Raw genomic sequence first — 60,948 nt, forward strand, 5'->3', positions numbered from 1 at the left:
TTGAGTTCACATTGGTTGCTTTCACTCGCCTCCCATTTCTTACAATTACTAGGAACTGAATTTAGCCAATGAAGAATGGGAGCACCTTCAACCCCAGAGCTGTGGGGAAGGACAGCCATGCCAACACCTTGGCTCCAACCCCGTGCAACTCTAAGCCGAGGACCCAGTAGCGCCACACCAAACCCATGCCTCTGACCCGCAGCACTGTGGGATAATACTCAGGGGTGATGTGTGTGTGTTCCATTTGTGGTAACTTTTTATGGCAGCAACAGAAAACTAACACACAGTACGGATTAGATGTGCATCCCTCAAAGGTCCACATGTAAAAGCGTGGTCCCCAAAATGTGTGGCAAGTGTGTCCTGGTGTCCGCCACTGGGGATGTGTTCTTGAAAGGAAATTATGGGATGTATCTAAGCCATCTCCCTCTCTTTCTTCTCTTCCTCCACCTCCTCCTTCCCCTTTCTCTCCCGCCCCAAGCTTCCAGTTCCAAATGTGATTATTTGCTCCCACACTGTCCTGGGCTGTCCTCTCCAGAGGCATAACCCAATGGAACTGCCCAGTCTTGAACTTGAATTCCCAAACCCTGAGCCAAATAAGCCAACGCTCTTTATGAAGCCAACTGCCTCCGAGATCTCACTGTAGTAGCATGAAACTGACTGATGTGTGTGTGTGTACTGTACTTCAGAGGCAGTACAATGCCACCTCCATGACTCCTCCTCTGATTTCTGCCTCTGTTTAGGTCAGTGCTCCTCCCCTTGGGCCCTCCAATGACTTTCTCCCTGAGCCCTTTTCAGCCAATTCCAGGGTCCTTCAGATCTTGGGATTCTTTCAGTGATGTCGCGTCTCTTCTGTCAGATGGCGTACCATTCTGAGCAATTGATGAGGCCGGTTCATCTTCATTCTCCTTTCACAGTATCACATTACATCTCGTGCATAGTCAGTGCTCAATTTGTGTTGGAAGAATGACTCACCGCCTGGATGGAGGGCTCTTGTTTAAGACAATGAATTGCTCTGATCGCTAGGAATTGAAATATGGAATCTAGGAATATTTTCAAATGTAGGGAGGAATCGCTGGTTGATGATGAATAATGACAGCACTTTAAAAAATTCAGTATGTGCAGAAGGAGAATATTTGAGTATTTTGGGTGCTTAGGATTTGACAGTACTCAGGCAGCCGGCTCTACAATGTGAATTAATATAGAGAATAAAACACTTGCAAGTTGGGATAAGACGTGTGAAGTGAGCTGGGAGAGCAGCTGGGAGACTCCTGTCCCCTCCCCCACCCCCCATCTCCTCTGTGCCTCTCAGCTGGGGGGGTTCAGCGCAGCCCTTCTACCCCGTCAGTGTGCTGGGAATATCAAATTGCCACGAACTGCTGATCAGAAGTGTCTTGTGGCATTCCTGTGGCATTGCCTGATTAAGACCACAGTTCCCCAGATGCAGCCTGTTTCCCGCCACCCCACATCTCATTATGGTCCAAAGTTTGACTCAACCCTTCATCTTCCCTCCCACCTGAGTTTCCAAAAGCCTCCTTCTGATTTCCTGATGATCTTCCATTTTAAGTCAGCATCCTAAGGTCTGAAAACAACAACTCTGTTATTTTACTCCCCGCCCCCCTCAGTCTTCGTAATAACCCATAACAGAGAAGAGGGAAGAAGAGGAGAAGCAGAAAGACCCGGTCCATTTACACCAGTTAAGCTCCATTCCTCACAGCCAAGCTTGGCCTGTGCCATGTTGAGTCGCTACCTCGAGACCAAGTGCTCAGTCTAGCTATGTAGCAAGGAAATGAAGGCAGTGCCCACCGACATCCGTAGCCAAGAGGCCTCCTAGAAATTCACCACCCAGTGAAGGGAGAAACTGCACAGACACAGGCCAGTCCACACACCAGTTCTCAGACCTAAAGGCTCACCTGACTAGGAGATGCATGGTTCCATTTCAAAGGCCTGAACCAAGAGGTCAAAGGTCTTCTTGAAAGCCTGGCTCTGCCACTAAAGGGCTGTGGAACGCTAGACAAACAGCCATCGATGGGCTTGGAGGTTTCATTTCTAAAACAAAAGGATTGAGCTTGATGGTTCCCAAGGTCCTTCTATGGTCTGAGGGATTACAGAAGGCCCAGGGCAGGGCAAGTCAAGGGCAGAGATAATGCCAGCATCCCTTGGGGCAGAGCCTTGGTGTTTCTACTTCCATCAGTGGGTGGCTTTCTTTCAGGTGGCAAGATTGTCACCGGAAGAGTCTCCTGCCTTAGGGGCATGTCCTCTCCAACTTCAGAATAGAAACAAATGGGCAAGCTGCCAGGCCTGGGGGGTGGGTAGAGGTAGGAGGGGGGGAGTACCAGGGCAATGTCAGACCTCATCAGCAGAAGGAAGCTGCGTGTCATGAATAGCCTTGTTTCAGGATCCAAAATAGAGAGTGCATTGACTGGTTTCTAAGCTCCTGCTCAGCTAAAGATAAAAATACCGTGGGCTGAGGGGACGTTCCCAGTCATAAATCAATCAGCCACAACTATTTCTGTTCTTATCCTTTGCCCCAGGCTCCTCCTGCAGCCTCCACCCCGTCCTCCCCATCCTGGCCTCCCTGCCACCTTAGCCGAGGAGTGGGATGAGGCTGGTCCACTGCCCTGACAACAGGCCAGCAGGTGGCTATGTCACTGTGGGAATCCCCACACTGCCTACAAGCAAAAGGCAGACATCTGTTGCCTCCACCTGCCTCCAAAACCCTGCAGGGCAGAGGTCCACTCAGATAGGCAGATCATTTCCCACTATATGCCAGATCTCCTGGCCTGCCAGGTCAAAGACTGTCTATGCGTAATGGTGGATTTCTAGGAATAAACAACCTGGAGTAAGCCCCTAAGCATGGTGAGAGGCTGGGCTTCCCTTCATGAGGTTACTCTAATTAGGTATTCCAATCACTGACCACTGAGAGGATTAAATGAGACCTTGGAGGAAAAGCATTCAATTTGGCACCTGGCATATCAACAGATGCTCAGAGAAGTAATCTCCTTCCCCTCCCCCCTGCTAGCCTCCCATCTGGAGCTCAGGCTCTCAATCCTACCCACATCTTTAACAAGCTCCTTTGAGATTTTTTTCAGCCTATGAGGTTCAAATCCAGCTCTTGGAGAAGCCCTTGAGGACATTTGATCTACTCTGAGAGGCTCAGTCAGAACCCTAGTAATAACCAGATACCTTGCCAGTGGGAGGATGGTCTCGTTCATGATCCTCTACTGCCCTCTGCAGGACAGAGTGTCACACTGCAGGCAATGTTAATGGTCTGCCTTGTGTAATTCCAAAAACACCTTACCCTTTAGATTTGAGGCACTACACAGAAAAACAATAAAGCAAGGAAAGGTGTCTGAGAAGGATGTCTCAGGCTGAGATCTGAAGTTCACAGTTCAAAGCTGGCCCAGGCAAGAATGTCTGTGAGATTTTTTATCTCCAATTAACCACCAAAAAGCCAGAAGTAGAGCATACCAGCTTTGAGCCAAAAAGTTAAGATACAGTACCCAGGCCCTAAGTTCAAGTCCCACCACTAGTGCGCGCACACACACACACACACACACACACACATATACACACTATACCAAAGAAAGGAATTTTGTATGTATGTGCATGCACAGATGTGCACGTTTGTGTATTTGGGGTATGCCTTTAAGAAATGAAGGCTGGCTACATTATGGAAGATGCTAGCGTTTGATGTGACTTTAATGATTAATAAGCATTTCTCACACGCAAACCAACTGACAGTAGTTGCATTTCTTTTGACTTCATGAACCAACTAAACCACTTCCTTTCCCCTGTCTCTAGAGCCAGCACTGTGGACTGTGGTAGGGTGGGTGTTTTAGACGATGAAAGTACATGACAATGTCACACTATCTACTCAGTACTATGCTGTGATAGAATCAGCTCTTGGAACAATGAATCTGTCTTCCTCCTGTTTTCTTTACCAACCACAAAAAGCCAGGGGAACCTGAGCAGGTATTAGGTCTAGACATTGCATAATAGTGGAGGGAGCCAAGTGTTTGAAAGCTGCAGCTCCCTTACATAACTGAAGTTTTGGGGTCATATATTTATAGACTCAGGAGAAGATCTTGGAGATTATTCTAACACGTTTATTTTGCAGTGAAATGAAACAGATGAGGGAAATGGCAGTTGAAGGTCACTCAAAGAGACAGAAATGGGATCAGAACCAAGATCTTCTTGACTCTTTCCCATCTGGATGATATTGATTTCAACAGCATCATTCCTGGAGGAAAATTATACTGGCTTTAAAATAAAGAAGATAGTTCAATTTTAAAATAGAAGAAGATGATGCTGAAAGGGAAAGAAATCTAACACATTGAAAGTTCTCAGCAACTGAGTTGGTGGGATTTTTGCATGAGAGGGTGATTTTACTTTAAGTAGCTTCAGAAAACTAGATCCAATTAACCTTGAATTTGTTTCATTCTTTATTCTCTTCAATGATCCAGGGGTGGTTAGAGGTTTGAATCTGCCTCATTGGGAAAGGTGAGTGTAGATCTGTGTTTAGAATATAGTCAATTCAGTTCATTGTTTTGAAGGAAAGGTTTGCTGGGGAAGATGCGAAGATTTGGAGTGACTTTGCTTTAAAGCTTTTGCAGTTTGTGGAACCCTCTTTGAAAGATAGCCCTTGGGGTTATGCAGGCTTTGCATTGGGTGCACAAACCTACTTCAAAGACATGATTAAAAGAGACTTGAAACAACTCTGACTGCTTCTTTGCCATTTAGGCCAAACGGTTATGAATTTGCATATCATTATGTTTGAAAATTGTATTTGTTGAGCAAAATCTTGCAGTGTATTCATTGTCTTCTAACTGTCATCCTGCAGAAACACAGCTTTGCAGTCTTGGGTGTGTGGATCTGGGTTTGGCGATACATGCTTCTTGATTCTAGATGTGCCACGGTGACCCACAAGTACACAGAGTCTCTTCAGACTCGCAGAGACCAGGGTTTGAACTTTTCTGGTGTTCCAGTGACACACTGGAAAGGAACAATAGAATTCTCACGGTCAGGGTCCTCTGATGGAGTCCCTCCTGCCCTGCCTGACACACCCACCCTTCCTTACTGCCAGCCACCATTCCAAGGGCACCATTACATAGTCTCAGCCACAGGGGATGCTCCAGGGCAGGACTCGTTCACTGCCCAGTCATTCATTTATTTTCACTGAACACTGTCCAGGTAGCAGCCGTTCTAGTCAGCTCTGGTGACAAACCATTTAGAAGTGGTCCCTTGTCACCTGGCACTCACAGTCCTTGCAAAACAGCTGACTCAGTCCTCCTATCTGCTCAGGCAAATCCACAGGCTCTGCGGGATTTTAGGTCATGGGTATGTAGCTATACAGTTGAGGATGGAGGTCTCTGAGGGGTTCTTTCAATGACTGAACCCCGTACCATGAGCTCACCTTACATTCTGTGTAAGCTACTGGGAGATACACAACACCACTACTGTGGAAGAGAGGGGTTTGAATAGCTAGGAGCCAGGGTGGGCTCTAGGCCAGAGGAACATGGCTGTACTGCTGTGGGAACTACACAGTCTAGGAGATCCTAAAGGATTCTGCAATCTTGCCACCTCAGAGTGAAAGCTCTTGGCAGGTTTTAGGACAGGCTGACTGGGTACCCTCGGTGCTCTCATGTAGGATGACAGATTTGCTGCCCTGGGGGCTCTCCCACCTCCCCCCAACAGGAAACCCTTTGTGTCACAAGCACACAAAGACCCATCAAATTTCAAAAAGAGGAACCTCATCTCTAGTATCAAGAAGAGTCCAGTCTTGCCAACCCAACAGAGGTGCTGAGTGCAAAGCCTCTGTGTACAACTGCTCCCGCACGCCTCTCGAGCAGGGCTGCTTCTGACAGTCCAGTGGGAGAAGCAGCCGTCCTGCTATGTCTCTGTGCTAGACATTGGATCCTAAAAGTTTCATGTGTGGAATTTTCAAAGGGATCCTAATGACCATGGAATCTCTCTATCAAAACTCCTCCATCTAAAGCAGATACCCTGGGTTCCCAAGGGGTTGCACCATCCTCAAGGTCACTGCGGTGACCTTGGCACATGGTGATCATGACACAATTGGAGCTGATCGTCTCAGCCTCCTCCTCCAGCCATCTCACAAAGTCCCCAAAATGGTGGTGACTGACACTGAGCACTAGACTCTTCTGAAGGTTTACCAATCCCACACAGCCTAATAGCAAGCAGAGAATGCCCAGGGCCTCTGATCACTAGGCAGGCCTAGCTGCAAGAATATCCGCTATAAAGGGCTTTCCCGTTATTCCGAGTTCAAGTGGGTGTTCCGCACCACTTGGGGAACGCAAAGCTGCCCAGGTGAGGGAGAGCCTGACAGCTCTCCTCTCTGCAAAGGCTTCCCTGCACCTTGCCAGCCTAGCCCGGGTCGTCTGGGCTTTTGAAAGGCATCCTACCAGAGTGGTGAACTGGTCCACGCAGGCATTGCGAATCTTCTCAGGGGTGGCAGGGCTGTCGAGCTGGAAAAGTTGCTTCACATTGTAATCTGTGCGCTGGGCCCGAGCTGCACAGATGGCGTCCTTGATAGCAAAGAAGATGGAGGAGGCCAGGAAGAGGGGCGGCTCCCCTATAGCCTGAACAGACAGAGCACGAGGCAGGCCATCAGCCAGAGCAGCCCAGCTCCGTGTCTGTGCACAGATCCAGGAGGCCAGCTGGTGAGCCGGGCACAGGAAGGCTGGTGGTGCTTACAGGGCCATGTCCTGCATTAAGGGGTCCACACCCAATGACAGGAGGAAAGGGTAGTAAAAACTAATCAAGTGCTGATGTATTCATCTCCTGAATGACTGGACCTCTGGGGAAACATCTTGTTGCTTTTGCTATGCCATTTTCTCTGATGGAACCATGTAAATACAATATTCCATTGAAAGTTTATGAATGCTTAATAATTATGTTTTATAGATCAGCAAAACTTGGCATGAGTGTCCACCTCACAGTTACTAGCCTGGAGGGTATAAATGACCTGTAACTCTGACACCAACACTGCTAGACCCCCTAATTACACTCAGTAGCTACTGGAATTATAGGAATAGTGGCAAACAATAATTAAAATACTTCCTTGCAGAGCTTGGCTTTTCTCCACCAAAAACATAAAGAAGAGGCCATCTGTGTCAGAATCATTAAGGATGCTTATTAAAATGAATGTTTCAAGGACCTCCAGAATTACTGAATCAAAAATTTCAACTGGGTGATCCACAGAGGGGCATTTGTATCATGAGCTCTGGGGATTCCTCAGACAGGATGAAGCATGAGAGCCATGTACACAGCCACAGGAAGCCACAAGATGAGCAAATGAACGTTGCATTGGTTACAAGAGATTATCTAGCTTCCTTCACCCATCCAGGACTGAGCTGCTGAGGATGTGGCTCTTTGGTAGCATGGTTAGCTAGCATGCCAAGGTTCTGAGTTCAATCCCCAATGCCACACTAGAATCAATAAAATTACACGAAAAAGTGAGATCTAGGACTATAGCCATCAGCCAATAAAATGATTTTCCACCATTGTGTTACACTTACTGGGGACAAGGCAGATCGTTGTCCATAGTCCTCCAGCCATGCTGGTCAAGGTTGGACAGCGCAAATGTAGTAAATGTGCTGATTCTCACAGGACCATGGGGATGCTATTCTGTAAAATCATGAATCAAGCACCAGGGACACAGGTCTGCAAGGTTTGACCTTGCAGGATTTCATTAAGGAATCCCTTTGAGTCTACCCAAAGGAGCCTCTGGCCATACTAAAGGCAGGGTCCTCAGGCCAACTCAGTCAGTCTTCGGGCAATACTGCCCGGTCCTCTGCTGCCCTCGGTGAGTATCAACTGGAAGGTTCCTTTGCAGACCCACCAAGTGGCTGGCCAAAGGCCATCATCACCATCCACAGTGCAGGTCAGAAGGTCATGCTGACCCCAATGTCCGTACCTTGGAGGCATAGATGGCCTTTTTGTTGGGGCAGTCTCGAAGCAGAGACACCCTGAACTCAATGGGGATGCTGCCAAACGCGGGGATCTTGTAGGTGCTGGGGCCTCGCGTGTGCAGGCTGCCCTCGGGGGAGTAGTGCAGCTCTTCCAGGGTGAAGAGGCCCAGGCCTTGGACAAATCCCCCTTCCACCTGCAGAATGGAGACTGTGGTTACCGTCTGTCCCTTCCCTAGGCACATTGTGCCACTAGTCACAATGGACAGACGTAAAGCCACACCTGTGGTACCATCTGGAAGGGAACTAATGCAGATCTCAGCTGCTAGCCTGATGCCTGCCCCAGCCCCCCAAGATAACTGAGCTGAGCTTTCACCAGGCAGAACAAAGGCTTTCGTTCCAGAGGGTCAGTTGAAAACTTGGCAATAATTCTAAGGTTATGCAGAACCTGCCACCATGCGGACAGGAGACTCTCCTCCTATGTGGCCACTGGGGAAATAAGGTAACCCAAGGCTGAGAAGCACGCTCACAGGAGGAGCTGCTTAGATGATAGATTCTTTGAGATTTACTTGCAGCCTGCCGGACTCCTCCTCTCCCCTGCCTGTCCTCTGGGAGAAGGGTCCCTGCTATCTGTGGCTTCCAGATCTCTTCTAGGACACCAGTCACTATATGCTGGACCCTGTATCTGTCCTCCCATTTCTCTGCACAGACAGTGACATGTGGTACCACCATAGCTGAACAAGCACTCTGGGAGAGGCTGCTGTCAATCACCGCTCACCCGCAGTGCCTGCCCCCAGTGAAGGCTCTCCAAATGGTGTTTCAGTAAATTAGTGAAATGACGGACGAATGGCTAGATTCCACATTCTCACTAATTGTCCAATTTGGAGAAATGCAATGTGTATTTTCTACCAGATGTTCATAACTTCAACTCTTGATTCTTCCTTCTCTTCTCCTGATTCATCAATTCTGCCCAATAGTCTCATAATTTCTAATAGTGGTTTTCTTTGGGTAATCCATTTACCCTTCTTCATTGAGCCTGGATTTTTGCCCTTGGGGCCCTCCACTATCCCAAGCATGGTACCATTTACTTCCCAGAAGCTGAAAAGCATCTTGGATGGAAAAGCAATGAGCAGGAATCATTCTGATCTCAGATCTCATTACCTGAGTGTTGATCCCAAACTCAATCTCCCCTCCCTAATGTGTTCGTTCATAAACTTAGGGTGTGCACAGACATTTCCAATGGTTCCTCATTCACCATCCTGGTTTTTTTTGGGGGGTGGTGGTGAACGCCCTTGTCAAGTTAATCCATGGTTATTTGATTTCTGCCTCAAGAATTGGTGGGCTGTCTGTCATCAGTCTAAATCTCACTCTGGGAGAGAGAATTCCTAAGTATCATATTCTGGCCTCCATAAAAAATACCATTAGACCTAGGGAGGAGGGTTACACTGGTAGACTAGACTCTTACTATTGTGGCCCTCCAGGAGTCTCACCTGTCCAATATCGATGGCAGGGTTCAAACTGGAGCCAACATCCATGACGATATCTGTCCGGAGGTTCTGGAGGGTGGTAACATAGGAGTTTGAGAACAAAGGAACATTCAGGGCAATCTAGATGCATCTTGGTTTCACATAGACTAAAGACCCAATCCAACCAGCACGTCCACAGAAACGTAAGGCCCCACTACATCCTGACTGCCATTGTCATTGCTGAAATTTGAGGTCAGAGAATCGAACAGCAATGACCTCTTGGCAAACAGCAACATCTGTGCACATGTGTGGACGGTGGGAACTTGTTCTGGAGTGATAATGTACGGAAGGAGACATGAAATAAACAACATTCCATGGGCTGAGTCCAGTGTATCCTGTTAATGTAGGGTTTATAGGCTAATAACCACATGATGAAAAATAAAAAGGAGACTGTTTTTTGACAAGGAAAGTTTATCTCAAATTCAAACCTCAGTGTCCACAAATAATGTTTTTATTAGAACAAAGTCATGTTCACCATATTCCCACCTGCAGCTACTTTCACACTCCAGTGCCAGTGCTGAATGGTTGAGGCTGGCCCGTGAAATCCACAGAGCCTAAAACATGTACTCTGTGGCCCTTTACGGAGGATTTACCTAACCCTAACATGAAGCATGTGTTCCCGGCCAGAAAGGTGGTCTCTGTCAGTTCTCAGAATTACTGTTCCATTGTTTCTCTTGCTTCCCCATTAGGACTAAAATTTTACACTTTTTTGGGGGGAGGAGGGTCAGTCATGGGGATTGAACTCTGGGCCTGAGCACTCCCTCAGTTCTTCAGCTCACGGCTAGCACTCTACCACTTGAGCCACAGTGCCATGTCCAGTTTTCTGAGTGGTTTATTGGAGATAAGAGTCTCACGGACTTTCCTGCCCGGGCTGGCTTTGAACTTCGATCCTCAGATCTCAGCCTCCTGAGTAGCTAGGATAACAGGCGTGAGCCACCGGCACCCAGCTACAAACTACTTACCTTATGATCCCCCGTTAAGCAGTCAATTTCTACTTCAGAGCAAGCCACTCCATATGAGAAGTAGTGGAAGGGCTTCCCAGTGTGTGTCTCAAAATTATAGCCAACATCGGGGGTCCTGGGAAAAAAAAGAAGATGCTGGTGTTTGTTAAGATAAACCCACACCCTTCCCAAACACACACACACACACACACACACACACACACACACACATACACACAGAGCTGGTACTCCAAAATCCTTAAACCTTAATGGTTTAATTTTTTTAATTCAGCTAAGTCCTTGGGGGCTACTGGAGTTTGATATTAGCTGCTCACTCCTCCACTTGAGTGACAGCCCTTGTTGAATCTCAAATGAGACTCAGGTATTCCTAAGCATTTTGTATATGTAACTATGTTTCAAGGCTTGTGTTGTGATCATTAAGAACAGTCTAGTGGCATTTCCTATCAGTGTGCCAACCCCTGTAAGGTTAGAAACAAAGATGAGGGATATATCTGGCCCACAATAAAACACAGCAATCTCTAAAAAGTAATCAACTGAACTAGAATGCAAGTTGTTATCACTACAGCCCTGCCTGGGCTGTTCACACAAGTTCACCTGCTCTCTTTTCTCCAGGTGAAAGGGATCAGGATCCTGTGCCAGCCTGGTACATCTAAGCAGCCACTCCCCAACTTCTGACTCTGTTAAAACTTCCACAAGTGACATGATATGTTATAAACAGAAGCAGAAGTTCCTTTATGTATTTGGGTTTTATTTTTCCATTTTCAGAGCTGTACCCAGTTCCCAGTTTGCAGGAATCATGTATGTGTGGGACTGTATGACTTTTATGTTTTCAGCTACTCGGAGCTTATGGCACACTGTACCTCTGTTTCCTATACTATACAGAAATAATGTGAACTGACAGGCCCAGAATCCACACCAAAATAAAACCAACATGAGGCTGAGGGACAGGGCCTCTCCCAAGACTCTCCTCCACCTTCCACTTCACTGTTTGTCTATTACAACTCGATAACATCTTAGCTGAACTCTAAACTATAAGGGAAACTTCCGTGGAAATCTACATAAGTTCATATTTGTACAAGTTAAATGTTATATAACCTAGAGAACATGGGAAAAGATTTCACATATATATTTATGTAATAATTATATATTCAGATATTCTAATGGTCACACATTCATACAAGATTATTTTTTTTTTGTTGGTCATGGGGCCTGAACTCTGGGCCTGAGCGCTGTCCAGCTCAAGGCTAGCGCTCTACTACCTGAGCCACAGTGCCACTTCCGGCTTTTTCTGCTCATGTGGTGCTGAGGAATCGAACCCAGGGCCTCATGCATGCGAGGCAAGCACTCTACCACTGAGCCACCTTCCCAGCCTCATACAAGCTATTTTTAAACAAATGTTGAACTAATTTCATATCTACTGATCGGTGAAAGAAAAATTCCTCATTAAATTTCTCAATAGACCCAGAATGAATGATTGTAGCTTTTACAGCTCCAAAGTCAGATAGTCAGGGTCTCTATCTATTAAACTGCTACTCAATTTCAAAGCTGTAGAAGCTATGTGTTCCCTGTACATCTCACTGTATTAATAAAGTTCCACTGTACTCTGTATGTTGGAATGAGACTATAACTCTATCTGCTTCTTGTGCTCTAAAGAAAAGAAGAAAATAAAAGGATATAAAAGAGAAAAGCTGCCCACACTGGTGGCTCACGCCTGTAATCCTAGCTACTAAGGAGGCTGAGACCTGAGGATCACAGTTGAAAGCCAGCCCTGGCAGGAATGTCCCTGAGACCCTTATCTCCAATAAACCACCAGAAAACCAAAAGTGGCATTGTGGCTCAAGTGGTAGAGTGCTCACCTTGAGTTGAAGAGCTGAGGAACAGGGCCCAGGCCCAGAGTTGAAGCCCCACAAACAACAGAGGGGGCGGGGGCAGGAAACCAGGCACTAGTGGTTCAGCTGTAATCCTAGCTACTCAGAAGGCTGCCATCTGAGGATGTCAGTTTGAAGCCAGCCAAAACAAGAAAGTCTGCCAGAGTCTTATCTCTAGTTAACCACCAGGAAACCAGAAGTGGAGCTGTGGCTCAAAGTGGTAGAACAGAAACCTTGAGAACAAAAGCTCAGGGTTAGTACACAGGCCCTGAGTTCAAGCCCCACAACTGACAAAATAAAAAGAGGGGTAGAGAAGGGGAAGGGAGAGAGAAAATGAGGGAAGAAGAGAGGAAAGAAGGGAAGGAGGGAAGGAGAGAGAGGGAAGGAAGGAAGGAAACCTGATGTCTAGTACAAAGGAGCACATGGGTTACAATGATGCCCAACTCAGAGCAACAGAACCCTGGATCTTGAAAGAAATGGGAGGTGGGATTTCCCTGATTGCCTTCCCTTAGTGAAATAGTCTACTATACAGGCAGAACTAGAACTTGGATCTTGGGTTACAGCAGCTCCTGCTTTTGCTTCCTTGGCACGTGGTTTGGTACACTCACACGACACAGCATCTTTAGGCTGGAATCTCCTCTACAGATGAAACAACATTTGGGTAGAGCTGGGGTTTTTTGATTTTTGCTTTTCTTTTTGTCTTGCCCACAGGCCAACAGCATGTGGAACTGAAGGTGACAGTGGAGCTCAGGGTGACAATGAATGGATGTGGGCAGACTTACTTATAAAACCCAGTAGCAGACAGGCTCACTCTGTCCATGTAGGCAGCTGAGATCTGAGGAGAGGAAATAACCATTAGGAGGGGCAAGGATGGTTTCTAGAAAGTCTGGCCCACTCCTAAGCTTTCCTGAGCTCTGCACCTAGAAGCCAATCAGCTCATCTTCCTAGAGACCTCATCTTACCTTGTATCCTCGATGCTGTGACCAGCACCAAGTCTGCATGATCCAGAGCCTGGGCTACAGCAGTAGCCTCTAACTGGCCTGCTGCCTCCAGTCATCTCCAAGCCCATCAGAACTGTCATCATACCACACCACACTAGCCTAGAACTTTAGATGACTCCCTGTAGCCTGTGGAGCAAAGGTCTGATGTTTAGGGACATGGTTTTCTCTCTGGCCTTTTTTCTTTTTTTGGATGGTCATGGGGTTTGAACTTTGGGCCTGGGCGCTGTCCCTCAGCTCTTCAGCTCAAGGCTAGTGCTTGAGCCACAGCACCACCTCCAGTTTTCTGGTGGTTAATTGGAGATAAGAGTCTCACAGACTTTCCTCCTCGGGCTAGCTTTGGAACCACGATCCTCAGATCTCAGCATCCTGAGTAGCTAGGATTACAGGCGTGAGCTACCAGCACCCAGCTGCTCTCTGGTCTTTTGACAACCAATCCACACTCAACTATGATCTCTCTCCTAACCCTTCAGTGCCCCTACAGTTATATGGCTCCTCTGCTATTTCCCCCTTCAACAATTAACACAGATCTGCCACTTTCTATCACTTCTCTTTGGTGATTTTACCCTACTTAGGACATTATAGAAGCAAATCTCTGTAAGGGATCATTTGCTTTAATATATTAACCTTTATGTGGAGTTTCCTATTAATAAAGCTATCTATACTTTCTTTACCTATATAACAGATTCTTCAGTATTCTCAGCACTAGTACAACACTAACATTTAAGTTGTGTTTTATATAATGTTTATTATCAAGCTCTTTACCAGGTACCAGATGACAATTAGAATTTCACATATTATCTTTTTTTGACAGTCTTGGGGCTTGAACTCAGGACCTGAGTACTGTCCCTGAGCTTCTTTTGCTCAAGGCTAGCGCTCTACCATTTGAGCTACAGTGCCACTTGCGGCTTTTTCTGTTTATGTGGTACTGAGGAATTGAACCCAGGGTTTCATGCGTGCTAGGCAAGCACTTTACCACCTAGCCACATTTCCAGCCCTGTGTATTATCTTAATAGTCACCAGAACCCTGTATGATTTAAATTATTATTATCTTCGTTCTTCAGCTGGAGAAAACTAAGGCTCAGAGAAAAAGATTTGGCCTAGGATCTGTACTAGGCTACATGTAATAGTGTATGAGGTGTGTGTGTGTGTATATGTGTGTGTGTGTTGGTGATTATGGCTTATATATTGGGGTTAACTGCTCACAAGTGACACTAAACTACGTGGCCATAGTGAGGACAAAGTTCAAATCACCAAGTCAGAGAAAGAAATTTGTCAAGGCTGGTGTGAAAACAGTAAAATTGTCAGACAAATCTATGCTAAAAAGCAACCTACCAGAATGAAAGCTATATCCCTATCAGTGCTCCCTAGGAAGGTGGGAAGGGAAGCTGAGGTCAAGTGACACATGGAAAGATTAATAGCTGTAATAGAGTAGCTTACTTTCTTTGAATCTGTGGAGGGGGATTTGTACTATCAGCTGGTTCCTATAGAGACCTGTCACTGTTATATGCAGTTCTTCCATTCCAACAACAGAGGGCGCTACAACAGAGCCACCATTGAGATTTCTGCATGTTGGTGGAGTTGGAGGCTCCCACTGAAGATAGGCCTCCATGCAGCTTCCTTCTGAGGGTTTCAAATGTGCAGGCATCTGGTCTAGCACTGAGAAAGCTGGGCTCCTTTTTATTAGGAGTTTTGTTCTGTCATTCCTAAAATCACAAGAGTGATCAAAAGCTCCTGAGGGATGTTTTTCTCCTGACTCTCTCATGGATGGCATCTTAATGGCCCTGGACTCAAGAGCTGTGTGAGAGGAGAATCTGCTAGAGACAGCCATCAGGAAGACGAAGGTCTGAAACAGACACTGCTCATGGAGGCTGCTAGACACCTCTAGTGAGGACCTGGTCCAGGTGAGTCGATATTACAAGGATGCCTTTGCTTCAGGAAGGCCAAAAAACAACTCCCACAATACTATCGAGATTTACAGATCAAAAACTTCCCTGAAGTGACTCCCCTTAACTCTGAAAACCACAGAGAAGGGGGCCCCGCAGAGTTAACATGATGAAGAGTTGAGGTTGAGTGTGTATGAAATCACACAGACCACCTCAGCTTCTTTTGGCTTGTGTGACTAGGTCATCATCCTCTATAGTTGGGTGGGAACAAAGGCCCGGCTATTGTTCATGTCCCTCTCATTTTCTTTTCTTTAATTTTTATTTTATTGTAAAGACACTGTAGAGAGGGGTTACAGTTACATGAGTAAGGCAATGAGTACATTTCTTGTCCAGCATTGTAACCCCTTCCCTTAGTGCTCTCCCACTATTCCTTCCCTTCCCCACCAGACTTACCCATTCTTCCCAGGAGCCATTGGGATTCTTTTTCTTGAAGGGTTCCAGCCTTTCCAAGATCGTCTGACAAGCTGCCTAAAGAACCCCACCACCACACACCAGACATGTCAGTCCTCTGCTTCCACAGCCCAGGTGATACCCAGGCCATGTATAAATCCCCGAGAGGCTGAACAAAGCCACAGCTAGCCAACACTGTGCCCAGGGTGCCACTCAGGAATGACTGAGGTCCAGAGGGAAGCCTAGGGACCCTCCCAGGGGCCTACCCCTGGTCCTCTGGAGAGCCTTCCTTACCCAGTTCCTAAGATGTCAGAGAGACTTGTGAGAGACTCTTGGGCCTTCTTTCATCAAGCTCTTTGCTTGAGAGACAATAAGGAGCTCTGACTGGCTGACCTCAGAATCGCTCTGTAGTTTCAGACCATTATCATGTAACCACTTCCAATACCAGGAAGTACACTTTCCCAGAAGCCCCTAATTTCCCTTCAACTCCCCACACCCTCCACCCTGGCCCCTGCCTTTCAGTCTTTGATGGTGATTACAGTTAGAATTCTCTTTTAGCTGGTGTTTGAAGGAACAGAATCCTCCTGGAGAACAGAGACAAAGCCCTGCACAAGGGGGTTTTGAAGGCTCCCATGTCCTGCTCTGGTCCTGAGCTGCGCCAGCTCCAACAGGCTCCTTACATAAACAGCCTGACCATTGATGTCAGCACTGGCTGAGGCAGCAGTGGGGGAGGTGTTGGGCACGGTATTAGTGCTCGTCTCGCTGATGTAAATCTTGGAGATGGGGATTTTCAGAGCTCGGCTGGCCACCTGTGAAAAGGGACAGCATCAAAGACTAGGGAAGAGGTTATAATGGAGCTTGGCTGTCTTCTTCCCAAGGTAAGATTTAGGTTCCCTGTTAAAAGCAAGAAAATCATTTTGTAAGCTCTAATCCTATTGGTTCTGGGATACTCTCACATCTGGCTACATTTGAAGAAATATTTTATCACTTGGTTTGGTTAGATAAAACATTCGTCAGCCCATGGTGACTGCAAGTGCCTTTTTAAGAAGCAATTGCTGGATTGTGGTACACAATCTGGTCACTTCTCAGGAGCCAAGCAGAAGTGCTGACTCGAATCCAGCCCCTTTATCCTAGCTCCCTTGTCAGGAGTTTCACAGTGTGGGAAAAATGGCTGCCTTACCATGCATCCACCTTATACCCAGAATCCTAGGGCTTGAAAATACTGGTAAGTGACTCAGAGATCTTGCTGACCAATCTCCTTGCACAGAAGAGGAAACTGAGGCTGAGAGGGGTGAAGAGCTGTCCGACTCCACATATAAAGGAAGTCATGGGCTTGCTGCTTCTCTTCTGACACCTACCCCTGCTCCATTTCTCACAGCATCTTCCCTCCCAATAGACACCACTGTGCTGGAGAGCCATCCCCAGTCTCTAGGCAGCTCACCTGGACCATCTTGGTGTGAAGGCCTTGGCCCATTTCAGTACCCCCATGGGTCAGTAGCACAGAGCCATCTGTGTACACATGAATCAGGGCTCCTCCCTAAGAAAAGAGAAAAAGATCAAAAACAAAGGTAAATCTGGGGCTGGGGATGTGGCTTAGTGGTAGAGTGCTTGCCTAGCATGCATGAAGCCCTGGGTTCAATTCTTCAGTACCACATACATAGAAAAAGGCAGAAATGGAGCTGTGGCCTAAATGGTAGAGTGCTAGCCTTGAGCAAAAGCTCAGGGACAGTGCCCAGGCCCCGAATTCAACCCCCAGGACTGGAAAAAAAATTGGTAAATCCTAACTTAGCTTACAGCTTGGGACCAAAAGTATAGAGCCTAAGGGAAAAAAGAAAACCATCAGTAACATTTTAGATGCACATCCCAAATAAAAAATGGTATCATATAAATCTCATTTCATAGCTTTGCAAGTTTGCAAAGTGCTTTCTTTTGTATCTTTCTCTCTCAAGGTCAACCTCAGAGAGAGTTCTGAGGTGGTCCTTGTACTATCCATGAAGAAACAAGATAAGAAAGCAGAGTAGCTATATATACTCCTACAATCAGAAAGGGTAAAACCCAGAATGTAAGCTCAGGTCTCTTGACTGTCACTGTCTGATGAATCTTGGATTAAGAACAATATACAAGTTTACCATTTCATCTCAACAGTAAAGAGCTCCTGGTCAGCTCTGTAACCAGTGATAAGGGATTTCTCTTGCAATACTAAACATGGGGAGCAGGAAGACAAGAGATGGAGCCCCCAGCCCGGTAGATCTAGACAAAATTCTATAAAGCAATTACTTGATTCAGAAAAGGAAGAGTGAAGCTGATTCCAAACTTGGTGGGGATTATACACAGTCCTCTCTTTTTCCAAGAGTTCTCCCTGTGGGAAAAAGAAATGTTCTTGTAATGTTTTCCCGATGTGTTTTTGTCTGATTGGATATGTTTTCAGTTAACATCTCAGTGTGAGAACATGAGCCATCCCCGTATAGCTTATTGCCATAACTGAGTGGTATTCAATCGTGGAGACAAAAGTAAGAGGTAGGAATTTGGATTCTGGGATTTGCAGTGCGGGTGGTATAGAGATCACCTGGGAATCTTGTCTTCAAAAAACCATCACTCTTCCTCCCTGAGCAGAATTAACATGGGGTCAGTGTGCCCCAGTGATCTTGGCCTGACCTTGATGTAGACAAGGAGGTAATTGTGCCTTCTCTATGCTTGCCACTTGCTTATCTGCATAATTCCGTGAAGAACACAGCGTTGGGATAATTACCCCTATTTTTCAGATGATGAAACTGAAGTGTACTCCAGAGAGATGGAATGACTGCCAACATCAAATTCATGGATGAGTGTCAGAGGCAGGCATGTTACTCCAGTGGCCTTAATCCTGGACCAATGCCCTCAACAACGCAATGTCCTCAGAAGGCACACAAATGAGTAAAAATAAACCACAGTGACGCCCACTGGTGCTGAGTGCAGGCTTGAGCCCCTGCCTCCTTATAAGAGCTAAAGAAAGGGAACTCTCAATGAGCTATCCAAGTTAACAGCCTCCTAAGTTACCCATCCCATTGTAAGCTGCATAGCTGGGGTCCCGCAGACACTCTGTTAGAATAGAAAACACATGAGAGCACCAGAACACGAGCTCCTTCAAGCCTGTCGCTTACTTGTTGAACTTGTCCACCTCACTCCTCCGAGCGTGGTACTGAGAGCTCGTTAGGCATTCATCCCAGCACCTGGGCAAGGTAAATCCCTCAAGCTTCTGGTTGTAGTGCGTCAGGTCCCCTTCTTTGTACATATTTTTTCTCCGCACCTTCCCAAGGAGAGAGGCATTTGGGCCATGTTAGTGGCAAGGGATGGTGACGTGTGTGTGGTGGATGGGGTGGGCTGGTGGGAGGGAGTAAGGAAGGTTCACCCACGACAAGTCTGCAGCAGCCTCAAGGGCACCTGCTCATCCTCTGCAACCATGGAGGATGCCCAAGGTACACATTCATTCTCCCCCCCCACACACACACACATAGGCTAACGTACACTGACTTATGCCAACTAATTCCCCAGCTTACTTCCTCTGCGGGCAGCCCACAGGTCACCGCGACTTCACTCATCCAGTGTTCAGCAATGAGCATCCCTTGAGGGCCCCCAAAGCCCCTGAAAGCCGTGTTCGAGGGCAGGTTGGTCTTGCACATCCGCCCCGTGCCGCGGATGTTGGGGATGTGGTAGCTGTTGTCCATGTGGAATAGAGCTCGTTCCATTATCTGAAGCAGCAGAAACCAGAATGGAGAGAGCAGTGCATCGATTTCATCGGCTTCTTAAACTAGAAGCTCCAAGAGCTGAACACCCAACCCCACTGCTAACTGCTCTTCATTGGACCCAAATCAGACCTGCCCCGAAGCAGGCTAACAGCCTCTCTGCATCCCTCATGTGCCTCTGAAGATGTTCATCTAGCTCCTCTGGGTGGAGCGCTTCCCAAATGGCTAGTTAAAACTGGCCCTTGACTCTTCAAAAAAAGTCCGTTTTTATATTCCATTGTCGATTTGTTTTTATTTCCATACATGCTGTACTCAATAGTTTAGAGTCAAATACCTCTGTAGGTCATGTTAGGAAAACAAACAGCCCTCATTCTCATCACTCTTGTTTATCAGCTACATCATGGTTTGTTTGTTTTTTGTTTTTTGTTTTTTTGTCTGTCATGGGGCTTGAACTCTGGGCCTGGGCGCTGTACCTGAGCTCTTCAGCTCAAGGCTAGCTCTCTACCATTTGAGCTACAGCACCACTTCCAGTTTTCTGGTGGTTAATTGGAAATCAGAGTTTCACAGACTTTCCTGCCTGGACTGGCTTTGAACCAGGATCCTCAGATCTCAGTCTCCTGAGTTGCTAGGATTACAGGTATGACCATTGGCTCCTGGTTCATTAAAATTTTTGATATTGCTGTTTCTTGACTTTTTCAGTTTTAAGATTTCATATTGTCTTCCCTCTATGGGAAAGAGGAATTCAATTCTTGCCTCTCCCCCTTTCGTACATACATACCAGCTACCTGCTCCTAATATCATTGTATTTGCATCTAATCAATAGTCAGCTTAATATTCAAGCCAACACTTGCATTTTTCCATTCAGATTAGTCCTCCCACCTTCTGCTGTTTAGGTAGTAGGGTTGAAGTCATGTCCTCATGCTTGCTAGGCAATTGCTTTTCCACTTAAGCCATGCCCACAGTCCCTTTCTCCAGTTCCCCCTCTCTCTCTTGACTCACATATTCACCTTATAGTAAACATTAACTTTAGTCTTTCATTTGTACCACTTTTATGCACTTATTACTAGGCCCACTTAAACTTTTCCCTGATTCTAAAAATCTGCTACCTGTTTTAGTTCATGAATTGTTAAATTGACTACACTTAGCCTGAAGATTTCTCTATAGTTGGGTCTTTAGGTATCAAGTTGCAATCTAACTTACTGGAAGTCAGTCTCATAGAGGTTTGGGAACAAATAGTTGAGTCTCAGCCAATCACAGTAGCCAAGTTTCAGTCACTCACAGATGGCCAGCGGACAGTGCCATCTTGAAATGAGGCAAGTGCCAAGCTTTAACCAGTCAAACTATTTCTACACCTCACTTCTGTCTTCTGCCCACAAATGCCACTCACCCACATAGTGAAGCTGAGCTCCCTGAGCCTTGCTGATTTTGAGGGCTGCCTGATTCCTTTGTTCTACTAAACTGAATTGGTCTAAAGTTTTTATTCTAAATATATATATATATATATATATATATATATATATATATATATATACACACACACACATTAATACTACATGCATCCTTACACACACATACACAGAATTTTTTAGCTAGTATATGCTACTTAAATTTTGCTAGGTAAAATATCTTAAACAAGAAAGATGACTTTTGTAATCAGAGAATATAATCATCCCTGTGATTAGAGATTAGCCCAGAGTGAGACCCTCGAGGTAAAGTCCAGTCAGGAGGCTCTTCCACCTCCACATACACACATACACAGACACATCATTGCAGGAATGGGTCCTACTTACAGCCTGAGAAAGATCCTGGGTGTTCCCTGCATTGCTAAAGTGATCCACTTCCAATGCCACAATCTTCCCATTCTTCATAAAGCCAACCTGATGAGAGAGAGAGAGAGAGAGAGAGAGAGAGAGAGAGAGAGAGAGAGAGAGATTGCTCAACAATGCCCTCACTCTTTCTGAGATCCTCCCTTCCCACTTACGCTGCCTGCAGGAAACAGAAAGGTCAGGATATCACATCATGAAACAAAGGTGACCTTGAGAGATCACCAGGTTGTAACAGGTGGACAGGCCCCTCAAAGCATTGGACCACAGATAATAAAAGTATGAAAGTTCTACTCTGAAACAGACTGTGTATGCCCATCCATCCTTGACCTTATTTAAGTGAAAAAAAAAAAAAAACCCTTTAGAGACTAGTTTATTTAGTGTAGATACAGAGAACCTAAAAGATCAAACTACTTTCCTCAGACTTACAAGACTTTAGGAATCAGTGAAATGAAAATCCCTTCTGAAAATGCAGTCATGACACCAAGTCAGAATAGGTGGAAGGGGAATTGTCAAGGCCAGTGGGTGAGGAGAGATGACTCCCAGGTATATAGAACCAGGCTGAGCTCTCTATTAATTCATAGAGAGAAAGCATGTGCTGGCCAGAACAGGAAATGGCCATCCACAGAAATCCAGAGAGAAGTTTGAATAGCTCCTGACCATTCTTTGACGGACTGCATGCTCAACCTAACAACCAGTGCCTACATAGAACCTTGGGAAATGTTTCTCACTTAAGCTGCTAAGGGGTCATTGTGACTCCTGTGAACATGCTGATATCAGGTGCCCTGGATGGTGGGATTGCCACTGCTGACAAACTTCTCTCACCCTGACTGGTCACAGACCAGATCAGCCTATAGCAGAGCCACAGAATGAGCGCCACCTGTGACAGCTCTGGAAGCTGGCCTGCTAGCCATCTCCAATACACCTTTCTATGTCGCCCATGGCCTACTTGAGTTTCTCACCGTGCTATTTCTTCGTGACCTTTTACAGAAAATTATGCAGTAAGAGTGACACCAAGGTGCCCTGGACCCTTGTCCCTAGGGTCCTTACAAGAGGACATTGCCCACCCTGACACACTTCCCATCTACAACCTTGTATCTGGCCAAGAAGGGATGTCTGCCTCCGGTTATTAGCATGTCCTCGTCACGGTCCAGCATGCAGCGCACAGGGCGGCCAGTCCTAAGAGAAGAACCAAGAAGGTCAGAAACCTGTTAACCCTCAATAAACCTAAACTCTGTGAGGCTCAGTGCTGTGAATGGCACTGGAGCCTTCATGCTCCACCTGGCACACCAGGTAGATTGATGCTGAGCTGCTTGGCTGTGCGGACACCGCGGGACAAAACAAAGAGCATCAGGCTGGCAGGGCTGTCCTTGCCCTTGGGGGTCCTCATGGCCCGGTAGGGGAGCCATGATGCAGGCCCATAGGTCAGAATACAAAGGATTAGGTACACCTGGCCCTCACCCTTATTTCCAAGGGTTCTAAAAATGGAAATCTGTGAGAATTCCAAGCAGTAAAAAAAATATTTCCAAGAGGAGAAATTCTGGCAAAGGCTGATCTTCCTCATCCCAGAGCCTGCTAAAAGAAGTCTTGGAACTCACTTGTATGCGGCCAAGGCGGAAACTGTGGATACCACCGTACTCCGGGTCTCCTTTCCTCCAAAGCCTCCTCCCATTCTCTTTACTCGGACTACAATCCGGTTTTCTGGAACCCCCAACATTTTTGCAACAAAACTCTATGAGAAGACAAAAAAAAAAAAAAGGCATTGATGTATCTTCTGGCCTTTTCCCAGGGCTGACCCTTGCCTGCCCAGCATGCAGGGGCCTCATTACTGCTGCGAATTTTAGAATTCCTGGGGTGGAAATGTCCTCCCCTTCCAGGGCTGAGAGGTCCTGGAGTCCAGCATCTGTTCTTCACTACAGGCTGAACTCATGCTATCTAACACTAGTTTGTAAGCAGAGAGGCAAGATCACCACACACTTGCAGAGCCAAGCTCAATCTGTTGGGAGGCTAGGATTGGAGGGTAGGACTGGCTGCCTCAAATCCTGGCAACCACTGTCACATAACAGGCAGTCAAGTATATTCAGGCTTAGGGCTGGGAAGGTGGCTCAGTGGTAGAGCGCTTGTCTTGCATGCCTGAGGCCCTGGGTTCGATTCCTCAGCACCACATAAGCAAAAAGAAAAAAAGCCGGAAGTGGCACTGTGCCTCAAGTGGTAGAGTGCTAGCCTTGAGCTGAAGAGCTGAGGGACAGTGCCCAGGCCCAGAGTTCAGGCCCCACGACCGGACAAAAAAAAAAAAGAATATTCAGGCTTAGCCCCCCACTAAGGGAGGATATTCCTTGACCAAGGCCAATATGGCATACTATATAAGTTTATAATATCAAACCTCATTGATATAAAAGCCTTCCAGACTCCATTTAACATGTGAGGAAACTGGGGCAGTAAAAGATTATATAACAAGTTCAATGATTTCATCTCCCTGGTGGCAGTCTGGCACCAGGTCTACTATACTTAAGTCCCTTCCACGACCAGCCCAGAGTTCCATCTTCTCATTTACTTTCTGCTCTCCTGGTCTGCTAGGAGCCCTGTAGTCATAGCCCCAGTACTCTGAGTTAACCCAAAGTCACCTACCTGGGTCTTCATGGTGTTCTGTGTGCTCACAAAAAGTTCCATCTCCCCTGCCTCGCCTTTTGGGACAGCGATGGTACAGTGCGTCTCCATATAGAAGTGCTCTTGGCCACCAATGTACAGCTCTCCTGGAGAATAAATGGGAGCCCTACTGTGAGCCAGTGAGGTGGCTGCTCACAGGTGGACTTGGAAGTCATATATCATCTCCAGTCTTTCCCTCAACAAAGAAATGGCATGGGACTGAAACATCACATCCCAAGTCTTCTCACTGCAGCCAATGGAAATTATGGCTTTCTAGAATTTTAGAAAAGGAAAGGAAGAAATCAACCAAAGTGATTTGACAGCTGAAAATAAGATCTTCATCCCAAACTAAAGCTCTCAGACTCAGTGGAGTTAGTTGGCTCGCTAGTGACTTTAACGATGCCAAAGAAACAGTGTCAAAAAGGAGTTAATCAGCAGCCTTGTCCTGGACTGAGAGCAGTGGACCTATTTTCTCAGTCAGAGACAGAAAGGAGGGGAGCAGGGGGGACAGACAGGAAAGAAAGCCAGTAGAGGATGGTCAAGAAGCAACTTCAGCCAGCGGGGAGAGACAAGGAGTCTCTGTGGTTAAAGGCCCGGAAAACCCCCAATAGACCACAATTTAGCCATTTTCTTCCCTTCTTTCCCAAATCAGAAACACCACACATAATCTTTCTAGGATTGTGTAGGTACATTCAGCCCAAGGACAGAAGAGTGGAAGTTAAAGTGCCAGTGGCTCCAACCCAGCCAGCTGTCCACTGTTTGGGTACAAATGTCAGAAGATCACTCCATTGGCAAGTGTTCGGCACTTACTCCTCTGCCCCCAAGGCTCCACCGGTATCTTTTGAATGTAATTGGCCAACAGGGATCACCCCCATCCCGCCCACCACGTGGCACAAGAGCTACCTGAAACAACATTATCTGCTTCCGAAAATCCTTTCTTGAGGTCTCCTTTCTCGATCTTCAGCTCAGGTTTATAAAAGGAGTTGTTCTTTATAGCATCCTGAGGATCAAAAGGAAACCAGTGACGTGGTTTTCAGAGGCAGGAAGACAGTGATGGGGAAAGTGATTGGCGGTTCAGTTGCTCCCTTGCTTCTCATGACTTGAAGCAAGCTCTCTGTTATAATCCAGAAAAATCATAGGTCCCATTTCTTCATCGTTGGATGAACCACTGGGAAATGCTTAGAAAAACACAACAACAAAAAAGGATCCCAGAAAGAACCAACTGAAGCCAAAATTTAGGAGGGAAAAGCTCTGTTTAGCTGTTTATGAACCTAACTCCCAAGGCTGGAAGAAATTCTAAAATCTACTTACAGATGCTCCTTATTTGTGCTGAGATTACATCCTGATAAATCTGTCATATGTTGCAAATACCATAAGTTAAAATGTACCCAACCTACTGAACATGACGGCTTAGCCTAATCTATTGCAAACATACACAGAACTCTTCTGTAAATCCACAGTTAGACAAAATCATCAAATACAAACTCTCCTTTAAAATGTGGAATGCCTTGTGTAACTTACTGAACAACAAACTGAAGGTGAACAACAAAAACAAAATAGTTATTGGGTAGGCTTTTGCACCATTGAAAACTTGAAAAAACAATTTAAGTAGAATCAGAGTAAATTGGGGCCATCTGTAGTCAAATCCCACTTGCCGCTCACATCTGCTGTGGAGGATGCTAATAAACGTGCCTTCACAACTCACTTCTTTATGCCAGAGCCTTCTCCTACTTACCTCGATGGTGATAATGGCTGGCAGGTCTTCATAGGTGATTTTCACCCCTTGAGCAGCTCTCTGTGCGTGTTCTGGGGTGTCAGTGACCACAGCGCCAATGACATGTCCAACACAAGTAACCTAGAAGCAGAGACAGGCTGCTAAAGACTGCAGCAAAGCTCTTCATGAAGCAACTACTTATGAATGGTTCACAAGCGCAAAGGAAGTGCTTGCCCTACAATAAATCAGAGCACATTTTAGGAATCTCCTGGGACCTTTACCTGTCTTTAACCTACTGACTGAGCTTATAGGGCCTTAATAAATACTTACAAAAAGGTAGGGGAGTGGTAAGATAGCTTGTCTCAGTGATTTCATCTCAAATGATCAGGTCTGGCATTTTAATTGTGGTAGTTAAGATGAAATGTAGATGAAATGGGTTACACATATCTACCATAAGCAAAACAGGAGATGTGGGACCAGAAAGTGTGTTTGTCAACTCTGTTCTGTTCTAACACCATTTGTCTTTGTATGAAGAGCTGGAGACTGGGAAGACAAGGCTCTAATGGCCTGATTACAGATCCTTTAGACCTTGACTCAGTTTTAGCATCTTTCTACCACACCACTCTCTTTTATGTGCTCTTTCCCAGAGTTATACCTAAAGTTCCTTGAAGGCCACAATCATGTCTCATACTTTCATTTATGGTTACCATATATATATATATATATATATATATATATGATCACAATGATCTCTATCTATATGTATATATACATATTCATATGTATATACATATATAGTGATCATTATTTCTTTTCATAATTCAGTTATATAAAAACCTAATGGATACCCTCCATTAATGATTTTAATCCTATATCCCCAACATGTAAGCAAAAATGAATCACTTTGGTACACAAGGTTTCAAATGATATCAACCAATGCTTAGCGTGTAAGTCTGATAAATACCTCTTAAGTCACAAGTAAATTATTAACTTAAATTGGCTAATTCAGTATTGACTTGCTTGAGTCTAGCTGCCTCTCACTAACCAAAATGCTAGCAACACTCCTGGGGACTCTTGAAATTCAAAAACTAGTTGATTTTTCTAGCAGATGCATTCTTTATACAGTTATTGTGTTTTTTATTTGTAGATTTCCCTCATCTTTACAATGATAAGATGCACTTACCCCATAGCAGCACCCACTCACATCTAATTTGCAACTATTGATCTATATAAGAATTGTACAATTCCCTTTGGGAACTATCTTACCAGCAAAATATAAGGATTTTATTGCAACTGTCTTAAAGGCTGGAAGCAGGAGAATTTCATGTAATTGAAATCAATAGATGGACTTTCATACAAGTAGGTTATGGATACACATTCATAGCAGTATTTGATCTCTTTTCTAGTTTGTTTAATACATTCTTATTTTCTTTCAATAAAGGAGCTTAATGTTATACTCTGGATATTCAATTGTTAACTCAAATACAATCACTAGCCTTGTTTTCCTGTCATTTTTGCATTGAATTGTCCTACTTTGCACTAACAGCAACTGTCAATTAAATAAACAAGTAACATTTTGTCCCTTTATGGATCATCCTGCATATTGTCCAATTGGATGAAGTCCACAGCATTTGCAAATGTATAATCTTTCAAATTAGGGATTTGGAACAATGAGCACTAATTAAGAACTTCAGTATTTATTCCATTTACTTTGTATAACAAATCCATTTACCTTATCTTCTGCAAAGATAGTCTCATCATTACAAATCCCAGTTACATTGCTTCCAGGAATATCAGCAGCCGAGAGGAAGCACACAAACCCAGGTACCTTCTTAGCTTCTGAAGTGTCTATGGACCTGCAAGAATGAGCCTTGTGAGAGGCCAGATAGGCAAATCTGAAGCAGAAGATCCAGATGGATCAGGTGGACCTGATGTTCTGGATGACCTGTTCTTTTTAAACTGAGCTTTCCTCCATCCTTACCTTCTCTATCTTCTTTTCCTATTAGGTCTTAATTCAATTCTGTTCTATTCTGCTTATGTTGACTAAATGCCTACCAGGTATCTTTTTTAAACTGAGCTTTTTTTTTGTAGTTTTAGTTGTTTTTTTATTGTGAAAATACTGTACAGAGGGGTTACACAGGTGGACCCATTGCAACTATGAGACGTACAAGTTGTTATGTCGAAAACGAACTTTACAACTTTGGTAGGGGAGGAGGAGGGTTTGGGGGGCGGGGGGAGGATGGGATGGGAAGGGGAAACAAAGGAGGAGGCTACGATGTTTGATAAGAAATGTACTCATTAAACTGAGCTTTTTAAACTGAGCCTTCCTCCACCCTTATCCTTTTCTATCTTCTTTTCCTATTAAGTCTTAATTCAATTCTGTTCTATTCTGCCTATGTTGCCTAAATGCCTACCAGGTATCAGCCATTGCATCACATTATAGGGCTATGAAAATGAATAAACTAGCACAGCCTCCACAGACTTTATGCAATATGCTATCTGGTCTACACATACAAAGAAGCCTCATCCTAGTGAGTACCATTTTCTTTGGAGAGCTCTGGCTAAGCTCCACCTCACAGGTGATTTCTCACGCAGAATCAGCACATTAGGCCTTTGCTATGTTGCTGATCCAATGACGCTGAACATTGGCACACAGCTGGCTTTCTCTCCCTACATTAACAGTGTTATCCCAGTGTGGCTGGGCATCCTACACAAAATTGGGCAATACAGGCTTCAAAAGGTGAATTCTTGTAGAGGTTATCAATCATAACAGCCTAAATTGTGAACTGAGTCCCTATGGGGGCCCCAGAACTCAGGGAAAGATCCAGAAATTGCCCCCCCCCCAAGAAACCATCGTTTATTTAATCCTCACAAGAAATCCTGAAAGTAACTCCAACTGTCTCCATTTTACATGTGGGGAACTCTAGCTCAAAGGAAGGAAGCTTGTCCAAAGACACTCAGCCAGAAAGCAACACAGCTGGAATTAGAGCTAAGGTTAAGTTGTGAAGATGCCAGAGACAGTTCAGCTTCTGCCCAACCACACACCCTTACATGTTTGAGCAGACTGTGGAAATCACAAGTGTCCACCATACCCTTCTACACCCACCCACATGTGGCTTGAGTAGAGGTCACTGGTATGTAGCTGTAGTACTGTCAACATGGACTCAAAGCAAGGACAAAGGAAGAGGCTATGCCTTACAGCCGGAAAAACAATTCAACAGAAACACCTTTTTTCACAATCCTGGAAAAATGTTAAATAGCTGATTGATTTTATCTATGTCTTTCTTGCCATTCCCAGAGTCTGAAGTCAGACCTTAAGCGTAAGTGAAGAAAGAAAAATCAGTAAGAAGTATCGGGGCCAAAGGGAGGGTTTTTCCTGATCACTCCACTGCACTGCGACTCTGTGTCTAATGCCCACCAGCTTTGAGGCTCACAGTCTCTAGCTTGAACATCCAGAAGCCAGTGTGACTTGGCTTCAAATTTGGACTCCACCACTTCTCAGCCTGGGGCAAGTGACGTAGTTTCCTCAGCTGGAACAGAGACATAATAATAGGAGCTGCCTCTGGGGTTGCTGTAAGGAATAAATGAGCTACTGAAAGAGGGCCCTGACACGGCCTAGAACTCCATGTTGTCCCTCTCTGCCTCTTTAACCTTTATATTTCTCTGTCTCTCCATTACCATAGTCACTTTGGGACTCCAGGAAGAACCGGGTTCACAGATAAGCATCTTGTGGCAAAAGGTGAAACTGCCCCTCTGACAGACAATGCCTTCTTTTTCCTGTGACCAGATGCCACCTGCTACCAGATATTCCAGTCTAATGACATCCAAGCACCCTGCGATCTTTGACCAGAACTTCCTAATGTAACAACAGTCACTTTGCAGCCATCTTGGAATCCAAGAAGCTGACCACTATCTGTCAATAACCCCACCTGGCCCATCCTCAGACAATGAGCTGCCTGACCACCCCCAGTGTAGTCTGCCACCTATGACCACATGACTTCTGTGACTGGAACTGTTTAACTCTGTGTGGCTCTCCTTCCTTCCCATACTTCAGCCTAAAATTTATGTCAGTACCCCAAAGACCATCTCGGGATCGCCAAACCCTTTTGTATTACTGATGTGGCTATGTTCAATTTAATCTCCTCCCTTAGCTGTTAACCAGTGCTTTGTCTATTTCATTGGTATGTATGGACAGGTGGCTGAGCCTAGTTCTAAGTTTCTGATTGAGATTTAGACCAGCTGAAACTTTCTGCCCCAAACTTGAATTCGATACTATGGGTAAAATACTTGAAACTAGGTCGTGAGAAATACTAAACGCCACACCTCCCTGGGCACCCGGGCAGACCAGCTGAGGGTGCCATGGAGTCTTAACTTCCTGCTTCTCTCCCATGGTGGCTTGGGATGGTTTCCTGTCTTGCTCTCTAGGCTGGTAGGAAGTCCTGGAGGAGCCTGGTTACCCTTGTATCTCTAGCACCTGGCAGGGTGTGAGATCCTGCCGGACCACCATCGGTCCCCGCAAGGGCGGCACTCACGTAATCTTAGCATGGGCCCGGGTGCTGGTGACCAGCCGGACAAACAGCTCATTGCCATAGCGAGGAATGTCATCACAGTATATGGCCTCCCCAGTGGCCTGCATGTTGGCAGCCAGGTGGGGCAGGGGCCGGCCCACCGTGTCCTCCACGGGCTGATCCTTGGGCACCTCCTGGAACAACATGGTACCTTACCAGTTAGGCTACAACCGTTAAGGCAGACGTTTGAAGAATTTTAATAAAAAGGCAAGAATGTTCATACGCGACCTTTTAAAAAATGAGCATATAAAACATTCTGCCTTTGTGTGTTTAATGATTCTACTTCTGCATAAAAAGTATGCCCTAAGTATCCAATAGACAATCTACGCATAGGAAAAGTAGAAGTAAACAAAAACAGAATGATTTTCGCGTAGATCTGAGATTTGAGCTGATTTTAATTTTATTCTTTAAGCTTTTCTGTGGTTTCCAAAATGTTTTACGATATATTAATTTTATAATGAAGTTACTTTTCATGTTTTTCAAAGTAGTAGGATGTCTAGTATTTTTAAATTGTCTAGTATTTTTACTGTAAAAATACTGTATAGAGGGGTTACAGTTACATGAGTAAGGTAATGAGTACATTTCCTATCAAGCATTGTTACCTCCTCCTTTGTTTTTCCCCTACCCTCTTTTCCCTCCCACCTCCACAACTACATGTCCCTCCTCCCTCCCCATTGAGCATTTACTATGTTCTAGGAACTATAGAACCACTTTATTTCTGCATGTAGGTGGTAGTAGAGATTGCACTCAGAGCTTCAGACAAGCACCCAACCACTTAAGCCCCATCCTCAGGTATGAAATTTGTCCAAGGTCACACAACTACAAAAATGACCAGATTTGGATTCAAATTTAGGATGTCATGTCCCAGAGTTCATGCCCTACACCATTACATTCCAATTCAGAGTCAACCAATTGTAGCTTTTGGGCTAAATCTGGACTGTTGCTTGGTTTTTTATTATTTTTGTTGTTTGGGTGCTGGTCCTGGGGCTTGAACTCAGGGTCTGAGCACCATATCTGAGCTTTTTGTTGAAGGCTAGTGCTCTTCCACTTGAGTCACAGATCCACTTTTGGGGACTAAGGGGGGATGCTTAATTGGAGATAAGCATCTCATGAAGTTTCCTATCCAGGCTGGCTTCAACCCTCGATTCTCAGATCTCAGTCTCCTGAGTAACTGGGATTACAGGTATAAGCCATTGGCACTGACCACTGCTTGGCCACTCCATTGATATTCATATATTGCCTTCACTTGTTTTTAGCTACAATGACAGAACTGAAGAGTTGTAATGGAGACTGACACACAAAACATAGAATGATGACAGAAAAAGGTTGCTAACCCTTTACCTAGTTCTTCTCCAGAAGCTGCGGCTGAGAGAAGGATGTGTGTGTGCACACATGTGTGTATATGGGCATGTGTTTGTGTGTCTGTGCATTTGTACATTAGTCCCACAGAGGGACAAGGAAAGATTAAATGGAAATAATTTTTCTTTCATTTTTTTCTTTATACAGATAAGAATATAATTCTAACAGATATTTAGGCTAAGAATTAGATATTTAGGAGAAACAGCTGCACTGACATCAACACAATCCTCATATCCATCACTAGATACTTATGCACAGAATAAGGAGCTTCATGCATCTATATACAAGTTAGTTACCCACCAGCAATCAGCCACTAATGATCTGTTGTATCTATAAAGGCTTGAACTGAGTAGCAGCCCACGCTGTGTGTACTCACTTGGAAGAGCTGGGTGTTGGCTGGAGGGTCTTTCTGAAAGAGCAGAGTGGCACTGGCAAAGGTGGGGTCCAGTGTACCACACTTCTGTGGAGGTGAACAACAGAGACAGCCATGAGCATTCTGCACCATGGACCTCTCCTGTGGAATTCCCAAATAAGAAAAGTGACACGTTACGTGTTCCCTTTGTCCCCTCACTTTATTGCCCTTCGAACATTGGCTGAATCTCTCAATATCTCAACATGGGCTCTGAGAACTTTGTATGTAATCACTGCACATCTCATCTCCATCTCCAGACCCTGAATGATCTGCACTTCCTCCCCCAAGTGAAATGTCCCCTCTTCTCTGCATGTATGCATGCTGCTCACTCTCTTGCTCGCTTTCCCTCTCCCCTTCTTCCTCCCCACCATGGACATTTCCTTCTGCTAGCCTTCCTGAAAAAGTTTTTCTTGCCCTTCTCAGTTCTCTAAGAAGTATTATTTGATATGAAAGATGTCCGCAAGAAAAATATCAGCCAAAGTAAGAGGAACATAAATTTCTAGGTAGCACCATCCCAAATCTGTTTAGGAAAATGACAGATCCAGACCAAAAGCTAGCAAAATGACAGACATATTGATCAACGGATGGAAGGACAGACAGACACAGAGAGACAGGGCAGACAATCCCCATGACAGAACGCTGGACAGATAAATGGGGAAAAGCAGAGGGATAAACGGAAACATTAGCAGTGGGATCTAAGAGTAGGGATAACTTTAGCCTTTTTTCTTTTGGGACACAGTTCTGCATCTTGTACATTTTCCACAATGCGAGTGCACCTCACCAGCCCGCACTCACATCTGCGGGATGCCCCTTGCCCAGCTTCTGAAGCACTGTCAGGTAGAACTTGAAGAAGAAGCTGAGGGTCAAGGTGCGCCGGAACTCCACCATGCCACCAGGTGCGTCGGGAGCCAAGTGCAGCTCCTCTGCCAGGCCTGCGCACACATCCTGCAGCAGCTCCTCATTCCAGAACCTGCCAGACGAGGGAGAGACAGCTGTGCGCACGCTGGCTCCCAGCCAGCAGCACGTGCAAGGCAAAGCCTCAAGGCCTCTGGCTCAAGCAAACATCCTTTCCAAAATGGCATCTCAGAGCCAGATTACTTCATGCAAGTTGCTTAACTTCCTTGAGCCTCAGTTTCCTTATCTTTACAAGCACAAGCAATTTCTTTTAATCACAAAAATAGTAACAGTTAAACCCATGGAATCCTTATCATGTGTAAGGCAACGTTCTCAGTGCTCTATGTGACTTGTGACTTCTCATTAATTGAAAACATACCCATTCTGTCACTGAGAAAACTGAGGCAGTGGGAGATTAAGTACCTCGTAGTACTAAAGCCAGGGAGCCAAATTTCAAGTACGCTTTATCCATCTTATGTGGGTTTGTAGGGTTTCACAGAGTAATGCCTGTGACACACTTAGCACAATCACCATCATATGATCACTATGACAATAGTAGTAGCAAGTAGTAATAATACTGGTAGTAGGAGTAGTAGTAGCCATGGTACTAGCAACACTACTATTAAGAATAGGGGTAGCAATAGGCCTGATGGCAGAAGAAGCAGAAATGATAGTAATAACAAAAGAAGCAATAGTTATTAGTGGAACCAAGGGTAATAACACTAATAATAATAGTGGAATCAGTAGAACTGCAAAAATATTAGAAGTTGTCTTAGTTAGCAGCAAAAGTGGCTACAGAAGAGTAGCAGTAACCACAGTAATGCCAGAAAGTAGTGACAGTAATAACATGGGCAACAGGGATAATACTACCAGTAGTCATAGCAACTGCTACCAGTAGTCATAGCAACAGCTGCACTCATAGCAATGCATATGGTGGTAGCAACAATGGAAGTGAGCGTAGTAGCAACAATAATGCTATTAATATAAACCTAGAAGAAGTAATAGAAGCATCAACAATAGTAGTAGTTATCATAGATGAGAGAGAAGTAGCCATAGTAATAGCAGTAATATGATATCAAACTGCAATAATGGCAGTCATGCTAGTGGTGTTAGGAGGAATAACAGCAGTGATAGTAATAAAACAAGTAATAATAGTGGAAGAATAATAGTGCTAGTAGCATGGATATCAGAAGGAGGTTACTAACTCTAGAATCAATAATAGTAATGGCTGTGGCAGAAGGTTGTTGGGGTAGTAGAAACAGCATGGTCACCATAGTCATAATGGTAGCAATACTAGAAGTACACCAGTAGTAAGCAGGATAGCATGGAAGTAATAGTAGCAAAAGAACAAATACCAGAAGCAGCAGCAGGAGAAACGCAACAGTGGTTGTAGGTACAATGGCATAGCATTGAACCAGCAGCAGCATTAGCAGTGATGACACTTGCACAGTAGCAGCAACATCACAGCATGTGACACTTGACAACAGAGACTCACTCTGAGAGGTGTGTCATTGGATGACCTAGCCAGATGCCACAGCTACTCCCTGGGTCGGGTGATGTGTGGTGTATGTGGCTTTACTGCTCCTGGGCAGCAGGTCACTGGATTGAATACCAGTGATAAATATCTGTGTGTCTAAACATATGTAAGTTGTAGAGGACACAACATAAACACCAGGAGGTTGGAGTTGTTCAGCTCTGTTGTAATCTGTGGGACGCCATCACCTTCCATGAGGTTATCTGGCTGTGTGTCACTGCACCAGCAGCAATGGCCTCACCTCACGTCCCTCCCCTCCTACTAACACCTTTCACAACAGTGAAGCAGCAGTGGGCAGGCTAAGCACAGCAGCAGCAGCAGCAGCAACAGGAGTACTAACAGCACAGTAATATTCTAGTCACATTCAAGTAGCCACTGTGGTGGTGATCATGGCGGTTTCATTTGGTGGCATCTCTTACTTGGACACCTGCTTTGGCGTGGTCTTGAGGGCTGAGATGGTTCTGTTGGACATTCCACCATAGCAGAGGGACAGCTCCTGCACCTCCGTGGTCCCTGGCTTGAACAGGACTCTCATGCCGCTGGTCACCTTGGCAATGTCATCTTCCCTCCGGGAGGCCTGCTTGAAGGCGGAGAAAAACTCACCCTGAAAAAGAACAGGGAGATGCTGCTCCTCACCTTGTCTCGCAAGTGCTGTCAATGGTCAGCCTGAAATAACGGGATTGTGAGGGGAGAGGGGAGGGGAGGAAAGGGAAAGGAGGGAAGGGAAAGAGAAGAAAAGGTAAAGTGAGATGAGTAACAGTGAAGATGAGGTGAAGGAATATGAGGAGGACAGTGGAGGAGAGGCGAGAGGAGGGGAAGAAATTGGAAGGAAGGGGAGAGGAGGGAAGGAAGAGAAGGGAGCAAGTTGAAGTGAGATGAGTGAAAATGAAGATGAGATTGGGTAAAGAGATATGAGGAGGGGAAGAGAGAGGAGGGAAGAGGAAGGGAAGGAAGACAGGGGAGGAAAGGTAGAGTGAGATGAGCTGAAGTGAAGATGGAATACAGTGAAGGAATATGAGAAGAGGGGAGGGAAGGGGAAGGGAGGAACGGAGAGGGAGGAGAGGAAAAGCCAGCAGGGATTGGAGGGGAAAGGAGACGAGGAAAGGAAAGAGGAGGGGAGGAAGGTGATACAAACATAGTGATCAGCTAGGTGCTGGTTTGGAATCGATGACAAGACATAACTGATTATGCATTTGGGAAGTCCCAGGTTGCATCATTAGAAGGGAAAGGGTCAGGATTTCGTTCCTAGGGAAGCAGAATGGGGGACAACTGGTCCCCACAGAGCAGGCAGCTGGAAGAAGGAAGGATACCCCCAGGAAGGCTCCCACAGACCTTCCCTGGCCCCCACTATCAGAGCCAGCTCAGCCTTTCCAGCGCTCACAGTGAAACTCACTTGGCCGGGTGGCCTGTCTAGCAGTGACAGAGAGATGGTACACACCATGAAGCCTCCTCCATTGAGCCTCCCCAGGTGGCCTGGACTTTCCTTCCCCCTAGACTTGTGGTGACTTTGAGAAATCCTGCCTCCTGAGCATCAGTCCTACTGTGAGATCACTGTGGCTGTGCTTGCACTTTGGGTCTTTGCCTCTCCTGGGCCTGGGCCTGAGCCTGAGTCTCTGGGGAGAGGACAGCAGGAGTCACATGTTGGGTTCAACCATTGACTGGTCCTTCTATGTCAAGTTGTTCCTGAGTTTTGTACTCACCCTCGTCCTGGACATTGTGATTATTATCACAGTCTCTTGCTCTGACACAGAGAGACATGGAGTCCCCTCCTACAGGCTAAGGTAGCTAAGAAACCTGGTGAGATCATAGCTCTGGGACACTGAACTTGAATTTGGCTCTTTCCTAGGACCAAACCATTCATCATGACATTTTCACTGGTGTTATCTGGGTGATAACATCCTTTCTTGAGAAAGCTTTGTAATTTGGGGTTCTAAAATCTCATTTCTTGTATGACATTATGACTTTGTTAATGTCCGTCCCTGGAAAAATTAAAACTGAGTGTACTAAACTTGTTTCCTCCCACCTCTCCCTATTTGTAATTTAAAAAAATCAGTGATCTGTGAAATTCAAAACCCTGGGAATCACTGCTCAAAACAATCTGCAAAGTTAAGTCCCAAAACCATTAAGAAGCCACCTCAGGGCCTTAATTGCTGTGATTGAATTAACATCCCATGGAGGAAGGTCAGAATCACCAAGGGCATATGCACCTCACGCTCACAAAAGCAAAGCGTGAGTGGAGTCAGCCCGTCACCTTCTCTGAGGAAGCAGCTGCTGCCAGCCCTCCCACAGTACTTTTCTAAAAGGCTCATTGTGGACTTGTCCCGAGTTGGTGGCTGCTGAGGATAGAGAAAACCACATCAGGTTAAGCTAGTCCAGGCCCTGAGGAATAAACGCAAGATGGCCAGAGGAGCCCAGATTTCCCCAAACAGACCAGACCAGCTGCTCATGAAGCAGCAATCTCACAGTGCCAGCCCAGAGCAAGGTGAGTGAACCAACGTCCCAGCAGAGTCAGAGCCAGCATATGAGTCCAACTCAAAGGCAGTGAGCCAGGGCCTACCCCTTCAATGAGGAGATAACAGTACTCCTGACCCTAAAACAGCTGGATGTGTTCTTGGGAATGTGCCCTATTACCTAGCGGCAGGTGTTCTCCCTTGGCTTCCAGACATGGGCCAGTAACCTGGAGAAGCTCTAGACCTCCAGTTCTCAGAATAATCTTTTCAGAAGGCATAAGGTACCCACTTTGCAGAGGAGTACACTGGGGCGCAAAGTGCTAAGTGATTCTCTGAGGCATCTATGTCTGGCTGACTGGCTAGATAAAGTTAGTTCATCCAAGTCCAGAGATAAAGAACCAACGTTAAAGTTGGGAGTTGCACAAGTTGGTCATAAGATAGACTCTTAGCTCTTGGTCTGGAGCCCAGCCAGGGGAAAAGAATTCAGGCAAAGCCTGGACCAGCTTCTGCTGCCTCACCTCCCTGCTATAGGGAATCTCTATGGACAGCAATATCTCTTCTGGACTGAGCAGGGTCCTTCTGTAGCCAGGGAAGAAAGTGTGGTCCATTCGAACAGTTCTCTTTGTGCCTGTAGGTAGACAGGATAAAGAAGGCTACATGAGGGAGGGGCCGCGTCAGAAGGAGAAACTAAGACCCTACTAAAAAAAACAACAAGTGCAAATGATTGGGAGTATGGCTTAAGTGGTAGAGCACTAGCTTGTCATGAGTTTGAACCCTGATACCACTAAGGAGAAGAGAGAGGAGGGGGAGGGGAGAGGAAAGAAACAGTAAATCAGCTGGTGCTGGTTTGGAATCAAAGACAAGACATTACAGACTAATGCACTTGGGAAATATTTGAGGGGAGGGGAGAAGGGAGAGGAGACAGGGGACAGGGGAGAGGGAGGAGGGGAGGGGAGCTCAACTATCCCACACCTCCAACCTAGCAGCTTCCATTAATCCAAGCCTTGGGACATCTGAGTCACTGAATTCACCACTCTTTCTCTGGAAAAATGACCTGTGAGACTTTTCTCCCCCAACCCATCTTTCCAGCCATCTTTCCCATCTTCTTCAGGCAGCTCACCTCTGGACATAAGGGTCAGCTTGGCTCCACTAGCCATGAACACAGGGTTGAGATCAGAGATGGGGCTGGCGGTAATGATATTCCCTCCGATGGACTAGAACAAGCAGAAGGAGTTAGAGCCTTGCCCAGGACTCAGGCAGCTGCTCCTGCACACGGGCGGGGGTACCCGCTGCTACAGCGGGTACCTGAGGACCTGCATCCACTGTTAGAGAGCCACAAGAGCAACACGGTGAGCATGTGGGCCTCTGGGGAAATGTGCAAAGTTGAAATCAGGACCCTCAGGCTGGAGTCCCAGCTCTGAAATGTACAAGTCAGTACATTTACTGAAATGTACAGGTCAGTAAACTGTGGCAGTCTCTCTCAAAGTGACCTCACCCAACCTTTTCTGAAAGGACTGAGGTGATTTATCACATTTTTCCTGTGTGCAATAAAATGAAATGGAAGATAAAGATCAAGGAAAAAGAGCAGGAAGACTGAAGGATGAATCATTTGTTCAGTTTGGATCTGAACTTCCTGGCAACTTGGAAAAAAACACAAAAACTAGAAGAATCAGATAGACAGTTCTCTTTACCGGAAATGAGGAAGAAAAGCGATGTGTAAGGCCAACACAATCCTTCCTGGAAGTGGATTGAGCAGAACTGGGCAAAGGAGTCGAGAGTAACTTAGCTTGTGTTTCCTTGTCTATAACCAGACACAGCAGGCGCGTGGGAGCGGGAGGAGAGCAAGGGCAGCCGCTTTGGTTTTGCCCTGCTCTGTTTCAATTTTTGAAACAGTTTAAAAAATAGAACAGAGGGGGTAGTTCACCTCCCCAAATCATAAATGTTGTGGACCCCGAATGGACTAGTGTATGTGAACACAATTATTTGCAAACTAGGAATTTCCGCGCTACTCGAAGGCCCACGGAACAGCTGACAGGTGAAACTCCTCCCTCCTCTCCAGGGTAGGGAGGTGGGGAGACCCTGCTCTGGGTTCCCCACCCCCACGCCACCCCGCAAAGTCTGAAAGGATCCTGCCCAATTCATTTGTGGCTTCTCTCTGATGCAGTTCTCATTTACCTGCTGATGGCCTCAGTCAAAGGTACAGACTGTGCTTCTTAGGGTGTCCTGTAGACCCCTCCCACACCCACACTTCATCAGACGTGCCCAAACCTTCTTCTTCTTAAAAACTTGATCTCTGGGGTGTACCACTCCAGAACCTACCAAGTCAGAATCCCTGTGCGTGGGGCTCAGGCGCTGCATTTTAACAAGCACCTCGGAAAAGTCTAAGCACTAACATGTGGGGCCTACTGGACAAAAGCAAGTGGGAGCCTCTAGCTGAAAGCCCCTGCCCGCTCAAGGAAAGTCCATGCCTGGCCTGCGGGCCTCGCCTGCCGCTGACCAGGAACTCACCGCCACGGACTTGACCTGCTTGCCAGCAAACCAGCGCAGCTGCTCCAGGACTCCTCTGAACACCTCGGTTTTATAGACCGGAAGCTGAGCAACTACATCAACCAGGACCTTTTCCATAGAGCTCAGAGAGCAAGCGGCTCCAAAGGTAATACCTGGAAACACATCCTTGGAGTAATAGCCACCCCTCATCCCCAGCTCCTGTGAGACCCGACCAAGGCGGGGCTGTATTACAGCCTTACAGGAAATTAGGACCCAAACTAATGCCCCAAAGTTGATAAACAAGGCCTGAAACCTCCATCTCTGGACTCTAGAATCAACATGTGAGCCTTTAAACTAGTGATTCTCCACTCAGAAGTCTGGATCTCTGGTGGCAAAGTCTTCACATTTGATAAAAAATAAAAAACACCCAAGCACACTACACACCCTTCCCCCTGCACCTCTCAGCTCAGCCCCAGTGAGCAATTCTAATACATTGTCAAGCAGGAGAACAACTATTGAGTACAGCCTTTCCCCTGCTAGCACCCAACCATGCCAACCTAATAGAGGGAAGATAATGCGGACCATCCTTACTTGGCTCCCCTTCTCCCCATGTCAGGCTGGCTCTAGGGGAAATAGGAGGCAGCCAGAGCCATAGACAAAGCTACCTGGCACTCCTACACACACACACACACACACACACACACACACACACACACACACTGAGACCTGGCCCAGCATCATGGCCCACTGTGGCCTCAGGAGAACCCCTTACCCTCTGGGCCATGCTCCACTGAATTCAGCTCAGGGATCCAGGCTGGGCAGACAATCAGAGGAAACAGTGCATTCTTAAACTTCATCTCAATGCCTTAGAGAAACGAGAAGCCTGGAGTTACAGATCTGAGTGTTCCCCACAATTCATGCAGGATCCGTGACATCCTCACAATCACAGGCAGGCCTTACCGATCTCTGTGTTCCCCACCACCAGTTTGGCATCAGGATGCTGAGCTTTGAGGTCCAGCAGCTCTTGCAGGGTTGAAGCTTGGATCCAGGTGACACGCTCCCCCTCAAAACGCAGCTGCTTCCGAGGAGTGTCTTTTAGCCTCTGGGAAACATAGTTTACTTATGGCACCGTCTCCTTCTTGCTACCACCATTATTTCCCTTGAGGTCTGCAATGGGCTAGGCGCCTCTACTGACTCATTGAGTACTGAGTCAGAAGAAGATCCTTACACGCTGGAGCGGAGTGAGGACTGCATGTACTAAGGAATTCAGTTGAGTACCTCTTCCCACTTCGTCTTGAGAATGCCTTAGGGGAGGAGGCATTCAGAGCCTCAGTTTTACAGGTGAAAAAGCAACTTGAAGATGAAGGAGATTATGGAAACCGCTGAAGGTCATGCACCTTGAGAAGACCCAAACTGACCTGGCTGAAAGCCCAGATTCCTTGCAGGGCCCTTTAGGGGCTATACCGGACAGGTGCGGGAAGGGCCGGAGGTCTAGGGGATAGGTACAATGGCAAAGGAGAGCTGACTCTGGTGTACCTGAGGCGATACTGGCTGGAGAAAGAAATCCCTCAAATGAAACTAATAGTGTCTTCAAGGTTTTCCCATCCAGAGAAAGATTTGCTTGGGGACAGCTGCAATCTGTTCTCTCTGGCCTGTTGAACATCTAAGGCAATCTTCATGGGTCTACATCCTTATGAAATATGCAGCTGATAAACTCTGGGAGTGGCTTGCTTCTTTCCCTTGTCATAAATATTGGAATGAAGGTAAGAAAGCTGTTGTGACAAGAAGTCCTTAAGGCAGAGTTGCGAGCCAGGGACCATGTCCTCTAACTATAGCTTTGTTTGCTTACTTGTTTGTTTGTTTTAAATAAATAGGCTGCATATAGGGAAGAAAATAGGTGGCTTGGTGGACACACATTAGATAAAGCCAAGAGGTCAACATAAGGTTAGAGAGCATGTGCTATTGATTTGTAGTGCTCTAGGAAGACTTAGTCCCTTTCCTTGTAGGGCTTAGAGTCTAGGAATATAGGAATACAGACATCAAATTAGAAACTGTAGTGTGAGACAGTAGGAAGAGGTGTGGGATGCTACAGAGGCATAAACTAAAAGGTACAGAGGCATGAACTAAAAGGAAGACGTAATTAGGCTAAATCCTAAAAGATAAGAAGGTTCAAAGTTTGCTGTGGGTATGAAAAATCAAGCAGGTCTTAGAGGCCCATGGCACAATGACCCGGTTAGACTTCTCCAAGCATCACCTACCAACAGCTCTGGGGGGAAGATGGGTTCCTGGGTGGGATCCAGGGGTGTGAAGTCCTCTGGTTTGAACAACGATGGTGTGAGAGTATCCTGTAGGGAAAGAGAATAGGGAAGTTGTGCAGTCTCAGCTCTTCTCAGGTGGACTGATCCAGCCCTTTACTAGGTAAACTCTAACCCTGGAAGGCTGGTGGAGGGCAGGCAGCTCCTGGGAGGCAGGAAGAGGAAGGTCCTACCAAGGGATTCATGGCCAATGAGTACCTTTAGCATGCTCATCATCTGACCATCACCACCTCTCATCATGATTCTATCCTCTTGCCACCATTGCCAGGGACATGGGGAGAGTGTAGTGACTCCTCTGCATCTGAGATCCCCCAAGCCTCCCAGGGAAGCAAGACTCTTTTACCATGTGGTCTTTCTTCTGGTTCATGCAGCAATTTGGATTGTTTCTACTTCCTCCACAGCAGCCACCATCCTAGAAATAGGAGGAACAGATCTGCAAGAGGATACTTTATAGTTTTCACAGATTCTAAGAAGTCCTGATTATGAATAACTAGGGAACCCCAGCTCTGACACCTACCCCAGCATCCACAGGTGGAAATGACACCTCTGCCCCAACCCGCACGCCTCTATGCAGAGTGGAGGCCTCCGCTGTGTTTTCTATTGCTCAGCTAAGGCAGATTAAAGAGCTCGGCGATGAACACATAGGGACAAGTGGGAAATTTATTTTCAAGAAACTCTCCATGAAAGTTAGCTCCTGCTTTATTAAATTCTATTTTTATGCTCATTTTCCTTCTCTGGTGCTGCTTCCTTAGGCAGCCCCTAGAAGAGACATTCTCCTTGGTTCCCTCATGACACAGATGTGCTAGTGCTAACTCAGCCAGGCTCTGTGGGATTCGACTTCCAGCCTGATGTGTCTGTGGGGTGCTGCTAAGGATATCCAAGGCCCGTGCTGGTCCCAGGGATATGCCCAGACATTTTGGTCAATAGTCTCAAACTACTTAGTGCAGCCTTCTTTCCAGAAAGTGAAACCATCTCCACTCCTTACTGTGAGCCTGTTCTGGAGGAAAGTTAGATTCCCCCATCACCTATGGGAAAGGCCCTGGCTAAGGGACCGCTTTGGGATGCCATTGCCCAAGCTCAATTAGAGCACAAAGTGACTGCCTCCCACTATTGAGGCCTCGTGCGTGAGGAAGGGGTACACGCACCTGGCACATAGGCCTCAGAAAGGCAGGGGTTGCAGCAGACATTCTAAAATGTGAGACACGGGAGTGGTGGAAATTCACAGGGACTTTTCTGGGGTAGCCAATTCTTGAAGGAACAGTCTGTGAGCTGTCTGTCCCCCCCAGGAGACAATTTCCAGCCTGGCAATCTCCAAGGATGTATCACACAATTCCCTATATTCCCATCCCTGTCCCCATCCTCTCTCCACCCCCAACCCTGACACCTCCTCAGTCCTGGGCCTTGAACTCTGGGCCTGGGTGCTTTCCCTAAGTCCCCTTTTGCTCAAGGCTAGCACTCCCACTTGATCCACAGCACCACTTCCAGCTTTTTCTAAGATTAATTGGAAATAAGAGTCTCACAGCCTTTCCTACCTGGGCTGGCTTCAAACCATGATCCTCAGATCTCAGCCTCCTGAGTAGCTAGGATTGCAGGCGTGAGCCACCAGTGCCCAGCTTCTCCTAGCTTTTCTCAAGATAGTTCTCAGAGTTTTTGAAGGCTAAAATATACGGCCTTTGAGAACTTACAAGCATGGCCAAGCATAAAAGAAACATTTTCCCTGACCTCACCCTCCTTCCCTTTGGCTCTGTGTGCTGAGCCCTCCTGCATTACAGGCTGGCCACTGGATGTCAGACCTATTCTGTCTGTTCCAGAACTCCTCTCCTGCTCCTGGCTCTTTCCCCCTCCCCTCCAAATTCAGAATGGAAGAACGGTCCCTTAATATCTCTTTTCATCCTTCTCGGGAGAGTGATGCAGGACAATTCTCTCAAGCCTATAGAAAGAGGGGCTTGCATAACAGGTCAAGGACATATTTTATACAGGTACATTTTGCTGATATGTCGGCACACTACCACCCAGATCCTGTCCTTATTGCCTTGTCAGTGTGTTTATGATCTAAATTATTGTGATATACAATAACATGACACCACCCCCAAGTTCTGCTAAACTGGATAAGGATGATATTTCCTGTCCCAATCCTCCTGATATTCCCACTTTATGAAGTCAGTGAAGATTTCTAGACTTGCACCTATTTTTTTTAATAAACCAAGGTTTTTTTCAGAGTGATTTTAGGTTCAAAGCCAAATTGTAAGGTACAAAGAATGGCTCTGTAAACCCCTCCACCCCCCCCCCCGCCTATACACACATACCAATAAGCTCTCTCAATATCAACATCTGCAGGAGAATGGTCTATTTGTTATGATAGATGAACCTATATCATCATTAATACATCATTAGCACTCAAAGTCAGAGTTTACATCAGAGCTCTATGCACTGTGAGGTTTGACAAATGTACATGCATCTTATCATACAATATGTCCACATTTACGATTGGTTCCATCCACCTAGCAAAATACATTTAACTTTTCTTCCATGTCATGGCTTGATAGCTTCTTCCTTCCTTTATTCCTTCTCTCCTCCTTCTGCTACTCCTCTTTTTCTTCCTCTTCCTTTCTCTCCTCTTCCTTTCCTCCTCCCTCCTCTTCTTCTCCTTCTCTCCCTCTTTCCCTTTTCTCTCCCTTCCTTTTTGGCTATACAAGGGCTTAAACTCAGAGTCTCAAGCTTATACCAATATCATACTCTTCACTTAAGCCACACCTCCAGCCCATTTTTATTTAGTTGGTTTTGTTTTCCAAGCAATTTATATACTTTTGCCTGGATCTACCCTTGGACCAAGTCCTTCCTAACTTTGTCTCCTGAGTAGCTAGATTAAAGGCATTACTTAGTTAGACAGTCCTTACTTAGTTTTGAGATAGGATCTCACTAATTTTGTCAGAGATAGCCTCTATTTATTCCTATCTCTTCCTGTGTAGCTGGGTAACAGGCACACATCTATATTCTTGATCATTTATTACTTTTCAGAGCAGAATAATATTCTGTTTTCTGAATTTCCACTGCTTCTTTGTCCATTCAGTTCACCTACATAATTTAAAGGACATCTCAATTGTTTCTAAGTTTTGACAATAAAGCTGCCACAAACATTTCTGTTCAGGTTTTTATGAGATGTCAGTTTTCAACAGCTTTGGTAAACATCACAGAGGAAAACTAATAAATCATATAGTAAGAGTGTGTTTCATTTTGTAAGAAACTGCCCAGCTATTTTCCAAAGTGCCTATACATTCTTCTTTGCTACCAAAAATGAGAGTTCCTGTTTCTCCATACCCTCCCCAACACTGGTGGGGTTAGTGTTTTGGAACTGGCAATTCTAATAGGCATGTGGTGGTATTTAGTTACTTGCAACTCCCTGGTGGCATATGAGGTTCAAGTCTCAATGCTAACACTTCATCCACTTGTCTTTATGGCTGAAGGGTCTGTTCATGTCTTTTTCCCATTTGTAATTGGGTCATTCCTCTTCTTGTTGTTGAGCTTTACGATTTCTTTGTATATGTTGAGAATGTCCTTATGTGGAGATGTGTCCTTTGCAAATGCTTTCCCCCAATCTATGACTTGTCTTTTCATTCTGTTGATATTTGCTTTTGCAAAGAATATTTCATTTATAGTGGAGCCCAGCTTATCAAAACTTTTCTTTCGTGGATCATGCCTATGGTGCTATATCTAAACATTCTTTGCCACACCCAAAGTCATCTAGATTTGCTCTATGCCATCTATAAGTAGTTTAATGATTTGGTGTTTTTCATTTACGTTTATAGTCTGAGAGAATTTCCAGCCCATGTCTAGATTCATCATTTTGCATGTGAATGCCTGGATGTCAACACCATTTTATAAAAAGGTTATCTTTGCCCCAATGCACTGTCTTTGTTCCTTTGTCACAGGTAAGGGAGCTGTATTAATGAGAGCCTATTTATGATGATACTCTATTCTGTTTCATTGGTCTATTTTTTTCTTTCACCAATGCCATGATGTCTTGATAATGGTAGCTTTGCAATAAGCCTTTGAGTCTGGATAGTGTCAGTTCTCCACGTTTGTGGTCCTTCAGAATTGTGTTGGTTATTCTGGGGTTTTTTTCTCTCTCCATACCAACTTTATAGTCAAGTTGTCAATATCTACAAAATAATGTCCTGGGATTTTTTATTAGAATTGTATGAAGCAAAAGTCATGTGTGGGTTTATTTATTTAGGTAGTTCAGATTGGCCTTCAACTCATAATTCACCACCTCTGCCTCCCGTACTGTTGGATGACAAGTGTACTGTCACTAACTTTCAATTTATATGTGACTTTATATTCAAAGTCAGTTTCATTTAGACATCATCACTGAGTCTTATGTTTTGATCCACTCTGGTAATATCTACCTTTAATTTTTACTCCAGAGTTGGGGATTGAACTCAGGGACTCAGACAGCAATGGCTTATACCTCCCAGTCTTATCCATATTGAGTATCCAGTAGTTTATCAATTACTGTTCAAGGGTTCTTGTTCTAGTACTAGTTCATGCAGACATTTCTGCTCATGTTTCTGCTGAAGTCAATTATGACTCTATTCTTGTCTGTCTCTTGTTTGAGGAGCAAAAGTCAATCCTATCTCTTTACTTCTCTGATGATTCGAAGAGTTGCTAGTTTTCAGTTTGGTTAGCTTTTTACTTGTTAGGATGGAATGAAAACTTCTAAATTTCTTATACACCAGAGAGCTTTCTTTGTGCCTATTTGTATGGTTCTTTCCAGTGTGTGCTGTATACAGGAAAACTAAAAACTCCAAGTATGTTGAAACCATGGGGAAAGCCAGAGTCAATAGGCTCTCCATAAAGATGTCATAGGCTTCAGTGAGGAATATGAAAACACTGCTCCCACCCCCCGCATTCTGTGCCCTGCACACACAACTCTTAGCCAAATGTGAATTGAGGCAAGTTCTGTCTGCTGAACTATAGAATCAGGAACCACCATTTCAATGTGGTTCTAACTCAGACCTCAGAAAGGAGTGCCATTATCCATTACACTCAAATGCCCTTGTCTTGTGAAGCAATCTGAGGCCTGGTTGGATGGAATGTCTCTGAGTAGGCTCCTATGATGCAGACAAGATCCACAACCCCTGATTCTCAGGGAAACTGAGCAATTCATAAATATCATGTGATTCATTAGGGAAGAACTATGTCAACGTTGTAATTTATAGCTCCAGCTATTAAATGTCTAAGATAGGCCAAGCATTGTGCAAAGAGCTTTGCAAGAAGTGCTTAACACGGTAAAGCAGGTATTATTATAATCCCTTTTAAAAACAAGGAAATTGACCTGAGTTGTGCATCAATTAAGTAATAGAAAAGGATTTAAACCAAGGTCATAAGACCCTGAATCTATGTTTTCCATTATTTCTATTTAACTGTGCACCTCCGAATTCATCATCACAACATTCTGCAGGATGTCATGTTCTGTATCCTTACAAAGCCCCATCTCCACCTCTAGCCACTCCTTCTTCGATTATGTGAGCACAACATTCCTTTCCATGTTGTGTTAACCCTAAAGGTTAAGTGAGAAGAACTGGTGTCTGTAACTCACCACTGGGCCCAGCACCAAACCAGAATGCAAAGGTTTGACTGGAATCTCAGGTAAAAGCCGAGGCAAGGAAGCCAAGAAAAGACATGCCAGCCCTCTGCCCTGCCTGGCTGATGGCAGGTGTGCATTGTGATTGGAGAATCAATGCCCACACACCTGGCTGTGGTTTCTCACTTGGAGTTACATGAACACTGCAGAGGGTCACAAAATGTCTTGAGGTCTAATTATCAGCTTCATAAACCCAGCAGAGTGCCAACCATGGAAAGCAGCCAGGAGGGAGAAGAAGGAGGGGCACAAGTCTGAAGCAAGCCAGGCTGTTGTTAAATGCTGTGCCTGTGCCATACTGAGCCTGCCAGTCCTCCAGGGAAAGCAGCCAAGCCAGAAGTCACTAGAGGACTCTGAACCCAGATAGTGTGCCTCTTCCAGGAAGAAAGACTCCAGGCCTTCACTAACAGGGAAAGCCGTGCTCTGAATTAGAACAACACAGTCTTCTGCCCAGGGGGGGAGACTCTACTAAACATGTTGAGTCATCTTTCTTCTTTGTATAGCAGAGTCCCCTTGGCACCCTCCCTAACTATGCACTCTGGGGGCCACTGCTTTAGGAATCAGACTACTGAGCTCCCCAGGCCCCACTTACCTGAGCGAAGGTGCGGAAGCCCTGGAGGATGGGTCTGTAGCCCGTGCAGCGGCACAGGTTTCCTGTGGAGCAAGGAAAAGGCCACTGTGTCACTGCCAGCCCTCAGGGGCAGAGAGACTTGTATGCACCAGCTTAGCTCAGTGATTACTACTCTGGTTTGACATTCTGTTTCCTCCCCTAAAAGACCCTCTTGTTCTTCTTAGTTCTGATCTCAAAAATACCCTTTATAGCTTCCTGCAGGAAGTCTCCCTAGAACGCCCAGACTGAGACCCTCCTGGTACCCCAAGCCTGGTCAGAGCCTCATGAGTGAGCTTACAAACTACATGATAAACCCACGTACCCCTGGGAAGGGAGGAATTGTGTCTTTCATTCTGTCCCTTGTACAGTGCCTGATCCAGGACAGGACTCAGAATGACTGGTTGAATAAATGGTTGCCTGAAATGCTGGATGGATGGGGAATCTTCTGGATTTGATGCCAAGGAGCAGTTACATGGTCCAGGCTCCTCAGCCCACTCACAAAAGGCCAAAGAGGAAGCCAATCACTGTCGTGGTTCTGACTCTCTCCCTCCCAAGGGTCAGTGCGTTGGGGGATCCTGTTCTGGTGGAAGCTGAGGACAGGCAGCCATATGACTTTCCCATGGGTTGTTTCTCAAATGAGGTCCCATGTCCAAGATATCCCAGATACAGGGGAAAGGCAGGAAGACTCCCCAGAAAGCACAGGACTCTGGATCAGTCAGCTCTCCTCTGGAGGATGGTACCTTCACTCCTAGCCAGTTCCTGCCTATCACTCTACCGTGCTCTGTCCAGGGCCCAGTCCACCTCCTTGGCTGTGCCTGAAGCCTGTACCTTGGAAGGCATTCTCGATCTCCTCCATGGTGGGTTCAGGCTGGTTCCGGAGCAGTGTGTACATGCTCATGACGATGCCAGGGGTGCAAAACCCACACTGGGAGCCATGGCTTTTGGCAATTCTCTCCTAGAAGGGACAGATGACTGTGTTGGCAAAAACCTCTCTGGTATCCTGGGGGACTTGCCAGGGATGAGAGGCAGCCCATGTTGAGAGGCAGTGGAGGGGAACACCGTGGGTAGTAACACAAGTCTCCAACTCCCTCTGAGCCATAGGTTCCTCGTCTGCATGTTGGGGATCATCCTACTACTTCTAAAGACTTAATGAGATAACCCATGTAAAAGTCTTGATGTTGCACCTAATGTATGGTAGGCAGGCGGTCTGTGTCAGAAGGCCGGGAATCCTGATTATTCTGACCCAAGGGATTTAGGAATTTTAGCAAAGATCACAGCTGCAACTGGAAGACCAGTCACATTCCTTGGCAGTACCCTGCATTCCTAAAGGATTCCCAGAGCATTCTCTTAACAAACTGAGGTGCTTGTGCTCTTAAGTGAAAATAACCCCAATGCCCAGTGAGGGGCATGAGAGTTAGGAAATGTATAAAGTTGAATTGATTCACTACATCCATGTCACAGAATTTCCATTCATAAATGGATAAGGAGCTCTTCTCATCCACATGACCTTTGTTCTCTTTTCATTTTTCTTTTTCTTCTCCTGATCTCTTGAGAGTTTATCTTGGTACTTTTGCCAAGTAAAATTTCCAGAATTGTATACGCATACATTTATGTATATGCATTGATGTTTATGAACATAAAGATCTACAGACTGAGAATCTATGATAACCCGGACATGCAAAGGTAGTGGGAGTACAATAACAAAAAGAAGGTAGGAAGAGAGGCTCTAGTAGGGAAAATAATAGCAAGAACAAATAAGACAATTGCAGGTTGAATGTAGAGTTTGTTCAGGTTGAGTTACAGTGAATGTCAGCAAAATCAGAGAGGTCAGAAAAGGCCATTCTGAAAGGGGCCCTTGAAGCTGGATTTTATAACATGGTTTAGATCAACAAAGAGCTTATTTAAGAGGGTAAGAAGAGTAACCAGAAAGGCTCAGCACAGAACAGGCTTGCTTGCTAGAGTTGCTGAGAGGCTAGAGTAGGTGGAACTGCTGGAACTAGAGAACTTGGCTATGAAGCAACTCTTTACAAGTCAGGGCAAGGATCTAGAACTTTCTATATGTGACAGATTTCAGCAGGAAGTGATATGATCTAATTTGTGGTTTTTTAAAGAGTCTCTCTGGCTGCTAGGTGGGGATTTCAAGAAGCAAAAGTGAGAATAGGACATCAGTATACTGTAATAGACTGAGTAAAACAGAGTGATGCCCTGGACCGCATGGGAATAATGGAAACAGAGAGTGAAGGTGATGTAGGCTTGGTGATGCAGTAGACCTTATTTTCTGGGTAGATCAGGTGTGATATTAGAGAGAAAGACTCAGAAGTGACTACACTATTTTTAGCTTGAGCAATAGGTAGTTTTGTCATAGACTTGAGTGGAACAAGACTAAGGAAGGAAGAAGTTAGAAAACAACTGAGGTTTTGGTAAGATGAGACCTTTCTGTAGTGAAGCCAGGTAGGCACTGGAGATGCCTAACTTCTGAGAAGTCAAAGCTGAAGACACCTATATGGGTGTGTGATAGGTGGTGCTAAATTCACCTAGGCAGAATGTGAGGGTGGAGAGGAAAGGTTCCGAGGCCAGAGACCGGCACTGTAGCACTTAGGGGTTGAGGTGGAATCAGCACATGATATTGACTTGTAAGAAAGGGCAGGATCTCAGAAGCCAAAGAAAACAAATAATTGACAAACAGTAGGATCTAGCTCTGCAGCTTATTTAAGGTCTAAAAAATAAAAAAATAAAAAAAATTTTAAATATAAAAAAAAGATTTAAGGTCTGATTACTGTAAAGGGGAGAGAGATTTTCTTGAGGGGAACAATGAAAGGGAGAAAGAAAAGAAAGACATAATTGAGGGGTTGAATATGATCAAAATAGGTTGTATAAACATACATATGAAACTAGTATAATGAGACACACTAGAAACCATTTAAGGGGGAGAAGGGATTAAAAGCAATATGAATGGGATTAATTTGATCAAAATAATATGTATGCGTATGTAAATATCACAATATGAAATCCCATTGTGAAATTAATTTATGTCAATAAAAATTTAAAATTCCATTTATAATAGCATCAAAAAGAGTAAAATTCTTGGAAATAAATTTGACAAAGGCAGTGCAAAATTAAGACATGGAAAACTATAAACTTTTGGATAAAATTACAAATCTGGATGATGTCTTGATAAAAAGAGCAAAGGCCTATTCTATTGGGAAGGATGGGTTTTAGACCAATTATACTGACACGTTCTCTGTTTATTCATTCTTTCTTTCCCCTAGTCATTTCAAAAAAATGATAGGCACCTAACTAACTTTCTCATGCTTCCTGCAGGTTGGACAAGTTTAGTACTATCCCTTTTTCCTGCCTAAGAAGCAAAACAATAGCAAAATGTCACCTCCACCCTTTTCTGATCTCATAGACTAGTCCTGGATGTTTCTCAAGGAATAGAACTAACTTGTTCAACTGGAGGCCCCAGCTCCATAATGTCATGACAGGTGCCCAAGGAAGGAAGGACATGTCTTTTCAGATGGGCTTAACTCTAAAACTTCCTGAATATATGATCTCCCAAAGGGTCCTTATCATAGTTTCCCCCAAACAAAACAACAACCTTCCTTTCCCACTGTTTCCACCTGACCTAAGATCATCCAGATTGTTTCCACGAAACCTCCAAGACTATTGCCTACTCTCCTCCAAGTACTCCTGATTCTGATCCACGTTCATTCAGGTGGTCTGTTTCCATCAGGGAGACAAGCTTGATCAGGCACTCATAGGCCTGCATTCCCTTGTTTACCACTTGCCATTCCAAGGAGGGCAGAAGCCTAGAAATCCACCATTGTACTGTCTGTGGGCGAGAGGTGAGGGATGCAACTGAAAAGACCATTGGAGGAACCAAAATTAGATGAGTTTTTACCATAGGGCATAGAGAACCTGGAATCCAGAATGTGGGAAAGCTTAGCAGATTCAGAATCAAGGTGTGTGTTCCTCTTCTCCCACTTCTAGAGCATCTGGACTCCCTTGACCACCAGATTCACACAATGTAACATCACCCTAGCCATAGGGTGGGAAGAGGAGGGAGCTCTGGGCTTGGAGTTTTGAACCCTATCTCACAATACCCAGAGAAGATGGGGAGAAAGCCCTGACACATCTCCTGTGCTCAGGCAGTGAAACCTTGTCCAACAACCCAAGCAAGTCTCTAGCCTTGGCATGAATCTCCCTGCAAAAATGCCCTGACCTCAGGAGCACAGTGCCTTCTCTGCTCACCTGTACAGGATGCAGCCTGGTCTTGGTGCTCCCGATGCCTTCCACCGTCGTCACAGCAACATGATGCAAGGAACAGATGGGGGTCAGGCAGGCATTGGCAGAAAAGTGGCTAAAACCCCAGATTAAGGTCATCGCATTGTCCACTTGAGATATCAAAGTAGTTTAGGGCCTGGGGGGCTCAGAGAGGCTTCAGTCTATCTCTTTACTCTATGTTATCCCATTGATTCTTCTAGTGTCCTTGCCTTTCCTTTGAAGACTCTGAACAAGAGACAAGAGTAGCTCTCCCCAAACGAGGCTGAGTTCCTTTACAGTGCTATCGGGTTCAGTGCACCCTCGAAGTGCACTCAGTCCCAAAGCTGGAGCGAGAAGTTGGGGTCGCTTTTAGCCATTTTTTTTTTACTCAGCCCAGTCCTAGAGGCTATAGAGAAGAAAATTCTAGAAGGTTATATCCTTGAACCATGTCCCTTGCTCTGCAGGGTCTTTCCTTAGTGTCCCCAGGGTCAGATCCTCTGATCACCTTTGTCTCCCTGCATTTACCAAGCTCTATTCTCCCATCTCCTTGTGGAGAGAGGAGGGAAACATGAGACCCCCAAGCCCAAGAGCTAGAGCTTCCTCACCCTGCGGCCTGTGACTTCAGTGACCATCATTCACAGATGCAACCGGCATCACTGACTGTCACCCACGTGACTGTTCTTGGCTGAGGGCTGAGGAAGTAGAAGTGAATAGAATGAAATCTCTGACCTTTAAAAAGCTAGGAAATAGAAGGAAAATATCAATGCAGGAAACGAGAAGCAAGTGTCAAGATGCAATGTACAAGTCTGATGTCAAGTACTTCAATAAGACTATGCAAGGGGAGCACTATGAAGCCCACATAAACAAGGGGCCACTTAACCTAGTCTTGGGAGATGGAGGAGGACTTTCTTGTAGTGTAATTGGTAAAAGTTTGTGAGATGGAAAAGTTCTGGAGGAGAGGACATTCAAGACTTGGAAAACAATACGGCAATCAGGAATGAGTGCCTGGGACATTGTCTCAGCTTGAATGGAGAATTGCACACATAAGGGAAAAGAGAGAAGACTGGAGAAGAAAGTAGGAACATACCAGGCTCTACCCTGGGAGTCATGAAGAGCTAGTGAAGGGCTTTATAGGGTATGTTGTTATCCTAGAGTTTTAGAGAGTATCAATTCAGAAGCCATACCATACCAGCCAAGAGGTCATTCTACAAGGTTCTGTTCATGGTCTGAGCCAGCTCAGAAACACAGCTCACCCACTTTCATACAAATGTACACTAACACTCTCCGTCCTACATCCTACAGCTGACCCTACATCCAAGGCCCTTGCCTGGGCCACCAGTAAGCGAGTGCGTAAAGGATACACAATCTTCTTTTGGAAATGATCATACTTGGAGAGCATCACCGTGCACGCCCCGCAGCCCCCTTCTCCACAGCCAAGCTTCGTTCCACTCAGCCCCACTGGATGGCCACAAGTTAAGGAACAGGAACAAGGAAAAAGAGGCTGTGGGGTTCTGGGAATGCCTGGGCATAGCCCTGTGGGTCAATTCTCCCATTTGGCTCATGGCTCAGGCTCATACCCCAGGAGGACAGGAACAGAGCTTTCTCTGTCTCTATCTCTGTCTCTGTCTCTCTCCCTGTCTCTCTTCCTCTCTCTCTTTCTCCCTTTCTTTCTCTCCCTCTCTCTAGACCAAAGAGCAAGGGAATGGGGTACCATCCTATGAAGATTTCTCTTGGGGTTGTAGTCCACTAGGTGTGGTTTTCCTGGCAGGTAAACCACACATCTCCAAGTCCACAGGATTGAGTGAGTAGATACACATTGAAGTCACACGGGCAAGGTGATAATCTGTTCTGGGGCTCACTTAGTCCCAATTTTTCACCCTGAACCTAGCAAGCTGATAAAGCCCCAGAAACCAAAATTGGAGCTGAATTAAGGGCCTTGGAACATCTAACCCACAATATGTACAAGTGGAAATTAAAACATTTTTTGAGGTCAGGAAGCCATTTGGGGCCCAACTCTTAGATACATTGAGGAAAGATAATCCGTTACTCTGCTAACTAGTAGGTGATTCCAGGTAACAGGCCCCCTTCCCTGAGACACACGGGTTTTGTTGCTGGTTTTGTGCAGGCCTGCAAGCCTCCACTTCCCCCAGGCCTTTCCTGGAGATGCAGGGGACCAAGGTTATTCTCATCTGGCCACAGCCTTCACTTTTCAAGACAAAATCAACCATTATTAACGATAATACACTATCTTATAGTTGAGAAGCAGTTATATCCACGTATGCCTTTGTTCTTCATAGCATTTGATTAGTACATAACACAGCAGATACTATTTCTCCCACGGATTAAAAAGGGAAACAAAAGCTGCGAGCCTGAGGCTCATGCCTACAATCCTAGATACTTGGGAGGCTGAGATCTGAGGATCGTGGTTTAAAGCCAACCTGGGGAGAAAAGTCAATGGGACTCTTGTCTCCATTTAATCACCAAAAAGCCTGAAGTGGAGCTATGGTTCAAGTGGTAGAATACCAGTTGTGAGCAAAAAAGCTACAAGACAGTACCCGGGCTCTAAGTTCATGCCCTACTATTGGCACACACAAAAATCAAGACCCAAGATGTAACATGAACTACACAAATACTAACCTGTGTGTCAGGGCACCAACACAGTCACCTGACTCTAGATTTGGCATGTGTCCCACTCCTGTGCTGCCTCTTATTCTAAATTCATCATCAAGGAAGGCTGCCTATGTCCTAGGCTATCTTCTCCACTGGTCAGGACACATGCAGTTCTTTGCAGTTCAAACACCCAGAAGGTGCCTGCAGACAGACAGATGGCAGCAGAACCATCTATTCTTCCAACCTGAGCATCTTTCTAGCAGGCAAGGTGGAGTCAAGATTCGGATCTTATCTCTAACTCCTCCAAATAAACCCTTAGCACAGACTACAATAAAGAGTGAAGACTTTAATACCAACTTTCAGTTTCAGATTTCACTTGAGCTTTGGCCTTTGAAACAAGGGATTTCTTTGGTTTCTGGGCCTTAAAAACTAAAACTGAGTGCCAGGGATAGTGATATACACCTCTAATCCCGGCACTCAGGAGGTTGCAGCAGGAAAATTGGTTTTCTATGACAGTCTGGACAAAATAATGAGTTCCAGACTAGCTTAGGCTACAAAGAATCTCAAACAGAAAAAGCACAGAGCTGAAACTATTAGAAAACTCAAGCCGGTTTCAACAGCCTCTGGGAATTGTTCTTCCCAACATTCAGGTAGATGAGGTAGAAATGGAGACTCTTTCGGTCCCCCATTCTACCCAAGAGTCTTCTGTTGCAAGAGAGATGCGGGGTCATTGGCTCTGAGCCTCCAGTTGTCCAGGCCGACTGGTTGGAGGTAAGAGGCCAGGGTTAAGACCCAGCATTCAGGCTCACTTCTGCATCAAACAATTCTTCAAGTAGAACATTGGAGAAAGTCACAGCTATCCCTCAAGGAAAGGGATCCATTTCTTATGAGAGACATCAGAATAAGCTTAGTCTTGACAACAGACCTCTGGGAGTTTAAGCAGGATAAGAAGTCAAGTCATGGCTCTAGGCTTCAGTCTAGGCCCAGAATACACGGTGGCAGGCCAGTCCCTTCACACATGCAGACCTCATTTTCCCTGCTCTCTGCTGATGGGATGGATGTGTTCTCTCCTGTGGGACTGCCATGGGGATGAAGTGCAACCAGCTAAGCAAACCCCTGTGAACTCTGCCTGGGCATAGAAAGGGCTTATTAAGTATCAGCTCCTGGTATTAGTTCATTGATTTTGATCCAGAGTCTCAGAATACTCTGAGAGGATTCTGGGGACTTTACAGAAGCCTTCACTGTACCAAGAAGAACGGCACCCCAACACACTCAGAATCCCCTGCTTTTGATGACTCCCAGGACTGTCTTTGCTACGATGAACAGGGCCTCTAAACAATTCCCATGGAAGGCATCCTTTCCCAATGGACACTCCTTCCCTTGCTTTTCCACTCCTAGTAAGAGCTGGGGATGTTCCCTAGATATGACCCCTTACATATCCAGTAAATGATAGCTAAGGAAGAGCCCACACCTCCTATGGATGGGGTTGGGTGGTGACCATGAAGCCACTAAAGGTAATGAAGGGTTTTGTCAAGCGCTCGTCAGATCTTGGGATTGCTGGGCTCTTTGTTAGAGAAGATCTCAAAGACTACCATGAGCATTGGAGCTCAAGGACTGTCCAAGGTTACACAAGGTCACACCACTTCTGAATGTCACAGCTGCAGCTAACATACAAGTGTCCAGACTCGTGATCCAGTGCTGGCCACTAGGAAATGACTACAGCCAGGAAGATGAATCCCCCATTCTCATCCCTTGCTCTCACTCCAAAATCAGGATACACTTTCTCCTCAGGTAGACCAGAAGAGTTGTTTCTGGATCTGCATCTTTCTCTACCACCTATAAGGAAGAAAGAAAGAAAGACATCAAAGACATGTTTAACCATCCTTCTGCAATTGGTTTCACCCTACAAGGTCTCACCCAAGAATTGGTAGTACATGGAAGTACACTAAATAGACACTAAATAAATCGAGGCAAATGGGTCTTTTTCTTCTTAGTCCCATAAGAATGAACATATGAACCAAAGCTGAATTAGGTACATGCTCTTATTACACCCTTAAATCCTAAAGTTCTGCTTTGGTGTAGCAAGAAACATAGGTGTTATACCTACCATTCAGGCTGACCAAAGCAATAAGACCTTTTCCCTGTAAGTAATCATGTCTTCTCAGTGCTCACATTAATAGGCTCTTACTATGTACCAGATGCTGTGCTACAAAGTATTGCACTGAGAAGAGTCTCTCCTAGCATATCTAATACTTTACCTAATCATAATTCACCTGTCCGTCTGGCCCATAGGCTCCCAATGGCAAATGGCTCCCAAAGCCTGGCCTCAGAGATGGCATTCCTCCTGCCTTGAGTCTCTAAGGAACCTGGCAGATGTTGATCATGAAAGTAAGCTAAGTGAAAATCACTGTGAGCTCTGTCTAGCTACATTTTCTTCTTGTGGGGTCACTCCTTATGCCCTTCATTCTTCATTCTTGCCAGAATCCTCCATGAATCACAATCTCCACTACATAAGCTGACAGCTAAAAAAAAAAAAAAAAAGCTAGATTCCTCATTATCATTACAAGATAATAAAATCTTAGACAGTAGTTCCTTCCACACTAACCTGAAAGCAGAAGTCAGCAAGGCCCAACCACCCACGCGGCCCCATACGGGGTCAGCAATTTGTGTCTAGCCCACTGTAAGGGAGACAGACAAAAGTCTCAGCAATGGCTGGGAAGGTGGCTCAGTGGTAGAGCGCTTGCCTTGCATGCATGAGGCCCCAGCACCACATAAGCAAAAAGAAAAAAAGCCAGAAGTGGCGTTGTGGCTCAAGTGGTAGAGCTCTAGCTTTGAGCTGAAGAGCTGAGGGACAGTGCCCAGGCCCAGAGTTCAGGCCCCACAACCGGACCCCAAAAAAAAAAAAAAGTCTCAACAGAAGCAGAGGAGCAAAAGACTTCTGGTTAGGAGTAAGTCAACATGTTTCCACAGCCTCTTTAGGAACTTCTTTGCACAATATCTAAAACAAAACTTCTTTGTCTTTATTTGTCCAGAAATCCCTCACTGGGTGCTGTTTTTTAGCACTGTTTTCCTGTCATTACTCAGCATGGCCTCTCCCAGCAGTTCCTCTTTCCAGCATTTTCTCAAGAGCCCACATCTTTGTAAATAACAAATACAGCTATTCACCACCACAATCTGGCAGTAGACACTCCCAGAGATAATAGAGTTTTGAGGCCGGGCACTGGTAGCTCATGCTTATAATCCTACTACTCAGGAAGCTGAGATCTGAAAATCACAGTTCAGAGCCAGCCCAGACAGGAAAGTCCATGAGACTTCAATAAGCTACTCAGAAAAAGCCAGAAGTGGTGCTGTGGCTCAAGTGGTAGAGTGTTAGCCTTGAGCATAGACAGGGTCAGAGATAGAGCCTAGGCCCTACGTTCAAACCCCAGGACCAGCAAAATAATAATAATAATGATGATGATAATAATAATAATAATAAAGCTTTACGTCATGATATCTTCTAAGAATTTAAAATCACCTTTTCCTAAGTGCAAATAAAATCCAAGGATAAAGAATTTTTACCAGGTCAGTTTACCATCAAATGTTACTTACTAGGTCCAAAAAATAATACCAAGCCTAGACCAAAAGAAGAACATGAGCTTTTACTTTCACACATGAATTGATAGCTTGTATCCATAATAAAAACTTAAAGACACAGCTTTGGAAGTCACAGTTAGCTCACTGCTAAAACCACTTTAAAAAAATTCCAAGGAAGTTGTTTTTGTATATATATATATATATATATATGTACTAATTTCACAGGTATTTTTTACATTCTCTATGATGTAACTGCTGAATGAAGTCTTTTGCTCCTCTGCTTTTGTTCATTATTAAGACTTTTGCTGAATGCAAAAGTTAGGGGTAAATATCTTGCTGACCCCAATTTAGAAGTTTTGCCCTATCTCATGATGCCAGCCTGAAAAGAAGCATCTCAGAAAGATAGCACTGAACTCCAGGGTCCCCCAATGGCAATATTCACACTGAACCCAACAACCTTTGCAGCTCTGATGCTGAAAGGCTCCTAACATTCTCTTGCCAGTCACCCAACACATCCCAACAGCTCAAGTCTTAGGGATTCTAACAAGCACATTATTATTTCTTGAAATTTTCTTCAAAAACCACTCCATTTTATAACCCATGTCCATGTGGACAGTTAACAAGAAGCTGTTGTTACTCCTTGATGACCCTTTCCATTCTTAAATAGAGAGCCGATTTACCAGTGAATGCTGAGTGCAGGAAAAACAAGCAGAGCTGAAGAAAATGTAATGGTTTGTCTCTCTCTCTCTCTCTGCTTCTGCCTTAAAGTTACAAAAATGTTCACCCTTGCAATGCCCAGGGATTTGTGATACCTATACCACTTTCCCTACATCCCTGAGCACCAATGACATTCGCCTAAGTGGGTAAAATATCTGAAATGCATATATGTAGGACTAGAGAGGAGGGTCCTTTGTGGAAAACACAGTGGCTTGCCACAAGATGTCAGTATGTGTTCCTACACAGCAAAGCAGGACTAGCTGTTGCCCTTGTACACATAATACACCGCTCTGTAACCTTAGAGCTCATTGACAGTAATGGTAACATCCACACGTCCACTACTTCACAGGTGGTAATCAGCTCACTGGCACCTCTCTCCTTGCCTCCCACCCCCTTTTACTTGCTTGTACTATATCCCTGAGAAAGTCTCACCCCAGTTTTTACCGAAATGAAGCAATACCTCTGGAGTGAGAACAGTAAGAGGGAAGAAGCAGAGAGAACACTAAAACATACCTTTTCCAGAGGACACACAGCCCCTCCTTCCCAAGGAGTGGGGAACTCCAAGATCTTGTATCCACTTACCTTTTTGCCATTCACAAAGAAAATTAACTCATCTGCTGTCATTGTCACTGATGGAGTCCCTGAACCTCAGGCTCCTCACTCCTAAGAGACACTGGTTGTTATCACTGCTTTGCAACTTGAAAGAAACGCCTCCCAATAAAATGCAATGTGGTTGGCCAATAGGAGAGAACCAGCTCAGAGCTTTGGGGCACAGACAGTTCTTGGCAAAAGCAAGTGGTTTACATAATCCAGGAAAATGCAAATCGCACACAACAACTCACACTCTCTATACAATGAATCAAAGTGCACACAGATATTGCCAGGTGACAATATATCTTGGGCACTGCCATCATGGAACTTGCCTCACTCTCCCATTTGCTGCCAGTCAAAGAGGAAGAAGAACTTTGCCAGCCCCCACTGATGGGGCTGATTCACTTCCTCCCCATATACAACGGCCATTGTTCCTCAGTACCAGCATGCAAGATTTATTTTCTCACAACCTGGTGGAGTCATGCATGAGCTGAGTCACAGGTCTGGTTCAAATCTCAGTATCTGACTTCAGCACATTACCCACTGCCCCCAGAATTCCATTTTCATTACTGCAGAGGGGCAGAAGAATGACACTGAGCTCCAAAACCTGAAGAACCAATGCTCTCCTGAAAGTGCCTTTCAAATTTGCAAAGAACCAAACTACTTACAAATATTGCAAGTATTCTCAACCACACAACAAACATAAACGTGGTAGCAAACCACTTTTGAGATTGTTTCATTTCCCTCAGCAAAATGCCCTTGGAAAGTAATTCATCAGAATGTTTCAAATACCGAATTCTTTCCTAAAAAATACACACCTCACACCAAGGCTTCTGTCATATTACCACAAAGTTAAAAAACCTTCCCCAATCCAGTACCTATTAACTGATATAAACACAGGCAAAAGCACTGTCCACTCAAGCAACACCAATGGTCTCTCTCTAGTCTTGCACACTTCCAGCTCTTCCCACCAGCATTCACTTGGGTCTTCTTTCAAAGCCCAGTAGCAGCTCAAAGTCATTCAGCCAGCCTTTCTGCAGCAGAACACTTCCACTGCACCTCTGGCAGGCCATATTCAGGGAGGGAGGAAGCATTATGCAGATGTGTTAAGCTTAGAAGTGCAAAACCTTGGAGAAATTAAAGACTGCCTGGATGGCCATGCAGCCAATGCAGATAGATAGATAGATAGATAGATAGATAGATAGATAGATAAATAGATAGATAGATAGATAGATAGATAGATAGATAGATAGATAGATAGATAGATAGATATAGATAGATAGATAGATGATAGAAAGAAAAATAGATAGCTAGAGATATACTGATACATGTTGATATATAAACAAAGAGCCTCAATGTAAACAGGAGATGAACCTTCACTTGCAGGGTGATCAGCAT

At 45.3% G+C, this 60,948-nt stretch overlaps 1 protein-coding gene across 1 annotated transcript; it reads right to left on the reverse strand.

Annotated features, from left to right (window-relative positions):
• Positions 1–4,085: 4,085 nt before the first annotated feature.
• On the reverse strand, positions 4,086–60,548 carry Xdh (xanthine dehydrogenase). Its single transcript, XM_042696775.1, has 37 exons — positions 60,429–60,548; positions 59,542–59,622; positions 56,445–56,502; positions 53,418–53,514; positions 52,045–52,153; positions 48,622–48,748; positions 47,776–47,837; positions 41,886–41,954; positions 41,486–41,572; positions 40,188–40,329; positions 40,000–40,092; positions 39,249–39,400; positions 37,861–37,954; positions 37,259–37,368; positions 34,710–34,894; positions 32,658–32,832; positions 31,827–31,910; positions 30,056–30,225; positions 27,256–27,379; positions 25,545–25,664; positions 24,713–24,809; positions 23,792–23,916; positions 22,762–22,895; positions 22,255–22,342; positions 21,131–21,217; positions 19,155–19,346; positions 18,759–18,904; positions 17,896–17,977; positions 17,060–17,155; positions 16,299–16,427; positions 15,622–15,696; positions 13,067–13,119; positions 10,417–10,531; positions 9,419–9,484; positions 7,937–8,125; positions 6,423–6,599; positions 4,086–4,992 (listed from the first exon to the last, which is right to left on the reverse strand). Exons 2-37 carry the CDS (start codon positions 59,581–59,583, stop codon positions 4,942–4,944), a joined length of 4,002 nt encoding a protein of 1,333 aa, XP_042552709.1. The 5' UTR covers positions 59,584–59,622; positions 60,429–60,548; the 3' UTR covers positions 4,086–4,941.
• Positions 60,549–60,948: the final 400 nt, after the last annotated feature.

The sequence above is a fragment of the Dipodomys spectabilis genome, unplaced genomic scaffold (assembly GCF_019054845.1).
Source record: "Dipodomys spectabilis isolate Male_0828 unplaced genomic scaffold, ASM1905484v1 ptg000210l, whole genome shotgun sequence".
Classification (NCBI taxonomy): domain Eukaryota; kingdom Metazoa; phylum Chordata; class Mammalia; order Rodentia; family Heteromyidae; genus Dipodomys; species Dipodomys spectabilis.

Bases quoted from the DNA above. Each gene is read 5' to 3' on its own strand.
- Xdh (XM_042696775.1), bottom strand. From the start codon at position 59,583: ATGACAGCAGATGAGTTAATTTTCTTTGTGAATGGCAAAAAG. The intron at 19,347-21,130 runs GTAAGTAGGACC...CTGCTGCTTCAG, and splicing joins CCCAGGATCTTTCTCAGGCT to ATAATGGAACGAGCTCTATT. The intron at 4,993-6,422 runs GTAGGATGCCTT...GTTCCTTTCCAG, and splicing joins TGGACCAGTTCACCACTCTG to TGTGTCACTGGAACACCAGA.